General features: G+C 37.1%; 6 protein-coding genes across 8 annotated transcripts in view; 4 read left to right on the forward strand and 2 right to left on the reverse strand.

The window, feature by feature from the left end:
* LOC122282653 overlaps nucleotides 1–1,673 on the forward strand; it is a 2,252-nt gene extending 579 nt beyond the window's left edge. Inside the window, exons 1-3 of the mRNA XM_043094601.1 lie at nucleotides 1–509; nucleotides 795–986; nucleotides 1,242–1,673. The exon at nucleotides 1–509 is cut by the window's left edge and continues 579 nt beyond it. Of these exons, the coding sequence (XP_042950535.1) occupies nucleotides 1–509; nucleotides 795–986; nucleotides 1,242–1,460 (920 nt within the window). The 3' untranslated portion in view covers nucleotides 1,461–1,673. The remainder of the gene's footprint in view (nucleotides 510–794; nucleotides 987–1,241) is intronic.
* Nucleotides 1,674–9,613: 7,940 nt separating this feature from the next.
* Nucleotides 9,614–13,368, forward strand: LOC122281570 (universal stress protein PHOS32-like). Of its 3 annotated transcripts, none has more exons than XM_043093181.1 (3): nucleotides 9,614–10,502; nucleotides 12,765–12,812; nucleotides 13,100–13,368. In XM_043093181.1, the coding sequence occupies exons 1-2, from the start codon at nucleotides 9,773–9,775 to the stop codon at nucleotides 12,770–12,772; spliced, it is 738 nt and encodes a 245-aa protein (XP_042949115.1). In that variant the 5' UTR covers nucleotides 9,614–9,772; the 3' UTR covers nucleotides 12,773–12,812; nucleotides 13,100–13,368. The 3 variants fall into 3 exon arrangements, with proteins under 3 accessions (XP_042949115.1, XP_042949113.1, XP_042949116.1); XM_043093179.1 differs by having other exon boundaries at nucleotides 13,118–13,368; XM_043093182.1 differs by having other exon boundaries at nucleotides 13,122–13,368.
* A 2,639-nt stretch (nucleotides 13,369–16,007) lies between these two features.
* LOC122282954 (zinc finger protein CONSTANS-LIKE 4-like) lies at nucleotides 16,008–17,428 on the reverse strand. The gene is made up of 2 exons (XM_043095047.1): nucleotides 16,738–17,428; nucleotides 16,008–16,379 (listed from the first exon to the last, which is right to left on the reverse strand). Exons 1-2 carry the CDS (start codon nucleotides 17,260–17,262, stop codon nucleotides 16,122–16,124), a joined length of 783 nt encoding a protein of 260 aa, XP_042950981.1. The 5' UTR covers nucleotides 17,263–17,428; the 3' UTR covers nucleotides 16,008–16,121.
* Nucleotides 17,429–21,912: 4,484 nt separating this feature from the next.
* Nucleotides 21,913–22,765, reverse strand: LOC122281805 (calcium-binding protein KRP1-like). The gene has a single exon (XM_043093606.1). The coding sequence runs from the start codon at nucleotides 22,520–22,522 to the stop codon at nucleotides 22,163–22,165; it is 360 nt and encodes a 119-aa protein (XP_042949540.1). The 5' UTR covers nucleotides 22,523–22,765; the 3' UTR covers nucleotides 21,913–22,162.
* Nucleotides 22,766–43,270: 20,505 nt separating this feature from the next.
* LOC122282769 (G-type lectin S-receptor-like serine/threonine-protein kinase At4g03230) lies at nucleotides 43,271–48,268 on the forward strand. The gene is made up of 7 exons (XM_043094783.1): nucleotides 43,271–44,693; nucleotides 45,144–45,311; nucleotides 45,406–45,614; nucleotides 46,722–46,932; nucleotides 47,050–47,287; nucleotides 47,408–47,555; nucleotides 47,653–48,268. Exons 1-7 carry the CDS (start codon nucleotides 43,487–43,489, stop codon nucleotides 47,965–47,967), a joined length of 2,496 nt encoding a protein of 831 aa, XP_042950717.1. The 5' UTR covers nucleotides 43,271–43,486; the 3' UTR covers nucleotides 47,968–48,268.
* Nucleotides 48,269–49,180: 912 nt separating this feature from the next.
* On the forward strand, nucleotides 49,181–57,183 carry LOC122282774 (G-type lectin S-receptor-like serine/threonine-protein kinase At4g27290). Its single transcript, XM_043094788.1, has 2 exons — nucleotides 49,181–49,825; nucleotides 56,440–57,183. Exons 1-2 carry the CDS (start codon nucleotides 49,719–49,721, stop codon nucleotides 56,882–56,884), a joined length of 552 nt encoding a protein of 183 aa, XP_042950722.1. The 5' UTR covers nucleotides 49,181–49,718; the 3' UTR covers nucleotides 56,885–57,183.
* Nucleotides 57,184–63,648: the final 6,465 nt, after the last annotated feature.

Below are 63,648 nucleotides of genomic sequence, written 5' to 3' on the forward strand. Positions count from 1 at the left end.
CCGGAAAAACCAGAGGGAGAAAGTCCAGCAGAGGACCAAACCAGAAAAAACAACCCCAGAGAGGACTCGGTGTCGCCCAGCTTGAGCGCCTCAGGCTTCAAGAACGCTGGAAGAAAATTGCAGAAATACCCCAGGTCCAGTCCTTTAACCATCTCGATCCTCAGCGTCAGTACAAGACTCCAATATTACCTTGCACCGACCAGGTTGGGTCTGTTCCGGTGCAGTTCGGGGCACCACTGTACTGCGCACCTACGCCGGTTGTTAACGGCTGTGGGGGTCTGGTTGTTCAGAGGGTTGGAAATGGAGGTGGTTTTGGGGGGCTGTACTATGGTGGGTCTTCCGGAATGCGAGCGGTAGTGATGGGTGACCAGGTTGGGATGGATGCGTATGGTGGGATTGGGGATCCGGATCCAAAAGTTTTTGTTGGGACTGTGTTTGAGACCTCGAACGAGCTCTCTTCAATGCCAAAGATGCACCATGGGCCTCAGCACTGTGATGTCTGCTTCAAGGTTGGGGTTTAATATTTTCTTCAATATATAATTTTTCTTTCAGAATATTGTTACACGAAAAAATGTAGGAAAATTAAATATCCCAAATCCCTTGCTTTGTAAACTTTTTACATATGAACAAATTCAAGGCATGTAGTTGTCTTAGGGATTGGTGATTTCCTTATACAGTTATACCCCTTTCATTTCCAAACATTTTTCTCTGCAAAGGAATGAAGTTTCAATGTTTTCAGTTATCTCAATCCTTAAGAAGCTATTTTCTATTTCTAATGAAGTTTTTGGTTGCAGAAAAAGTACTTCAGTGGGAGAAATATAGGGTGTAATGGAGGGAGAGAAAACTATTCTGAGATTTCTTCACTGATAAATAGCTCTCATGATTTTATGGGATCGAATCTGGAAAACATCCCAAACCTCACTGGAGAAACCTGCAATTTTGGTGGCACAGCTCCAAGCCGTTCCTGTCTCAATCTTGATGATCAGGTGGATTTAACCCTCCAAAATAATTTAGCGCGCGCAACATGTTCATTTCAATTGTGCTCATTAACATTTTACATATAAAAGTTTTCCATAATTTGTTTATTAACAAATTTTTCTTGGATGTGCAGTTTGTGGCGGTTGATCAAACCCTTGATTATTAATTAATGAGGAACTTATAAGAATTGATCTTCTTTATGAGATATTAATTAGTTGGCCTCTAAATTATATTTTGATTGGATATTTTTATGGGGTATGTAGGGTGTAGAGGTTGTAGCTGTTCACAGGAAGGGAAATTCAAGGGGCGGAAGCGTTTTGATGGAATACGAGTTTTTCCCTGGAAAAAATGGCAGAGGCACTTCTTCCAAGGCGCTTGAAGAAGCTTCAGTTGCTGTGGATGGTGAAGCTTCTTATCTTACATCTGCTGCTTACAGTTCCACTTCTAATTCTGTTGATTTGTCTCTCAAGCTTTCATATTAGAACCCAAGGGAGGTCTATTTTTGTCTTTAATTGGTTGTTCATATCAGTGTGTTAAGCGTGTGAAAAAGAACCCAAACACAGCCTTTTGGTTTCCCTTTTTTTGGTAAACAAATGCAGTTCTAATTCTTGGGAATTCTCTAATTTCTTCTATCTCTATTAGATTTTCTCAGTTACTGTTCAATTTTCTCATCTTAATTACCATATTACTACTCACATTTGCGATCTATCCATTCATTTTTTCTTTTCTGGCTGTTGGGATCGATCTTGTTCTATTTAACTCTTTATAAATGAATGAATGTAATTTCTATGGAAAAAATATAGTTGCAAGCATAATTGTGCACTAATCTGTACACTAATATGATGTGATTGGTTAAAAAATAGATTTTATTAAAAATAGAGTTAATTTAAATTTTAAGTATGAATAAATCGGTATTGATACACAGATTAGTGCGCGACTATACTTATACGTAGCAAAACTCATTTCTATGAGATATAAGTCCCATGCATATTAAAGCACAGATAAGTACTTTCAGTCGTGCTGCAAAACAGACAAGCAGTTTGTACTGTAAATGAATTGGAAAATTTTCTGAGAAAATATATCGATCTTGCACCCAATGTTTTCAAAAGCTTATCATGATCGATCTGCGATGTCCATACAGATGCATCAGGTTGGTCTTTTTTTTTTGCATCAGATCATGATTTCAAATACCTACACACAATATTCTCTTTAGTTATAAGGTGACATGCACTTGCCATTGCATGTTTCAAATCCCATTTCATTAGCCCATTTCCCACCAACTTGTGGATCACAGTGATTTTATAAAATACCGATCGACTATCAAAATTCCAAAACGGGCTCTTCTAATTTTCCGTCCTTTTTTTCCTTTTCCTGGGGAATGTGATCGTTTATTTAGGGTTTGACATATACAAAGACCTGGAGAGAAAAAAGAAGGGAAAAATAATCCTCTATCTAAAACACTTTTAATTATGCAGGCGGGATTTAAATTATATAGCTTTTGCTGCCAACTTCAAAGCAGTTTAAAACCCTTGCGCAGAAAAACAAAGCTCAAAACCATAGCAACTCTTTCTTCGTCTAATTAATTGTTATTTTTAAAAAATACAAAAAACAAAATAGGATGGGTTTTTCTGTTCTAGAGTTAGTTTAGATCTTTATGTGCTGAAACACAAGGTAGGCATCTCTGCTTTTCTGTTTATGGGAGTCAAGCAGGCAGCAACCCAACCCCTGCTGGCAGTGCTTTGAAAAACGTGAAAAAAAAAAATAGAGAGAGAAAGACAGATGAAAAGGTAGCAATACTGCTTGCAATTACGTACTTGTTGAGTAATGTGGAGTCTGGTTCACACCGCTCGAGCGGAGTCATTGGCCGCTCGAGCGAAGTCAGGCAGAGTCGAACGCTCGATGTTGGCTCGACAGTGAGCTCGAGCAGGAGGAGTTCGCTCGAGCGGAGGCATTGGCCGCTCGAGCGAAATCAGGCAGAGTCGAACGCTCGACGTCAGCTCGACAGTGGGCTCGAGCGGGATGCGGAAGGGAAGTTCGCTCGACGCGCGCTCGACACGCCGCTCGAGCGAACATGCGTTTTAGGGATTCCGCCGTTTGAACTATATATATGATTTTTGCCTCTTTTGTCTGTAACAGAGCAGCTACGAAAACACTGTGGATGAACAGTGTTGTGACCCATCTTGTAGTGTGATTCCTCAATAATAAAAATCCTCTGCAGCTCCCGTGGACGTAGGCAATTTGCCGAACCACGTACATCTTGTGTCGTGTGTGATTGCGTGTGTGATCGTTTTCTCATTCGGTGTTATTTTTCAATTCATTGTCATCGTTTTTCACAACAATTGGTATCAAGAGCCAAGGTTCGGGTCTGAGGAGAAACGATGGCTGGAGATGAATTGAAGGTATCGGGGATCGAGAAGTTTGATGGCACGGATTTTGGATACTGGAGGATGCAGATAGAGGACTACCTCTATGGGAAGAAACTCCATCTTCCACTATTGGGGCAGCAACCGGAAAAGATGGATGATGCTAGTTGGAATCTGTTGGATCGACAGGTTCTGGGGGTTATTCGATTGACCCTGTCGAGATCCGTTGCACACAACGTCATCAAGGAGAAGACGACGGCGGATCTCATGGCGGCTTTGTCAGGTATGTATGAAAAGCCGTCAGCGAATAACAAGGTACATCTGATGAAAAAGTTATTCAATTTGAAAATGGCAGATAGTACGTCTGTTGCACAACATCTGAATGATTTTAATACTATCACAAATCAATTGTTGTCTGTTGAAATTGAATTTGATGATGAGATACGTGCACTGATACTATTGGCTTCATTGCCAAATAGTTGGGAAGCCATGAGAATGGCTGTTAGTAATTCTGCTGGTAAAAATAAACTGAAGTATGATGATATTCGTGATTTGATTTTGGCTGAGGAGGTGCGCAGGAAAGATTCAGGCGAGACCTCGGGTTTGAGTTCAGCCCTGAATGTTGAATCTCGAGGGAGATCACATGACAGGAATTCAAACAGAGGAAGATCAAAATCAAAGTATAGGGGCAAGAGCAAGTCAAGGCCTGGTCAGCAGGCAACTTGCTGGAATTGTGGCAAAGCTGGTCACATAAAGAAAAACTGCAAAAACCCCAAGAAGACGGAGAATGATAGTGCTAATGTGGTAACTGAAGAAGTACAGGATGCACTATTGCTTGCAGTTCATAGTCCAGTTGATGACTGGATACTGGATTCAGGGGCTTCCTTCCATACATCTTCCCACCGGGAACTAATGAGGAATTATGTTGCAGGTGATTTTGGGAAGGTATATTTGGCTGATGGTGAGGCTTTGAACGTAGTGGGGATGGGAGACATTGACATTGCACTCCCTGGCAAGAACAAATGGACCTTGCAAAAGGTCAGGCACATTCCTGAGTTGAAGAAGAACCTCATTTCTGTTGGGCAGCTTGATGAGTGTGGTCATTCAGTGGTGTTCTCAGATAGCACCTGGAAGGTCACAAAAGGGGCATTGGTACTAGCTCGGGGTAAGAAAACTGGTACACTTTATATGACTACTGGTTTAATTGACACTATTGCTACTACCGTTGCAGAGAGCACAACAGATTTGTGGCATTGTAGGCTTGGCCATATGAGTCAGAAGGGCATGACGGAACTTCTGTCTAGAGGCAAGCTACCAGAACTGAAGACAGTTGATCTCGGTATGTGTGAGAGTTGTGTTATGGGGAAGCAAAAGAAGGTCAGCTTCTTGAAAAGTGGCAGGACGCCAAAGACAGGAAGACTTGATCTTGTGCACACAGATGTGTGGGGTCCTTCTCCAGTTGCATCTCTTGGAGGTTCTCGCTACTATGTTACGTTCATTGATGACCATAGTAGAAAGGTATGGATTTATTTTTTGAAACATAAATCTGAAGTATTTAATGTTTTCAAAATTTGGAAAGCCATGGTTGAGACAGAGACATGCTTGAAACTGAAGTGTTTGAGGTCTGACAATGGTGGTGAGTATGTTGATGGCGGGTTCAAGGAGTACTGTGCAGCTCAGGGTATCAGAATGGAGAAGACCATTCCTGGGACACCACAGCAAAATGGAGTTGCTGAGCGTATGAACAGGACCATTAATGAGCGTGCTAGAAGCATGAGGTTGCACGCTGGACTACCACCCACTTTCTGGGCAGATGCAGCCAGTACTGCCGTTTATTTGATAAACAGAGGGCCATCAGTTCCACTGGATTGTGGATTGCCTGAGGAGGTTTGGAGCGGGAAAGAGGTTAAGTTTTCTCACCTTAAAACCTTTGGTTGTCTTTCTTATGTGCTTGTTGATTCTGATGCTCGCAGTAAGCTTGAGGCTAAGTCAAAGAAATGCTATTTCATTGGCTATGGAGACGAGGCATTTGGCTATCGTTTCTGGGATGATCAGGGTCGGAAAATCATAAGAAGCAGGAATGTGATTTTCAATGAGAAAATGATGTACAAGGATAAGTCGAGTACAGTTCCTGCAGTAGCTCCTCAGGAGTCCGAGTTTGTAGGATTGGATGACCTACCAGAGGTCACAGTGCAGTGTAGAGATGAGAGTGACGGGGAGAGTGGGTCCAGTACACCCATTCCTATTATTCCGCAGGCAGTTTCAGAACCGTCTACTCCTACAGTTGCAATTCGCAGGTTAGTTAGGACTATACGTCCCCCACAGCGTTTCTCACCTACTTTGAATTACATTCTGTTGACAGATGGTGGAGAACCGCAGAGTTATGAAGAAACCTTGCAAGATGAGAATTCTAGCAAGTGGGAGCTGGCCATGAAAGACGAGATGGATTCCTTGCTAGGGAATCAGACATGGGAGTTGACAGAACTTCCATCAGGGAAGAAGGCATTACACAACAAGTGGGTGTACCGGGTGAAAACTGAGCATGATGGCAGTAAGAGGTACAAGGCTAGACTTGTTGTAAAAGGCTTTCAGCAAAAGCAGGGTATTGACTACTCTGAGATCTTTTCTCCTGTGGTAAAGATCACAACTATCAGGATGGTACTGGCTATGGTTGCCACTGAAGATCTATTTCTTGAGCAGTTAGATGTGAAAACAGCTTTTCTTCATGGAGACCTTGAAGAAGACATCTACATGCACCAGCCTGAGGGGTTTGTGGTACAGGGAAAGGAAGGTTCAGTTTGCAGACTGAAGAAGAGCTTGTATGGCCTGAAGCAAGCTCCTAGACAGTGGTACAAGAAATTTGACAACTTTATGCACAGTGCAGGGTACATTAGATGTCAGGCAGATCACTGTTGTTATGTCAGGCATTTTGACAATTCTTATATTATTTTGCTATTGTATGTGGATGACATGCTTATTGCAGGGGCTAGTATTGATGAGATCAATAATCTGAAGAAGCAGATGTCAGAGCACTTTGCAATGAAGGATTTGGGAGCTGCAAAGCAAATCCTTGGCATGAGAATTGTCAGAGACAGAGTCAGAGGTACGTTGAGACTCTCACAGGCTGAGTATGTGAAAAAGGTACTCAGCAGGTTCAATATGGACAAGGCCAAACCAGTTGGCACACCCTTGGGAAGTCACTTCAGACTCAGCAAGAATCAGTCACCAGAGTCAGAGGAGGAACGAGATTACATGAGTAAGGTTCCTTATGCCTCAGCCATTGGTTCACTTATGTATGCTATGGTTTGTACAAGACCGGATATTGCCCATGCAGTGGGAGTTGTGAGTAGATACATGAGTAACCCAGGAAAGCAACATTGGGAAGCAGTGAAGTGGATTTTGAGGTACCTAAAGGGTTCCTCAGAAACCTGTTTATGTTTCTCTGGAGAGAGCTTGGAGGTGCAGGGCTATGTTGACGCTGATTTAGCTGGAGATATTGACAGTAGAAAGAGTACCACGGGCTTTGTTTATACACTTGGTGGTACTGCAGTGTCATGGGGTTCTAATTTACAGAAAACAGTTTCTTTGTCTACAACAGAAGCTGAGTATATTGTAGTGTCAGAGGCTGCAAAGGAGATGGTATGGCTACAAGGCTTCTTGGAAGAATTGGCTAAGAAGAATCAGAAAGGCACTCTCCACAGTGATAGTCAGAGTGCCATATTCCTTGCCAAGAATCCAGCATTCCATTCCAGGACCAAACACATTCAGATCAGGTATCACTTCATACGGTCATTGTTAGATGACGGACAGTTGTTACTTGAAAAGATATGTGGAAGCAAGAACCCTGCTGATATGTTGACAAAGGGTGTTACGCTTGAGAAACTGAAGTTGTGCGCAACTTCAGTTGGTCTTCTAGAATGAAGACAGGAGCAGTGAGTTGCAGAGGTGGAGGATATCATGTTTGAGGAAGACGGTGATACAGCGAGTGTACCAGTCTCCAAGTGGGAGAATTGTTGAGTAATGTGGAGTCTGGTTCACACCGCTCGAGCGGAGTCATTGGCCGCTCGAGCGAAGTCAGGCAGAGTCGAACGCTCGATGTTGGCTCAACAGTGAGCTCGAGCAGGAGGAGTTCGCTCGAGCGGAGGCATTGGCCGCTCGAGCGAAATCAGGCAGAGTCGAACGCTCGACGTCAGCTCGACAGTGGGCTCGAGCGGGATGCGGAAGGGAAGTTCGCTCGACGCGCGCTCGACACGCCGCTCGAGCGAACATGCGTTTTAGGGATTCCGCCGTTTGAACTATATATATGATTTTTGCCTCTTTTGTCTGTAACAGAGCAGCTACGAAAACACTGTGGATGAACAGTGTTGTGACCCATCTTGTAGTGTGATTCCTCAATAATAAAAATCCTCTGCAGCTCCCGTGGACGTAGGCAATTTGCCGAACCACGTACATCTTGTGTCGTGTGTGATTGCGTGTGTGATCGTTTTCTCATTCGGTGTTATTTTTCAATTCATTGTCATCGTTTTTCACAACAGTACTGGCATATATATATATATAATTGTTCTTTAACGATCGATCGACACTGAGGTGCGTGGGATCGATGCAATATATGTGGGTGGGCTGGCTGCCGATCTAGTACATGCAGTTCGGAGCAGGCAGGCCACAACAAGAGCAGAGCTAGCAGTACAAATGTGTAATGAGTATAAATATATATGCAGGCAGGCAGGCAGGCAGGCACAGCCACAGAGGCAGGTGGTGACTGTGCTCATGTCTCAGTAGAAGTAACGTTGTGGGAAGCCTTTTTCCAACTGCTTTTATTCTGATTGGTTTGCCTTGTGATCACCCGTCCTATCTATTTTTAACCCAGCTTTTCCTTTTCTCTTCCCTTTTGGGTTAAGCTGATCTTGTTGTATGCAGTTACTTGCATTATATATCTAATGAGGGTGCTGGGCCCTATAGGAAAAGCCTCGTTCTGATCAGTACTTGTGCAAATGCCTGTCTGCCCGGAGCTCATTCTTAATTTCTTATCAGGAATATATATGAAGCTAATGCGTGATTTGTAAAGCCAAACAATTTGTTTTCTCGAACTTTATATGTCGCATGTATATGTTGTCATGAACATGATCGCTCAAGAACGAGCTGTGTCTCTCAAAACGGAGGTGGTTAATCAAGTCGATCCTCCTCACGAAGCTGAATGACAAAGCTCACAATAGAAACCCAACCCAAGCATATACATTCGATCGGCATGAAATTTTTTAGTATGCTTTGATGAATCATAATCTTTGATTTCGTATCAAACTTTTGCTCACAAACACGTCTGTCCTGTCTGGCCACCACACATTTTGCTCCAACAAATCTCTAATTTTAGCAATTGAAAAAATCAAATAAAACCCCAAATATAATGAAACCTGCCTCAAGATTTATCAGGAGCCCCCGTCACTATGATGTAAGCATTTCAAGGAATAAATTTGCTCAACAAGCTGAAGTTACATCCCACCCCAAATACGGACAGCCCAAGTATTCAAAGTCCAGAAGAAGCCCATTCAATATTTTATATTTAATAATAATAAATTATAAATACAGTTACTTTTATATATATTTTTTTATATTTGATTAATATGATTAATTATATCATTTTTTTAATATAAAATAATTATTTTAACTAATTATATTAATAAAATATACAGAAAAAATATAAAAATACTTGTATGTATATAATTATTTAATAATATTTATTGAAAAAAATTTGATTATAAGCGATTCTGCGCACTAATATGTACACCTATTTAATCTGATTGGTCAGAAAGTTAGACTTTAATAAAAATAGTATTAATTTAAATTTTGAATATAAATACAGTAGAATTAATATACAGATTGGTACACGAATCCATTTGTACGTAATAAAACTCTATATACTTAGTGCTCATTTGGTTGTTGGACTGTATTAAAATCATCTCAATTTAATCTAATTTTAAACTGAATTTAATATTCAAATACAATTTTTAAATCACTAATTTATCTTAATTCAAAACATTTTATATATGAAATCCACAACTTTATTTTAATTTAATACTTATTTATACGTAAAAATTATAATTTTTATCAATTTCTTATAAATAGATCTATTTATTTTAATATTTAAATATATTTAAATTCATATGTTCTATAAAACTGACTCTAATATCTCTAACTTACAATTATTTTTAAAAAATTTAATTTAATGTAGAATTACAGCTTCAGAATAAGACAAGCATGCCAGAGGAGGGGAGAATAAACTCACTCCTTCCAAGCAAAGAGCCCACCTTTCACGCACTCGGCTTACTCTCGCACGCCGTCAAACACTCATTCGGGCTTCGCAGAAGTATCCATCCCTCTAGAAACCTCTTCCTCTCTAAAATCCGCTCAGATCAATCTCTCCGTGTGTTGACCAAATGCATCCCCAACAGCAGCAGCAAGACTCCTCCTTTGACCCCGACCCTCAGCTCCCATCCATCAAAATCCACCACCCTGCCTCCCCTCGCCACCCCTCCGCGTCAGTGGCCACTCCCACACCCACCGCCGGGGCCCGCCGCAAGATCGGCGTGGCAGTCGATCTTTCCGATGAGTCCGCCTACGCTGTCCGTTGGGCCGTCCACCACTACATCCGCCCTGGTGACGCTGTCATCCTCCTCCATGTAAGCCCCACCTCCGTCCTCTTCGGTGCCGACTGGGGCTCTATCGACCTCTCCATATCCTCCACCGAAGTTGTTGATGAGGACGGCACCACCACCCCCACCACCACCGCCACCAAAGCGTCTGAGCAAAAGCTGGAGGACGATTTCGACGCGTTCACGGCGTTGAAAGCCGCAGATCTAGCGAGGCCGTTGCGGGAGGCGCAGATCCCGTACAAGATCCACATCGTGAAGGACCACGATATGAGGGAGAGGCTGTGTCTGGAGGTCGAGAGGCTGGGCCTCAACGCCGTCATCATGGGGAGCAGAGGATTTGGTGCGGCGCGACGCGGCAGCGACGGTAAGCTCGGCAGCGTCAGCGATTACTGCGTCCACCACTGCGTCTGTCCCGTCGTCGTGGTGCGATATCCGGACGACGGCGATGGTGGCGTGCAAGCCGTGGTTGATGCTAAGGAAGAGGATGGGGAGGAGGAGAAGAACAATCGGAAAGGTTAGTTTTGTTCTTCTATTCTCTTTATTTTAGCTCAAACATACTAAGATTTTACAATAATTTTTTGAATTTTGCTTTGAATTGTGTGATGTAAATTGATCGAGTGAAACTGGTGATTGTTTATGGACTTGTCTTGTGCTTCTTGTGTGGGTAATTTGGCTTAATGAGTGATGTGTGCTTTGTTGCTTGAGGTATAACTAGAATGTATAGGGACTGAAATGAGTGACTTCCCCGCAGAGTGGCAGAGAACTGAACGTGGATTGGCTCTCTATAACAAAGTTCAATGAATAATTTTAAGCATTTTTGTCTCATTGACAGTTGGAAGAGGAAATTATAGCAAGGAAAGGAACGGCATTTGGAGTGGGAATGATTTTGTGTCCTGTCGGAATATTAGTAACAAGAAAATTACGTCAGGCGTTTGGATATGCTGCAAAAGCCAATTTTGATGCTTTTTGGAAGCAGATGATTGGTTCTTAGATGTCTTTTTCATTTGTGAATGTTGCGATTTTAGTATGAGAAGATGTTATGATGCGGGAGTATGCATGGATTTTGAAAGGATGGCCACCTTCATTGGAGGTGGATATCTTTTAAACAGGACCTTGGAGGTGTGTTGGAGTATGTAGTTTGTGGGGGAGGTGCAATTGTATGTCTGGTTTGACCTGGAATGGTTTGTTCAAACAAGACTGTTCCTAATTTTTTAATCAAATGGGAGGTTGGGATGCATTTCTTACTTACATTACCTGTGATTAGATTTTTAGGAACATTAAAAGTTGGAGTTCTGACGCCTCATGAATTGTGATAAAGAACGCAGATTTGTATGTATGGATACAAGAGTACAGGGTTTTGCTGTAATCCATTCAGAGGGATCGTGTACATAGGCACAAAGCTTGCAGATATGGCGAGACTAAAAAATTCGAGTAGTACAGTTTAAAATGCTTGGGATGAAGCTTTAAGTACACATCCTGAATCATGCATTTTATGATCAATATTTTGTTTGATGTTGATGATGGAAAACTTTTAATATCTATTTTATAAACTAGGGGCAGGTGAGTTTGTTTATTTGTTTAAAAGAAATAGGGTTTTAGCAAAAATGTCTTTCTCATCAGAATTCATTGTGCACTCAGCAACTTTCCCTTATGGTTTGCTTTGCTGCTTGTGCTTCCATAATTCAATTTGCAGCACGTTTCGTCTCTCAGACTTGTGAAATATGGGGAAAGTTTCATTTAGGCATAGTTTATTAGCATCATTAGTAAGATTGGGTTTTAGTTCCTTAGTTTATGGAATCTCGTCACTTAGTTGCTCTTGGTTTAGCTACTGAAGATTTGTAGCCCCTCCCTCCCTGGGCTCACATATTTTGGGGAAGAGAATATCAAGTATAATTTTCTGCTACCACTGCTGCTGCTGCTTGGTTCTCTATGAAACACTGCTCTAATTAGTTCATTTAACCTAATATTTTTCATAATTATATCCTTGCTTAGCTAATAACAAATGTTATGATGGATTACTAAGAAAAATGTGAACTGGACATTTAGAGAATTCTTAGGAGAGGTTTGGATAGTGAGTTGAGATGAGATGAAAGTTGAATAAAATTTTGCTAGAGTATTATTTTTTAATATTATATTTGTTTTGGGATTTGAAAAGGTTGAATTGTATATTGTATTTTGTTTGGAAGTTTAGGAAAGTTGTAATGAGTAGATTAGAAGAAATGAGATGAGTTGAGAGGCTTCTTGTATCCAAAGAAGGCTTTAATGTTTATCCCAATATAGTTTAGATCAGCTTTCATTGTGATCTTACTTCATCCAAAGAAAGATTGTATGCTTCTTTTCATTACTAAGGGATGAAGATTGGTTTATGATTGCTGTAATGGATCATATTGACATATTAATTCATTTTTTTCTTCAATACTAGTTAATATATTGTGTCCCTGCCTTCAGATATATTTGACAATTTGCCTACTGCTATATGTCTAGTTATAAATCTAGGAAATTTTATTTGGACACTACAAAAAAATACTTCAGCATTTTTTTCTGTTGTGAGTGGCGGGACTTCTGAGACTTAGTGGGACTGAGTACTGCAGGCTTTTGGCTTAAAAGACTTTGTAAGTTGGGGGACCAACAAAATCTGCTATTGTATTGGATTCTTTGGTACAATATAAAATACACCTTAGAACCGGATGCACTAAGATGGTTGAAATATGGGAGTAGTAGTCCAGCTTGTTATCACTCAAACTAACATAACTATGTTTTGCTTATTTTGTGGCAGACGTTTAGCAGGAGAATGGACCGGCATGATCCTTTATTCCTCTTGCAGGTATGGATATAGGTGCTGGACATTTCTATCATTGTACTTGAATTCATTACACTTTATGAACGTGCCCTTTTAGTAATTTCAATTTCTTTTCTGGTTAAAGCTGGTTTGCATAAATTGAATTTCTTACTTTCTTACACCTCTTGGATTTCAAGTAACCATACGGTGGATAAACCCTTTAGTTTTTGTCCATGGATGTTAAACTTGTACGGACACCAAATAACACACAACCACTTTCTGTTTTGTTGTGAGTTTCCTGCTGATGGCAGCCTCTTGTGGTTATATCTCAGCTTAAATTTATGTTGTAGACAGCATTGAAGGCATCTGATCAGAGGCCAGGATCAGCTGATGCGCTGTAGAGATGATGTATGTTCTTTGTTGCCTAAGCCTTTGGTGAAAAAAGGTGGATTGCAGAATGCTTTTTCTCTATCTCATGTGTCAAAAGATTCTCTCCTGTATGAACTTTGGGTGGATTAGGAATGATATCTGTATGGTTGAGATTTATTGGATGCTTTTATGCGTTTTTATTTTATTTTTTTGAAAAAGAGTTATTACTGAATTGTGATGTGCTCTATTGTGATCCATTTGCTTCTTACTATCTTTAGTACGTCTGCTTTTGCTGGGTTAATAAATTTGGGTGAATAGGTAAAATGCATTGATAGGCAAGTAGCAACCTCAATTAAAGTGACAGATTGAAGTTCTAGGCGGTTTTGTATGGGTTTATTTGGAAAGAGCGAATGAAGGTACCGCTCAAATGCTTGCTTTTTGTATGGGTTTATTCTCCACTGTTTGAATAATATTGTTTAACCCAACTATCGGTGGTGCTAAATGAACAATTCGCGGGGTTCCACTGGGAAAGGCAGAAGAGCTAAAAGAGCATGGAATCTGATGCCAGACAGAATATGGATTAATTCTGCACGCTAATTTTAATATATAATTCATATGGAGAAGTTAAGAGATTTGTCTAAAATATTGACAACTTTGAATCATATTGATTAATAATAAAATTTGAAATGTTTTTGTTATGCGTATAAGTTGGATTTAAATATTAGCAAATTTTAAAATTATGAAGTTTTTTTTTAATAGAAAAATTTAAACTATTATATGAAAAATTAATATATAAATCAATAATAATTTTATCAGAAATTTGGTTAAAATCAAATTTAGAATTACTTTTAAATTTAAAATTAAATATTTACTAATAAATATATGATTTAAAAGTAAATAATTGATATTATTTAAAATAATTTTAAAAAAAATTAAATGATATCTAATCAACTAATAAATAGAATAAGTAATATTCTAATCAATCTAATCAACTTAGTTCTAAAAAGTAAATAATTTTAAATAGAATAAGTAACCAATCTAATCAACTCATCCAACCTTCAACATTTTGGACAAAATGTTCTGACGCGAATACTAGCACATTCATAATGGAGTCATGCACCTTCGGTAGTCCTGAACTCTTTCAAAATGGCTATTTTTTTTTTTTCCATACATTTTTTTTTATTTTTAAAAAACTTTTTAAAAAAATTTACAATATCATAAAAAAATACTTATTTAATCGTTGAGTAAAATAAAAATGTATCCAAATCCATCCTCGAGACAACGAGTATTTCTCTTTATAATTTTGTACATAAGGATTGAGAATTATTTCAATCTTTAAAAGTGATTTTCAATATTGATGTGTTAATTTTTTTTTATAAGCTGAAATTTTTTATTTAAGAGCGGTTTGGATAGTAACATACCATAAGATGGGATGATTTTATATGAAATTTAAAATTTGAATAAAATATTATTAGAATATTATTTTTTAATATTAATATTATTCTAAGATTTGAAAATGTTAAATTGTGTATTATATTTTATGTGAGAATTTAGAAAAATTATAATAATGAGATGAGATAAGATGAGTTTTTTATATGAGTTTTTTTATTTGATATTATTGAGAAGTGAGTAATTAAATTTATAAAAACAAATTTCTTAATTAAATTTGAACCAAATTTTGTTACGTATACTAAGCTTGACAATCCAAACTTACCTTTTATAAATAACTTTTGCGTAGATATAATAGGTCTATTAATGTGTGTACATATATACGCACAATCTAACGATGTTAAGAGCACTAATAGTAAATTAGTTAAAGTTAAATTTTAGCTAAAGTGTAATAATGAGTTCAATAAATAAATAATATTTTTAATTTTAGATCATATGATTGGCCAAATTTATTAAGTTGAAAAATAATATTCTCGACTTCCCACAGTTATTTCAAGGATTGTTTCCTTCAATATTTGTTTTCTGTCTTCTAGCCATAAAGCCTCGTTGATGCTGAAAACATCTATTTCATTTTAGTTTTCTGTATAATATATAAATTTATTTTTATTAAATTTTGTTGGCTACAAGGTCATTGATAATTCTTAATACTTGAAGTATGTAACTGTTTTAAAATGATTTTCAAATTTTCACGTCTGTTACGTGAAAGAAATTTAGTTCCTTTAACAGAATTTTAGAATTCCACTTTTTCCTCTTAAGAATTTATTTTATGTTAAAAGGAATTTTTAGAATTAAAATAATGAAAAATGAAAAATTAATATTTTAATAAAATAATAAAAGATTTATTCAATTTATTAAAAGTTAATTTTTTAAATTACTAGTTAAAAATTAATTATTGAAGTCACTGTTAGTGCTCTAAGGGAGCTTTTCGTGTCTATTTCAACTTGCACATGCCCATAGCATTCATTTCCACAAATTTATTTATTTATTCTAAAGGCTGATTCGAACCGCGAAACCAAGTCCACTAAATTCCCCTCTTACTACATTACATTTACATCTCCTGGTCTGCCGTCGGATCGTCACACACTTGGAACCAAAACAAGGACCAATAATTCCATGCTTCTCAAATGAAAGAGACTCGTTCAAATCAAGATAAATATAAGCAGCAACAGGATATGCGCATATACCTCAATTCCTATAATTGATGAGCATTTCTTTGCATGCCACCATTTTTTACATTTTTCAATTTGGGAAAATGACGACTCATTTCCCACTTGACAGCGATTATCCATCATTCTTATATTTAAGTTTCACAATATTTATATTTATCATTTTTCGTATTAATGTAAAACACGTGAGATAAATTCATAACCCCTCCTCCCAAAAAAAAAAAAAAAAAATCCCAATACCTTGCAAAAAAGAAAGAAAAAAAAAAAATCATAGATTGATGACGGGAAAAACTGCCTCATACGTATGATAAGCAGTTAGTAACATAAACAAAACAAGACAAGGAAAGAAACAAAGCCCCCATATTCAAGGCTACTGTTCTCTGCTCAGCTTGCAAATCCCGATAATCGTAGCGGTCGCGTCTTCCCCGTCGACGACTCTATCGTTTTGGAGTCTCCTAAACGAGCTAATGATCGCCGTCGATCTCGATTCTTCTTGAGCTCTCTTCGTTTGGTTCGCTTCGGAGATTCTGCGCCGTTTCAGTGCCCTTGTTGAGTCCAAATCGCTCACGTCCTCGTGAGCTACCACTGCTCTAGAGGCCTCTGGAAGAGAGGAGCACCCGGTCTCATCCTGCACTCCCCAAAAATCTCACCGTTAAATATCTCGCTCGAACTACAAATGAGGATAATCACGTTTGGTCGGTGAGAAAATGCGTGATAAAAAAAAATAATAATAAAGAAACTTGACTGAAAACCTAGAACCATCGATTTTAATCATTTATTGGTTTCAGAAAAAAAAAAAATGGAAACTTGACTGAAAAACTAGCACCATTTTTTTAATGATCTATTGGTTTCAGAAAACGAAATCTTCATTTCTCCCATCAGGTTTCTGGCAACTGATTCGGTCTAATACATCGATTTAGATAACATGACTCAAAATCGGGAACGTTCTTTTGCAAGTCAAGGTCGGGGAAAGTCAAAACACTTACATCTGAATCAACATCCGCATTCTCTCGCACTCGCTTCAGAGCCGAAATAGCTGTCGATGATTCCTCTCCGTCCTCCTCGTCACTAGAAGAACTAGCCGCCGGAGGCGGTGGCGGTGAAGAAGCACAAGCCCACGGAACCACCTGATTCTCCCCTTCGTCATCCGCATCCGGATCCTCGCCATAACTATCGTCTCCATCATCGTCACCATTCTCATCATCATCATCATCATCATCATCTTCATCCTCATCATCGTTTACTGGTTCCACTTCACTCTCTGCATCGCATATTGATCTGCTGTTATTATCGGCACAGCCCACGCAGACAGATACAGTAGGGGTAAGCTTGGGCCCCTCGGCTTTCCACGGAGTCACAGAATGGCAGACATGGCAGAGCAGGCTCCTGGAGTGCCTCGCCACCAGAAAGTTGGCGCAGTGGACCTTCCCGTCGCAGTCCCAGCATAAGCTCGCCTGGTCCGACTCGCAATACATCCTAGCCGGTTTCCCACACAGCTCGCACCCTTTCATCTCTCTCGGTCTCCGTCTCTCACACTTTCTTTTCGCTCCGAGTACCCTTCTCTTCTCTGCCGGCAGGCAATAAGGGGAGAGGAAAGTGCAAGTTGCAGGAATTTATGGAATGAACCCTCGGTTTTTTATATTAATTACGAGATTTTCTACGCCGATACCGGTGTATAGTGCGGGGTAGATGAGTCAATTGACAGGTTGAAGTGAAAAATAAATATCTTTACCTGCTCCCCTCCGAAGTTGTTGCCTCTTCAAAACTACTACTCCACCGTACAAGCCATATAGTTAGCTGTATTCGCTGCACACAAAGGATCAAATCACAGTATGCTGGAACACAGCCACGTCACCAGAATCGTTGCGTGGCGAATAAGAATTGGCGAACACACTGAAAAACCGTGCGTACTTGCGTAGCAAATGTTTACTCCTCCTTCCCACTTCCCTATTCCAAGACACAGCGGCTGTAATAGCGACACTTGTCAAGAAGCCGTGGAGCAAGACATTGCGTGAGTGAGGTGCATTTACTTGGATTCCCTCCAAGATATTTTTTTCTCCAGGATTGAGTGCTGACGTGTCAGCTCTGTATGGGGGCTAGTGATTGCAATCTTTCCTACGTGGACAGTTCCGATCCACAAAGGGTCCCGTGACCACGTGAAACCCACCTGGGTCTTGTTAAGCATCTGGCAATCTAAAAGATGGGACCCACGTTTACGTTTATCCATGCTTCGGCTTTCGGCGTTCTGCCTCATCTTCTTTCCATTTTATAAAGACTTTATCCAATCTGTTTAAAAGGATAGCATTATTTATTTTATTAAAAATTAATGCCCATAACTATCTTGAAAATTATATGGGTCCCAGACTCACAAAGCCGTAGGTATGGTGTAGGGATGGGTTTGGCTAGCTACTCACATCGAATTTGCTTTAGGACTATGCTTATTGCATGTGATTAAAGGTCTTAACAATCTTAAATTAATAATAATATTTTTCAAATAAAAATATAAAGATTTTTTATTTATTCTAATCACACCCAAAAAAAAAAGAAAAAGAAAAAGAAATCGTTTAAGTTAATAATTAAATCTAATAAATAATATTTAAAAAGTTAGATGTTAATTGTGATATAATAAAATGTATTTAGATTTATGTAATTGTAATGGAATATGAATCGTCCGACGTGGAATACGATTAAAATATAAGGCGATGACATGGTGTAATGGGGGTTCAACGAGTATGAGCCACAAACGTGGGAATATGTGGGTGAGAGGGATGTGTGGATGAGAAATAAGGGCGGGACAAATGAGGTTCTTTGTATGGTGACGGAAAAGGAGAGGAGGGGGTGGGCAGGTGCATTGTTCTGTTTAAGAGCGTCCAAATTCTATAAAGCAGAGATAGATAGAGATAGAGATAGAGATAGAGAGAGAGCCCACACGTCTGTCCATTTAAGATAAGATTGCTTTCAATTATTTACTTTTATTATTTTATAGGCCAGGTTTTTATTAACACGAACGAGTCGTACTGTACGGACATTGTTTTCTGTGGTCGATCATCCTTTGCTGCATTTTTAACTTTTTATTTGCTTTGGGAAAGGGAAAACAATTCATTCTCTACCTTCATATAAACCATGAAAATGCTAGTATGGAGTTTATCTTTTCATTTTGAACCTTTATGTGTTTAAATTTTGTTTTATTTTTGACTTAATAATTAAGTAAATCATTTTTAGTTTATAAGTATATATATATTTTTAAAATATTTAAATATATAAAATACTTATTATAAAAGTGAGGTAGTAGCTCCATAACCAGACATGTATAACAAGAGATCATCATGTCCTGTTATTTTAGAAAAAGAAGATGAGGCAAAAAACTCTAAATCTTTATGAAAATATGTAATGATTAAGACTATATATAAAGGAGAGCCTGATCTTTTGGATGCCCAAGAATTCTCAGGTTGTTAGGATCATGTCATGATGCTTATATATGGTCATGTGTGGTCCACTTGAGCCTCCTTATTTGACTCGATAAAATCGCATCTGCAAATCGTAATGATTATTATTAGCCATTAGGATGGAGAAGTTGTGTTTGTAGCGTGCACTGGTTTTTAATACGTGTGGGCTTTCTATTGTTTTCACTGGGCCATTGGCCTGTGTGACTGGACGCACCCCCGGCCCATCTGATTAGAAAAAATAAAAAAATTTGATGAAATTAGAGTAGTAAATTCCTTTTGTTTACCATAATATCTCGTATTAAAATCAAGTTGTCGAGATCATTTTATGGTCTAATACGAGAGATCGGTATTATAAGATTTGTTTCTGACCGTAGGACAACGTTCATGAATACTAAATAAATATTATTAAGACTTATTTTATGTATTTATATATTTCTTTAATAAATTTTGCTAGACTTATTTCATATATTTAAAATCTAGAATTCAAATAAAAACTCTAAGAAATATTCAGACTAATTAATATAGTAACATTCAATATTTGATAATTGTCTCTATTTTTATCACCGTATAATATTACTTTTTTCACTCAGGTTTTGAGTTGAGTTGTTGAGTGGGGATTCATCATGTCGTCACTTATTTAAGTTTAATCGCTTTGAAAAATAGTAAAATTTATTATTAAAAAATTCATTTTTTTTTCATGTCAATCTAATATTTATTTAAATTTTTTTAATATGATTGCGCAGTGCTTGCACACTTCCTACTGCAATTATCTTTTTTTTATTTAAAAAAAAAAAAAGGAAAATTAGATAACTTTGAGTATTTATAAGTTGGAAGATACACATCATGATGATAGCAAGGCCTATCGATCGAGGTGTTAAAAGAAATGAGGCCGGCGTTGTCTATCTGTTACTGTCCAGCTTTCATTTTCGAATTCACCGGCCCCCATCTTATAATAATGCTTACAAAATGATGCTTGTCCTCAAGTAGGTGATAATTTTTATCATCTTCTGTCCAAAAAAAATAAAGAATATGGGTACAAGAACAGTGTAATTAATTGGATTGATGTCGAGTACTTACAAGCATATTCATTTATTTATTTCTAAAAATATATTTTCATATATGCATGCACAGAAACTAATTAAACCTAGCCTGCACATACATATCTACACGTTGATCATGTCCAACATGGCCGTACGTGTGGTACTACTGGTAACTATTGGCCGCATTAATTGAAATTGGACAAAAGTACTTATGCTTGTTTGAATTGGTAATATAATTTGGTGCCGATTCAATAATCATGTGTACAAGTTCAGTGATTCGGAAAGGTTGTACGTTCTTTATCACTTTACAAATTTGATCGATCTGCCTCAGCAAAAGGTGTTTTAAAGGAGCAAGAAATAAGATTATATTAAAAACCTTTTTTTTTTTTTTATAAGTAAGATTATGTTAAAAACCTAATGGGAAACCAAGCCAAAATCATGAACCATGCATGGTAAGTAGTATTTGGAACATGACATGATGATTTGCTTTGTGATGAAAATTAATAAGAATCCTATATATATATATATATATGAGAGAATTCATTACGAATCAAAGATGTATAATTAGAAGTACTAGTAGTCTTTGAATCAGATCATGAATTAATAGATACATTAATATATATATATATGCGTGCGTGTGTGTGTGTGTGTGGAATGCTTGCCTATGCTTATATAGTCCATGTTTCCCTGCTAATTACATCCATATCGAGCAATCTGTAAAAGTTGTTTTGTCTATTCATTTAATGGGCACACTGACTTGTAAAGAATGGAAAAGTGAAAGGCAAAAGGTCACGAACAAGCCCTCACCCAAAAAGAGAAAGTTAATTGGAGTTTGTCTATTACTTTTTGCTCGATTGCATGCATGCTGCAGATCACTATCATATGTAGAAGCGTTTTTATCTACCTGGTTTTCAGGGATATTCCAATCCCAAGCAAAAAGGAACCTAAAATTGAAACACCACCAACCACCACGAGAGAGAGAGAGAGAGATCAGAGAGAGAGATGTGCCTAATTCAGACGTTCAATCCCGTTTACTCAGTTGATCCTTAGAGATAAACACACAAACAGAAAATGTGGCGACAGTCTATTCAATTTTGAATTAGAAAGTATCTATATTCATAAATATATTATATCCCAAGTTAGAGAGAAAAAAATTGCACAATATTAGGCTTAAATGAGAACTTCAAAGAGTCGTATGATTAAGTTGGTTTCTCACATTAAGAAATACTGCATGATGCTCGCCTAAGAACAAATTTCTGATTGACAGAAATGAAAAAGGTACTGCATTTACTTCCTTCACATGCATTCTTACAGTACTGCAAACGCCAAAGAGCTTGCCGCTCCAGTTTTGCAAAGCCGTATGTACGTAGACAGACAGACTGGGCAATTTGATCGTCTCAATCTTGCATGCATGTTCATTAAATAACAGCATTTACTTGCATTTTCTTAACACACGATTAATGGTTTAATACTTTAATTGGGTGATGATATTCATGGAATCAACACGTAGTTTTATTATCAATCCAATTTAATTTTCCAGCTCGACGCAGCACCAAATTAAGCTAGCATGTGGACATATATAGATAATAGATTGAAATGATTAGTACCTCTCAGGGCATGCACGAGACATAGTTGTATTGAATTTGGTGAGAAAGCTTTAAACCAAATCCACAAGTTTGACTTCACAAACACCGTGACCATATGCTTATCATGATCATCTCGTTATTCCAAATAAACACTGAGTTCATCCAGAAAAAATAAAAAATCAAATTAATAAGTAAGAAAGCTGGAAACATGCATGAAATTATTTAAAGAGGCCTACAACTTTTTTTTTTTTTGGGGTGGAGGGCGGAAATGGGGATTTTGTTTTTTATTTTCTCTGGATGAATGAGAGAATTATTTGATACGAAAACAATTAAGCAAGTCTAGCTTTGTTCAGTTACTACATCAAAATCTTCAACCCATCTTTTAGTTCCATCCAACAAGCCAGGGCTCAACCTAAACATGAGAATGCAAAACTCCATCTGGCTCAGCGCTCCATCTCCGTCAAGATCACCTTCCAGCAGCATGCAAACAAGCTCGTCATCCCCCATGTCATGCAATCCCAGCAGAGAACTGTTCCTCTTCAAGCTCTCGAACGTGATGAGCCCCTTTTCGCAATCCATCAACAAACGAAACCCGTTGCAGAGCTCCCCTATAAACCCTTCCGCTCCCAGCCGTGCAATCATGGACGGGAAGTAGTCCTCGAAGTCGACCGTATTATCTAGCGCCAAATATTGTGCCATCTGATCTGAGGCTAAATTGTACGTAAATCTGTACGTAAGTGGAAAGGAGGAGCTGGAGGATTTGATAGCTAGCTGCTCGTAGTAAGGTTGTGAATAGGAGTGATGGAAACTGAGGGGAGTGAGAAGTATCTTATATAAGCAAAGGGAGGAAAGTGAGGGAGGCGTTCCTGGAAGGGGGAAGGGTTCGAGGAGCCAACAAATGTTTCAGGATATGTGAAGATCCGCTTCTCCTTCCTGGAAGCTGCATCGGTTATATGTAAGGATCGATCTCATACACATACCCTCTATTTTTTTTAACCACGCTTGGATTAGAAGATAATTACCGGATCTTGGCCGTCTAAATCAAAACTTACACCAACGACAGTATATGTAAGGCAAATTAATGAAAGGCCAGGATAACATAATTAGATAATTACGCGTCTAAATTATCATGAATTAAATCGTACGGATTATTTATTTAGTAATTTTAAGTACAACCGTGAAGTATATAAATGTTGAATAAGCATTTAAAAAAAATAAGATTTATTATTAAAATATTAATTTTTTAATGTGAATTTCATATTTTATTTAATTTTTTTCAAAACGATTATATGACGGTTATATAATATTTAATTTTTTTCAAAACGATTACATGACGGTTATATAATTTTAAGTTGTAAATATCTTTTCTCTTATTTACCATGCATGCATGTATATGTTATAATTACATGTACTGGATTGGGTCACGATGCATATATAGCATAAAGCTAGCTAGCTCCAACTAAAACCACTGGTTACAAATATGATAGATACATAGCATGCATGGCAATTCTGGTTTTTACATGGGTGGCAATATGATATATATATATATATGTGTGTGTGTGTGTGTGTGTGTGGGGTCCAAATTTCATTTATTACAAGAAACAAGAAAATCCAGAACAAAAACCCAACATTTTCTTGGATTAAATCTTCCAACTTGCTCATGGGTTGCTTGATCTGTCTCTCATCAAGTTTTTCTCTAGCCTGGCCAATTAATTATAAAAATCCATATTGCGCAACACTTTGTTGATATTGCATGCCAAAAGTATAACAATCCGACACATGCATGAAATTATTTGGCGTTGATGTTATAATATGTTCATTAAATACCCCACAATTGCGCACTCACGCATTATTAATTAACGTTAAGCCCAAAAGAAATTTTGCAGGGCATATGCTCGATCCTTAAATTTGTATGTGCCGAGAAGTTTGGAAGTCAGAATGCATGCGATGATCTAAAGTTGGTAGGTCGGATCGATCGGCCATTTTCGTTTGGCCTGGCTGCGTCCTTTGATGTACTTATGATCAGTGTCCTTCCATTTCGGATATAGCGTTCTTCTCATTTCTGTATATATGAAAATTTGGATTAATGTATCTTTTTGTATTAATGTTAGTTATTGTTGTATATCCACAAGACTGAAATATACTTTTGGCCCCTAAACCTGAGGATATAGTTCCCATTTTTGTATCTCAAACTTGAAATATTTCAGACATTTATATATATATATATATAGCAAATTAATATTATTTTTGGGCATCGACTGATATGAATTCCACGCCAAAGGATAATAATATATTATAAGCTAATTATTGCCATATTAAACTTCGATAGTCTGCAAGATGAAAGGAATGTAAACCTGATATCAGGCGCGCAAGTGAATGCATTAATTATATATTATTTATATATATAAATATATATATATATATATTTTATAATTCATCGGCCTAATATTTCTTTGTGTTTTCTGAGTTGCATCATCCTTTCTTTTCTGAATGTGTCCCCATTTTCTTTTTCTTTTTCTTTTTAAACAATCAAATTTAAAAGGACGAAATGAGCGGATAGTGACCTAGTACTTTGAGGTAAACTGCTGGATCGGTGATCACTTTGGCTGTATCGTTCAGACAAAAGGAAGTTTCAGTGCAGCTTCCTTTATCCTTCCTTCCTTAATTAAAGTACGACATGTTTTGGCCTCTCTGCCTTCTAAATTCTCTAGTGCCACAAACAGTCGCAGCTTTGCCTTTTAAAATCCTTAAATTCCTGCTAAACCTATGACTAGTTTAGCAGAATATATTGATCTTCTGGGCACCAAAATCAGGGCCTAAATTACTAAAGAAAAGGTAAAAGCTGCGCTAGCTGTTCATCATGTTTTTCATCATATTCATGCATGGGCGTCTCTGCAGACGAGAGATGCAATTGGCTGTATGTGTTCCAAACATGAGTTACTTGATTAATGTTCTAACGTTTGCCCGTAGAAGGAAATAAACAATTTTCATGGGCCCTGAGAGACAAAAATATAAATATATTAATATGAACAGCGTCTTGAAATTGGTACAACTATTCTTTTCATCTTTTTGCCTTCTTTTTCCCCCCGCGCGCTCAACAACAATAATATAGATAAAGTTCCGTACTTCTCCCCCTCCACCAGATTTGAAAAGGATTATTTTTTTTTTGGGAGCAGAGATGAACAAGCTGGTAGTAGGTGTTCGATGCGATTTCTCGTACGGTCCGGTCGACAACGAACTAACTTCCCCTGCATGATAAGGAAAGATCAATTTCTGAATCCGTCAAATCTAGGGAAATCTGAAGCATTTCAATAATTAAATTACATTTATGTTTCAAATCTAGAGTTTTATAATGATTTAATTACCTCTTTCTTTTTTGAAAGTGGCCTTATAACGATTATGAATTTTTATGAAAACATTAATTTTACCATTTGTCGAGCTTGAAATATTTTGATTAATTGAAGTCATAATTTTTTGGAGAGTGGAATTGATAAAAAATAAAATAAAAAATCTGTAAACAATAAGAATGAAGCAAATAAATCTCAAATTTGCATTTATTTTTTTATAAATACTAATAATTTTACATATAAGCTTTCCAAAATGTGAGGTTGAACTATAGAAATGACTATAGAGCGGAGTTATATAAAAGAGGTACTAATATATGTAAATTACTATATATAAACTAAGTTCTGTAATATTTCATTAAATAATGTATAGCAGTAACATATATTTAAAAAGTTTTTAATTCGTGCGACTACATACCATGCACGTAGCTAGCTATATATTTAGTGAACGTGGGAGTTTTTGTTAAATATCATTTACTTAAATAATTTCAAAGTTAAATAATCTAAATGAATATTATATTTTATTTTAATTTTCATAAATAAAACAAGAAAAAAATTAATTACCATAAATTTTTTCAAAAAAGGAAGAGACTTTATTTTTTATTTTATTTATTTTTTATTATTATTTTTTTGAGTTTCGGGGACCATGGCCCCATTCCTCCTTGGCCTCGTCATTGATCTTATCAATTAGCTTTTTAACGATGTATTTTCCTAGTATATAATTTCCTTATTGATCTCTTTGTATAAAGTGTTTTTCTATCATAAATGAGATTTTTTATTTTTTATTTTAAATGTTATCCTCTCAACAATAAGGTCGTTTGAAATTCAGAAATTTGAACTTGTTGATGCAAGCTGTGTGAGACCCATTTTTAATGCCATTAATCTATATTTCATAAACACATTAATTTATAAATAGGTGAGGATCGAGTACAAAGAATTAGCCATACATGTATGCATGTAAAGATCAAAACTTACTTTGAGGGTGAGTAAGGTAAAGGCCGTAGAGATCGATGATAGTGAGACGTTGGGTATGCCGTATCGTTATCATGGCCCGGGATTTTTCTTTCTTATCCGAGGCTTCAAAGCAAATTTCATACAATATCTGACATGACTATTTCTTCCGTGCCCATAAACTTCGGGAGCCTTCCATAGACCGGTTAAAGAAAAGAAAAAAAGAAGTGGTCCGTACAATTGGTCCTGTCGGATCATGTTTCCAACATGGATGGAAGGAATCATATATATAAATATATAATTAATTGTGTACGGAATTTATATAAGAATAAAAAATAGTAGAACAAATTGAAATGAATCGTACTTAGGTACGAAGCTTCAGAAAGAAGACAGACTTCTTAGTTCAAATATATGACAGTAATATTTAAAGATTCTTGATTTGATAATGCATGTTTCTCTGGATAGTTCGTATTATATCTATATATATATTTATATATTGTTGGGTCGATATTAGATGGGGGAGGAAATTGGAATTACAATTTTCTAGAGAGTCAAGCCTACAGTTTCGCATAGAGTTGGATCCTTTACCTTTTATTTTTTAAATGGCTGGGGCCTTCATTTTTTTTGGAATGTAAAACTTACTTCATTAATGTTCAACAAAAACATCAACCATTACATAAACTGTCTTTTGTCAACTGACTACGTAGAACCTCATGGCCATCCTCTATCCATACCCTCTCATTCTCTAATTGCAAAGCTTCCTTAGGATGTGGGCCACTTTATTACTATCCCGATGTGAGTATTGCACTTCCACTCAACATTAGAACTTCTCTTACATCTTCTATAATGTAATCCATGTAGGACATATCTTCCTTATCACTATTCACAGCATTGAAAAACAGCTTGTGCATCCCCTTCTAAAACTACTCTTTGAAAACAAATTAAGATCCTTGCATAACTCCAAGGTAAGCCATAGTGCCAGACATTCAGCCAAGGCAAGTTGGGTCACATTGTTCTTTCGACCACAAGCAGTAGCCATTACCTCACCCTTATCATCTCTAGTAATAATGTCTATCCCATCCTTTTGTTTTGTTGGTCGAGATAAGCATCCTCGTTGGCCTTTACAAAGCTTCTATATGGTTTTTTCCACTTCTGCACTGTCCCCCCCAATTTGTGCTATAGAAGAAGTTCCTCTTAAACTCAATTGTACTGATTGGAACTCTTGAAGACCATCTTTTGCTGGTTTTATTACTCTGATAGGGCTTTGAAACATTTCTTCAAATATGCATTCATTCATTCTGAGCCACAATCTTCTCATGAAAGTTGTTAGTTCTAAGTCAGCCTTCTCCAATTTCCCCATCAGTTTCTCCCAAAGATTAAGAAAGTTATCTTCTGCAGTTTCCTACTTCTGAACTGGGTTTGGAGATCTGCCCACACATTATTTGCAGCGGAGATCTGCCCACACATTATTTGCAGCTGGACAATTCCAAATTACATGGATAACATTCTCTTCCTCTCTATAGCAGATAGGACACTGAGAGTTTTCAACCATTTTCCTGCAAAATAGATTCTGAATTGGGATTGGGGCCCTTTTTTATACTACATCATAATTCATAGACTTAGAGTCGAATAACACATGAATCAATTAATTAACTATTTAGGAAAAGCTGATCATCAATATATATAATTATCAATTAATTTATTATTCTAATTTTAATTAATATCATTTAATTCTCTCGATGCAGCCCATGCATATTAATGTTAGGGTCTAGACATGGTGATCTGGTCGTCTTTCTTCTTCTTCTTCTTCTTCCCTAAAATAAAAATGGTGAAAGATGGTGATCTGGCCCTTGCCATGACAGATGAAAGTCTTGAAACCAAGCTTCTTCAGGCCTAAATACTCCACAATATGTACATATAAATATTCCTTTAGGGCCGTTACGTACGTGAGTTTTGGGTGAGCCCAATGGACAAACCCATGCATAATGAACATTCCATTTGTGGGCAGTTCGGGAATGTAATGTACTCGGTGGAAAACAATATTCCCTCCCTATATATCCCAACCATTCTTTTTCAAATAAAATATATGGCACATACTTTATTATATTAATATTATTTATCTCATTTAGATTTTAACACAATGTACTGTATATAATATTATATATAAATATATATATGATGCATATTAAGTGTTAGGGGGTAAAATATCACATGACTCAAATTGATTTTTAAAGTCTAATCTATTAAAGGGCCATCACTAGAAGACAAATGAAGAAAGAGAGAAATGAGACTGAAAAGAAAGGGAAGGTAATGTGTGGTGTCAGGAAGAAAATGGGATATAAAGGAGGGGTGACATGGCATAAAGTAAGAAAATGTAGGAGATAAAGGAAGAGATACTTATGATTTTAGGGGATTTTTGGCCAACTTTTAGGAGTAAGGCTTCTTCAATTTCAAGACATGGGTTCCAGTGATAGAAGCCAGACCTTGAAGAGAGATATACAAAATCTATTGTACAATGAGGATGAGAGACTGTAAAAAAAATATTATAGTGGATTCTCTCATCCCCAAACTCCCGTGAACGTAGGTCCAATGTCAAACCACGTAAATCTATATACCCATCTCTATTTACTTTCTTTGTATTTATCTACTGTTCATTGCTATAGATGTATGCACGGATATCGCACAATCTCACCAGACTACTATCGGGGGCTCACACAGTATTGATCTAAGCCAATCACAACCTCAGCTAGGCTAATGATGGATTCTTCTCCCCTTCCAGTCTGTTGTGCCATTTTTGATGTTAACACTAAGATTTTAACCAAATGCATTTTTAGCATTTTTTTTTCTCATTTTTATGAAAAGAAGATTATAAGAATGTTCTTGCATTTTAGATTCTAATAAATAAAGATGTTAGATAATTCTTAGCTCAAGATATGCAAGTAAGAAGTTTGAATGAGGTTGTTCCAAAACGAAGATAATGTATAGGTTGATTAATTTATTAGTTATTCTACTCAATAATCTTATACCACATTCTTGTTGGAGAATAAAAAATAAAAAAATATGTATGTAACGTAAGATTGTTGAATATAACTTTTCTTAATTTATGCACAACTACGTGCCACACTTTTATTCCCAATATATCAAATGTAGAATTTTTATCTTCTTTAGATCATAATTATTTTAAATTTAAAGGTTGATGAATAATATCATTATAAAGATGAAAATTTTTCATTTATATATATAAAATTTGAGGTCTTCTTGTTCTAAAAGAAAAAGACTTAACTAAAAACAATAATTATAAAAGACAAAATGAAGGAGTCTAAGGACTGCCGAAGAAATGTCCTCGCCGTGTGATTTACGTAACTACTATTCAATTAAAGACTTTGTTTTGTCTGCCTTCCACATCTAGACTTGTTCGTCCATTGACTCCACTTCATAAATTTTGCTTAATATGAAAAAAGAGTATTTATTGACAAGTGCGTTAGATTCCTGTTTATGTGATAAGAGCTTGGTTAAATTTTATCTTTAAATTTAACTAATATTAACATTTCTTTGTATTTATTTATTCTATTTAAATTTAGTTTCCATATTAAATTAACTATTTATTCTCTATATAATAATAAAATATTATTAAATTAATTTTTTTTATAAATTTTTTATCATATTTTATAATTCTACCAATTTAATTTATTAATAATTATATTATAATTAAATTAATATTAAAAAAATATATTTTCAAAGGTCATTTAATCATTTAAAATGAAAGTATAGAATATTTTAATATTTAATTGATGAAATGAAAGTATAGGAATGAGAAAGTAATATTTTAATTTTTGATGAATGAAAGTGATCTTCCATATTTAGTCAATCACTATAACAAAAATCTAAAATGTTTTAGATTTGCTCAATTCAATGTGGGTCTTTTTTATACAAATAGTTTAAATTTTGACCAATATTTTCATTTGGCCAAACCGATCATGATGCTCTAATCACAAATGGACTATGTAACAGTAAATTTCAAGATTGTGAATTTCTCATTTCTGGTAAAAAGAAAGTATTATAGCACTAAAGAAATTTTATAAAAATATAATTTTATAAGATATGTTAGATTTATTTTATAATTTAATATATCATATTTAATTATATCAATTTATAAATTTATTTTTATAAGTTCTTTTACGACGGTAGTAATTTCTCATATTGTAAATAGAATCTTTTCTTCCCACTTATGGGCCCATTGTCCTCCAAGCGAGACAGTAACAAGGCATTCTAATTCTTTCTAACTTGTTTTTATTGTCTAAAAGTCCGATATGCTTGCATTCCCTTTTGAAAGTAAAATACCAATTCTCACGGGCTAAGTTAGGACAGATTTAGATGCTGAGATAATATGATAATTTTGAGAATTCTGTTAATAGTATTGAGATTATCTGAATTAAGATTTTTAAGTTGATTTTTAAAAAGTTTATAGGTCCTAGAGTAAGATGTGTTTAGATATAAATGTGATGTTAGAGAATTTTTTCCTATACCCAAAACGCTCAGAGGCTGGGCCCAATACTCAGAAGCTTGTATCAGCCAAGCCATCCGTCAACTCGGTTGAAAGGTTATCGATTCGAATAACCGAATGTTGGGCCTCAGGGTAAAGGTCAATCCATTACTTAGGGTGCGTGAGAAATATGTCCCGACATAAGAGAAGGGAAACACACTATCTCAACGTGACTGAACACTAAATAAATAATCTTACATCACATATCTGTTGAAGATAAAAATAAAAAAATGTCAAAAAAATAGTGTATAGTGTAACATTATTGAATATAATTTTTCTTAATTTATGCGTAACTATGTACCACATTTTTATTCCCAATATATCAAATGTAGAATTTTTATCTTCTTTAGATCATAATTATTTTAAATTTGAAGGTTGTTGAATAATATCATTATCAAGATGTAGATTTTTCATTTATATATATAAAGTTTGAGGTCGTCATGTTCTAAAAGAAAAAGACTTGACTAAAAATAATAATTATAAAAGTTAAAAGGAAGGAGCTAAAGTGCTGCGAAGAAGTGTCCTCGCCGTGTAATTTACGTAATTACGATTTAATTAAAGACTTTTTTGTTTTGTTTGCCTTCCGCATCTAGACTTGTCCACATCTAGACTTGTTAGTCCATTTCATAAATGTTGCTTAAAAAACTAAAAATAAAAATATAAAAATAAAAAAAGGTCTTTATTGACTGGGTCAAGCGCGTTAGATTCCTATTTATGTTATACGCATGAAATGGAATAAGCGGAGAGTACAAACTTCAGGATTATAAATATGGAAGAACTATCGATTACCTCCAAAATCCTTTTTTTTTTTTTTTTTTAATTCCTAAATTTTAAGAAAAATATTTCTAAACAGTTAAATAAAACAAAAATAAAAAATAATTTAATACCTATCTGAACAGTTTACCAAAAAGATATTATAAAAAAAAAAAAAAACACCCATCGATGCAAATGTTTTGGTAAACCATTGGTCGACCTAGAATTTCTCTTATAAATATAATTTCTCAAATCTCATAAAAAGAAGTATTATAGGTATAAATTTTTTATAAAAGTATTGACCTTTTAAGATATGTTAGATTTATTTTAAAATATAATATTTTATATTAAATTATTTTAATTTGTAAATTTATTTTTATAGAATTTCTTTATGACTAAAACAATTTCTCATCTTTTAAGTATAATATTTTCTTCCCACTTATGGGCTCATCGTGTTCCAAGCGAGACTATAACAAGGTATTGTAATTATTTCTAACTTGTGTTTACCGTCTAAAAGTCTGCTACGCATACATTTCCGTTGAAACTAAATTATCAATTCTCACGAACTAAGTTAGGACATGTTTGGATGTTGAGATAAAATGATACTTTTGAAATTTTTGTCAATATTGTTGAGATGATATGGGTTAAGATTTTTGAATAGGTTTTTAAAAAGTTTGTAAGTCTTATAGTAAGATGTGTTTGGATGTAAATGTGATGTTAAGGGATTTTTCCCTAGGCCGTAAAGGCCTAGAGGCTGGGCTCAATACTTAGGAGCCTGTACCGGCCAAACCATCCACTGACCTGATTAAAGGGCTATCGACTTGAATAACTTAATGTTAGGCCTCAAGGCAGAGGTCAATCCACTACCTAGGGTAAGTGGAAAATCTTCCCCAGCGAAAAAAAAAGGGAAACACGCTATCTTGATGTGACTAAACATTAAGACAAAGCGGAGTATCACATTGTATTAAATGCACCCACTAGAGGATCACGCCACATTAAATGCCTTTCTCAGACAGTCACGTCACATTAAATGGATATCGTGGAAGGAATTTTGGGAGGACATCCCTCCCTCCAGCCACATGGCATGATTGCTTGACCCTCGAGGTCAGGTATAAAAGGGAACCCCAAGTATCGAAAGGAGATTACATTTGTGACACTCCCAAATCCCCACGCACGGACACGAGAAAATCGAGATGTCCGGATGACGACATCACGGGTCACCACCCTATCGACGAGTGTCAAGTGTGTGTATAAACAGAAAATGTGCAAGAAGATACACGCAGCGGATAGTAAAGTCATAAACTAAGTACCAAAATTTTCATTGTTTAATAAAAAACTGTTCAAAACTTACATATTAAAATATTACAAAACATAAATATTATTCAAAACAACAACAAGATATTAACTTCAACTCAGAAATGTGGCGGAGCCGCATCCTCGGGCTCAGCCTCCTCCTCCCCTTCGATCTCTGCACCAAAATCTATGGTACTAATGGTGCCACAAGTAAGTAAAATCCAAATACCACCAGATAAAAATATATTAACTCAAACAACATGCATGAAAGAATGTAATACACATGTCCCATAAAACTATAATTTTCCACGCATGCCAAAAATTCCATTTGGCCCAAAAACATAACATTTTCAAATATCATGCCAAAAGTCACATTTGACCCATATCCAACTCAATCCATTAACCAATTAACTCGTATGCACCATGACATCCCCTAGGGGTCATCCGCACACCCTGCCTCATGTGCCACACCGCGGGTAATGACCACGCCTATGACAACACCTAAACGAGCGATGCCCAGTTCCGTGTCCCGCAGGTTCGTAGCTAAGCATCCTCTAGCTCTCGCCAGCGAAGGGCCATAGAGTCGGTGCATAGAGCGTTACCATCCCGCCCACTCTCGTCGTCAGCCAACGATAACTTAGGGGACGTCACTCAGTATATTACGCTCTTGAATGACCAGAGGAATTCCACCGAGATAATAACTCATCCCGGCTTGGGCTCGTGAGACACACGCACCCGAAAATCCATTTACTCCAATAAAACAGGATTTTTTCAATTTAAATAAAATACACGTGTATGCAATATGTAACGCACGCCTCATGGAAAAAATAACAAATCAATCACAAACAACCAAAACCAAGCACTCTGTCCTCAATCTATCTGACCCCCGAACTCCTCGGACTCAGTCCGGAATCAACCAACTAACAGTAAATATATTTATTGTAAGAGTAAAATATATTTAAATCTAAAAGTAGAGTTTGGAAAATACTTACAGTGCTATAGAGTATTTTTTGAAGGCTCGCGGTGTTGCAAACGACGGAGGAAAAGCAACGTAACAGTATAATTTACACTGTGGCCGTAGGTAATAAATTACCCACTTTCGAACGGGGACAAACCAAGGCACGAAATTGATAGGGAATGGTTTTGAGATATTTATGAAGTTAAGGGAAACGAGTTTTGGCTGTGGGTGGCGGTGGAAATAGCGGTGGAGGAGCTTAAAGGGGCTGAACGAAGTTGAGCTCGTGGGAGCTGCTCCGGTAATGGATCGAGGCTGAAAATGGGTGGGTTAGGTCGGCAAGAGGTAGGGGAAGAAGCTGTGAAGAGATAGTAGCCGGAGGTAGTGCGACAGTGCCGGAATCGGTGAAAAACCGTGTGACTTGGAGGAGCTCGTGGTGGCTAACGGTGGCTCGGATGGAGGTGAAACTTGGTGGAGATGTTCACCGGTGGAAGGGGAAGAAAACTGGATGGGTGGTGTAGGCCACGCCATCGGCAACAGGGGAGAAAAATAGAACTGGTGTCGTAACTTCTAGCCATGCGTGGCGGCTAACGACTAGTCCGATGGCTCTGAAAATTGGTATGGATGATCTCTAGTGGAAGGGGAAGAGAATGGTGGGGGTGCACTACACGGCGGCCGGACGGTGGAGAATCGGGCAGTTAAAGGGGCGGCGACGGAAAAGAGAGGGAGAAGAGGGTAGCTCGTGGGGAGAGAGAAAACAGGAAGAAAAGAAGAAGAAAAAGAAAGAAAAGAAGAAAAAGAAAAGGAAAAAGGGAAAAAGAAAAAGAGAAAAGAAAAGAAATAAGGTCCAATCCTCACTCCCGAAACTAAAAATAAATTTGTCGAAAACGATTTTAAAAACTGTAAAACGACTAAATAAATTAAACACAATATCAAATAAATTAAAACTAATTAAAATATAATAATTTAAAATAACTAAACTAATATATTAATAAAATTAAAAATAACCATTCAATGAAAATGCATGTAAAAACGGATCATCACAACATTCTTGACTCTATGAACTCTATATACTCTCTTACAAACTCACCTAAGGTGTTACAACATCAAAGGCTCCCCCAACCATTACAAGGGTCACATTCTCTCAATGTTTTTTTTGTACATGCAGGCCTAAGATTGAATATTTGAACTGTTGAGAACTCGGTCGAAAGGGGTGTAAAACATGATATTAACGGGCACATTCCTTTTATTGGTCCATTTCCACCCCTACAACTAATCAACAACATGAGCTGGACATAATTCTTTCGACCTTGTGGATACAATTCAATATTAAGTTTCCAAGACAGTGACTTCTCGGGCCTATTGACTATAGGTCCATTTCCTACCCTACAACTAATTATGGTTCAAACTGTTCCAATGGCAAGCATTCCTTCTATTGTGGGACATGAGTAGGGAAAGGTAAATGAATTTATTTCCTCATCTTTTTGGTCAAAAATATGGAGCTTTCGCCACATAAATTTACCTTATGGAAGACGGCTAGCAATATGTGATATTGCTAGTGTACAAAATTGAAATTCTTAATGTATTACTCTGAATTTACAAAATTATCTATCAATTTACTTGAATAAATTGATTACATCTCAGTTTTGTAATTATTTAATCGATGAAATACATAAAGTAAATAAATAACTTTACATAACACAACAATTAGTTACAAAAAAAAATATTTTAAAGAACTCTTTAAAAGTAAAACCTTATGGACAACTAAATTCAAAAAAGTTAATTTTATTATTTGAAAATCATTTTATAAGTAAGTTCTCAATTATAAAACTTTTACTAATTGACTCTTTTACTTGACTCGACAAACGTGTCTCTACTTCGATGGCAGTCAGAACCTCTGGCGATATTTAAATATTAGATTTTCTTCTAGAACTCCAGTGGCTAAAACTCAATCGATCAATTCTCCAACATAGAGCACTATCTCACTAGAGGAGGGATGAAAAACAAGAATAAATTTCTCAAGTGAATTTTCTCACTCAAGCTCACGGAATATACTACCAATAATTCCAGACAAAAACTCTCTAAAGAGTTATTAAACCAAATCTCTTTAAATATAAAATTTGGAAGAAATTTCAGTTGTAGTAGGATTCTGCTGAGGGATTGAATCTGTTGCAAAGATATTTCTTGACAAAATGCTGACATTTCACGATAATTTCTCTTTGCTAAAATTGACTCCAATTCAGCTTCTGTTCTAGATACGTGCAAATTTCTATAAACTCGATTTTCACATAAATGATTTATCTAAAACAAATTCTATAACTTTTCGATAAACTTAATATTGTTATAGATAAAGTCAATAAATAATTTACGTTCATTTAAAATTACAAACATAATAATAGGATAAATTCTATCAATTTAGTCACTTAGTCTTATTCAAAATATTGTATTTACAAAAATAATAGGGCAGCCTAGTTCACCAAAACATATGGCCAGTTTAGATACACTTGGTTGCAATTTTGTCCATTAATTCTGACTATCCAAGAAAAGAAATTAGACAAGCACGTCATAAACATGGCAGGGATTTATTTATTTATTATTACTTTACATAAAAATACAAAAAAAAAAAAAAAGGAAAAAAGAAAAGGCAAAAAGAGAGCTCCAAATGTAATCTGTCTTTGTTTAGAACAAAATTGATGGTGATGTGCACATGACGATAAACTGATATTTTTAATAATTTCTCTGATATTGTGCATTAGGGTCATGAGAGGCAAAAATACTATAAAAAAAATAAAAATAAAAAATTTGGAAAAAAGAGAGAGAGTTATATTTGTTGATGGTAGTCAAGTATGGCTTATCAAATGGAGCCCTGTGATTTGTGCTGGAGGTGGACGTGTATGGTGGAGGTGGCCTAATTCATTACGATCTTCAAACTAATTAATTAAGGGGAAAAAAGCCACGCCCAACAGTTTGTCTTTTTTTGGTTTTATTTCTTTATTTTAATTTTAATTTTCTTGAATTTTATTTTCCAACTATTCATTTGTGTATTGGGTTGATCATTATCGATTCAGCAGATATCTAGATCTAACATACAAACTATTTCCTTGTGCATTATGGAGCCTTGTGGTTTAAAGAGAATTATATGTAAGAAACGAGCTAGAAAATAGAAAATCTGAAATGCTCAACTTTAGACAGACCATATATCCAGAATCATGATCTAAAGGCATTCGACTACTGAAGAATGATGATTCTAACTTCTGAAAGAGCTATGTTTTTGCGGGCTATTCCAAACAGTTCGACTGCTGAAGAATGATGATTTTAACTTGTCAAATGACTCTTTTTTTTTTTTTTTTTTAAATGTCTCTAGGTCCTGTCATTCATTTGCCTTTCTGGGTGGTGTTTGCAATTGCAGTGGTGCGGGCATGACACTGATAAGTTGTGATGGATCTTCTAAAAGACTTGAAGACAAACCGGCTTTCTTAAGTTGTGTTGGTTGAGAGAATTGAGACTTGAATTTTATTGTATTTTTCCACATTAAAGTTCGTAGCATATACCCTTCAGAAGATAATTATCAAGGGCAATTCAAGTCCTTGTTCCCATTATTAATAATTAGTAGAACTCCTTTCAGGAAGAACCCTGGAACGATTCACTCATTAGACAAGAAAAAATTTATTTCCAAGCTTACTTATTGAGACATCAAACACATCACTGATGTGAAAAACTATTGCCTCAGATTGCATGTTAGGTCCATTTTGAAGCATGGGAATGAAATGGAAGTGATTCCATTATATTTCTCCTCCTAAGCGTTAAGCCCAAAAATGGAGGGGGCGTGAAGTGTGCGATGTTACAGTCTGTATAGCATACTAATTGAGAAACAGAATACAGAACCAATTTCAAGCTATACTCTACTTGTTAGCAAAAGGTCGAAAATCAATAGAGCTACATTTTCAGATGGATCTGTTCTATGGAATACTCAAGACAAATCCAGAAGGGCAGCAAGCAGCAAGAGAAATCTCTTTCAGGAGCATACAAGAGTCATATTACAGCCAAAAAACCTTATACCATGCATATATGTAATGAAGAAGAACAAAAATTGACTGCAGGGAAGTTCATAAAAATGTATATACCACAATAGAAAATGAAATAGAGGGTGTTGCACCTCAAACCTGTCCAAGAATTATACAAGATGATATTTAAGTGGTTCAACAATTTGCTTATGTCCACTGGAGCCAAAATTTAATATGTTTGTATGAGATTACAAACACTTAAAGTTTTCTCACATCTACTCTCTCTGCTATTGTCCTGATTCACATATTAGAGCTCTCCTATTATAGGAGAAGTTCCACTAACATCTTATTGAATATCAGCCAAAATTGATGGCTAATTGGTGAGCTGCAGCAGTTATAATTGATCTTGCAACATATTAGATTTTGGACGGTGCATGTGTATAGCAGCCTTTTAATTTCTGCATTTACACTTAGGTGGCTTTTTCCAACAATCATCCCCTCTACCCAAGTGTGCCATACTAGGCTACTTACAAACTAATTCATTTTTCAAATGAATGCACCACCTTCTTTGACATGAGAGACTTCCGCTATCAAATGCGCTCTAAGGTTCTAATCAACAGTGTACAATATTGATCAAGTCCAAACAGTATTGAAACTTGATCCCTGTGATGACTTTTATCAACATATATGCTAGATTATTTTCAGTGTCAATCTTCTAAAGTATGATGTCCTCTTCTTCTAATATTTCACGTATAAAGTGAAATCGAACATTTATGTGTTTTGTTCGATAGTAATATACTTGATTTTTGGTCAAATGAATTGTACTTTAACTGTCATAGTAAATGGAACCTCTTGCTGCTTAAAGCCCAAGTCTGTTATCAGTCCCTGTAACCAAAATGGCTTCTTTCACGGCTTCTATTATAACCATGTATTCAATCTCTGTGGACGATATAATTGTAGACTGCAAATTTGATCGCCAACTAACTGGTCCTCCAACCATAGTGAACACATATTCAGTTGTCGATCGGCGTTTGTCAAAATCACCTACATAGTCTGAGTCAACATATCTAGTTAATAGACTATCTTCACTCTTCTCAAACTTCAAACCAATATCTACGGTCCCTAAAATATACCGTAGAATCAATTTAGCCGCATGCCAATGGGCCTTTTCAGGATTATGCACATAATGACTAATTAAGTTAACAACCTGGGAGATATCAGGTCGTGTACACACCATGGCATGCATTAGGCTTCCAACAATACTTGCATATGAGACACTACTCATGTAGTCCTGCTCTTCATCATTTTTAGGAGACTGCAATGCACTGAACTTGAAATATGGGGCCATTGGAGTACTAATCAGCTTCGTCTTCAAGTACATGTTGAAGCATTGCAACATTCTCTTCAGATATTGCTTCTGAGTAAGGTGAACTGTACATTTCACCCTATCTTTGCTGATCTTCATCCCCAATATTCTTTGTACTTCTCCTAAATATTTCATTTCAAACTCATGACTCAATTAAGTTTTTAAACGATTTATCTACCCATTGTTTTTACATGCAATTAACATATCATCTACATATAAAAGTAAAAAAATGAAAGATCCATTTGCAAGTTTTCTAAAATATACACAGTGATCGAATTGGCAACGAGTATATTTTAGGTCCATCATAAAGCGGTCGAAACGCTTGTACCATTACCGAGGTAACTGCTTCAAGCCATAGAGTGACTTTTTCAGACTGCAGACCCATTTTTCTTTTCCAGCTTCTTTAAAACCTTCTAGTTGAGACAGATAGATCCCCTCCTCCAGATTACCATGTAAGAAAGCTGTCTTCACATCAAACTGTGTTAACTCAAGATCATTTTGTGCAACCAAAGCTAGCGATATCTGAATGGATGAATGCTTTACAACATGAGAGAATACTTCATTCTAGTCAATTCCCTCTGTCTGAGCGTAGCCATAGGCTAACAATCTAGTTTTGTATCGTACTCTATTTTTAGCAGTTTGCTCATCTTTCTGATTGAAAACCTACTTACAGCTAATTGACTTCTTTCCTTGTGGAAGCGGCACAAGTTCCTAAGTCTAGTTCTAGTGAAGAGACTGCATCTCTTTATTCATCGGATTTGTCCATTCAATTTGTTCACTGGACTGTATAACTTCTCTGTAAATGGTTGGGATCTCACCCCCTTCAGCTGGTAGTGCATATGTCACGAAGTTTGCATAACATGTCGGTACACATTTCTCTCGTCTCAGTCTGTTGATTGCTATTGATTCAGGTTGACGTGGAGGTACTGTGACTAGACTATCAACCTTATCTTATCCATGCTCTCCTGAATCCTTTAAAGTAGTAAACTTCACATTCTGCGAATCACCGGGTGTTTCGCTGTCATGGCTGCCTTCATTGCAATCTTTATGATTATATGATTTAAACATCTTGGATTCGTTGAATATAACATCTTTAGTGATGATTACCTTTTTAGACTCTATACACCATAGTCTATACCCTTTTACACTAGTACTAAAGTCTAAGAATTTTACTTTCTTGGCTCTAGGATCAAACTTACTTTCTTTAACATGATAGTAAGTAGGACATCCAAAAACATGTAAAGAGTCATAATCATTAGCATGTATACTTCTCCATATTTCAATGGGTGTCTTTCTGTCATTTACAGCTGCGAGTAGTCGGTTGATGAGGTGGCAAGCATACGTCACAGCTTTAACCCAAAATTTTTTATTGAATCCAGCATCCAGTAACATACATCGCACTTTCTCTAGCAAAGTACAATTCATCCATTCTGCCACACCGTTTTGCTGTGATGTTCTTCATACTGTGAAGTATCAGACAATTTCCTCTCTCCGGCATACTTCCATGAAGGGGTCTGAAGTGTACTCACCTCCATTATCAGATCTAAGCCGCTTGATTTTTCTACCGGTTTGAGTCTCAATCATTTTTTTTTCCAAACAAGGAAGATGTTCAGCACTTCATTTTTATTCTTCATCTTATACACCCACATAGGACTAGAATAATCATTTACAAAAGTTACAAACTAATGCTTACCTCCCAAAGATACATTTTTGGTAGGTCCCCAAATATCAGAATGTACATAGTCAAGTATCCCCTATGTATTGTATATAGCGGTTCTGAACTTGATCCGCCTCTATTTCCCCAATACACAATGCTCACAGAAAGACAATTTACCAGTCTTGGAACCTTTAAGTAAGCCTTGCTTCACTAGTATTTACAAAACTTTTTCTCTAGCGTGTCCCATACGCATATACCAAAGAATAATGGTGTCAGCATCAATCTTATCTAGTTTCTCACAGCATGTGAAAGCTCTACCATCAACAATATTTCCTTATAAGAAGTACAAGTTTCCTCACCTTAAACCCTTCATAGCCACATATATTCCCATTACTACTTTGATAGTTTTGTTTTCAAGAGTGATTTTGAATCCCTTTGAATCCAAAGATCAAAGTGAAATGAGATTCTTTCGCAAGTCTGGAACATACCGAACTTCTGTTAGAGTTTTGACACTACCATCGTGTAGCTTCAATCAAATGCTTCTTATTCCCTGAATCTTACAGGCACTGTCGTTGCCCATAAGTACTGCTCCACTATCACTCTTTGGGAAGTCAGTAAATCAGTCCCAATTAGGACACATGTAATAAGTACATCAGGAATCCATAATCCATTTATTGGAATGACAAATGGATAATGAACTTGTCAAGGCAAAGTCTGAATTTTCATATATGTTTATGACATTGGTTGTGGTGGGTTAATTCTTCTGTTGTCCCTTCAGCTTGGAACAATCATTCTTCTAGTGTCCTTTGTTGTGACAAAAGGAATACTCATCTTTGGCGAGTTTTCTCCCTATTGATGAACCATGTGATGTGGTCTGAGTTTTCGATTGAAAACCTTTCTTCTTTCCTAGATACCTCGACTGTGGTCTCTCCCTTGCTGTTAATACTTTACTTGATGTATCTAGCTATACCTGCTTATCTTTTCTATGATACTCATTGCTAATTAAAGAAGTAGATACAACGTCAAAACTGATTTTTTCCTTCCCATATAGTAATGTAATAATTAAGTACTCATATGTATCAGGCAATGAATTCAATAATAGTAAAGCCTTATCTTCATCTTAGATTTCAACATCCAAGTTTAATAAATCAACAAGAATTTGATTATTACTATTGAGATGTTCAGACATAAAAATACCTTCACGAAACTGAAATTTGAAGAGCTTTTTCTTCAAGTGCAAACGGCTCTTAATGCTCTTTTTTATGAACTTATCTTTCAATTTTTACCAAAGTTTACTTGCATTTGTCTCTCTCATGACAAAGTACTTCTGATCTTTGGTAAGGTATAACCGGATTGTACTATAAGCTCGGATATTAAGATTCCTTCAATCATTTTCGGTCATATCATTTGATTTTTCTTCTGACGCAATATCCAACTCTTGTTGGATCAAAACGTCCATAATTTTGCACTGCCACATGCTGAAGTTGTTTGTTCTATCAAAATTCTGAACTTCGAACTTAGCATTTGAAACTGTGGACCAACGCCTAGAGCTAATGACATTTCCAGAACTCCTATCCCTTCCAAAAATTTCCATATGAATTTAAAAAAAAATTAGACAATAAATTTCAAAATTGTAACCATATGGATGAGTCTAAAATAATCCAAATAGTTGGAAAGCACTATTTGATCGTTGAAATCAGACTCAAAATGGCTTAAATCAAGCCCAAAAAGGATATGAAAAACGGACGGTGTTGATTGTCTAGCGTGTGTGATACACGAACTGCAAAAGGGCGTCTGGGGCGCGTGGCGTACATGCGCAGAGAGCTCCAAGGGCGGGTGTCCTTCATGCGTCTTTAATGTCTGTGGCGTGTGGCGTACACGCTCAGAGAGCTCTTAGGGCGCGTGTCCTTCACGCGTCTTCAACCTCCAGTTGAGTGTGGGCGCGTGAGTTCACGGTCTGTCTTCTCAGGGCGCGTGTGTGCTCCTCTGACCCCCGTTTTCAATTCTTTTTGAGACAATAGATTCGTCTTGACGCGATGAACACCCTGGAGTTGTCAAAAGTTGATTTCGATCAACTTAATTTTTGGACAGCGCAAACTAAAGTTCTGATACCAATTGTTGCGCATCAAACCTGTCCAAAAATCACACAAGACGATATTTAAGTGGTTCAGCAATTTGTCTACGTCTACTAGAACCAAAATTTAATATATTTGTATGAGATTACAAATATTCAAAGTTTTCTCATGTCTATTCTCTCTGCTATTGTCCAATTGATTCACATATCAGAACTTTCATATTTATAGGAAAAGTTCTACTAACATCTTACTATATATCAGCTGAAATTGATGATTAATTGATGAGCTGCAATAATTATAGTTGATCTTGCAACATATAAGACGGTGCAAGTATGAGATTTTGGACGATGCATGTGCATAATCTTTTAATTTTTACATTCACACTTGGGTAGCTTTTTTCAACATGGCCAAAACACGCTTACATAGTATGACTGAGTCGTAAGACCCGTAGTTGTCTATAATAGACAACCGAGCTCTTCCCCCGATAAATTTGCGAGGCGACTATTGCAAACCACGCGAGGCCAATTGAAAAATACAGAGGTCAGTGACCCCACAAACAATGGCGTGGCTAGTTGACCCCCCAAGTCTCCTTCCTTGATCAAAAAACACTACTTCTGCACGGCATGGTCTAGTTGACCCCCAAGTCTCCTTCGTTGATAAACAAAACACCGTACTTTTGCATGGCGCAATCTCTGCTGCGTAGCTAGCTGCCTGATACAAGTATGAGTGGTAGAATTTACCTTCTTATTGCTTGCCTGCTGCTGTTACCCTACCTTGGTTTTCAGTCCACTCATGGTATCTCAAATATAATCCATCCAGGCCAATCGGTTAATGCCTCGAAGACCATTGTATCTGATAATGGAACGTTCGAACTTTGTTTCTTCTCTCCGGGAAATTCCACAAAGTATTATGTGGGAATCTGTTACAAGGAAGTTCCTGATGATAAGCACAACGTAGTTTGGGTGGCAAACAGAGAGTACCCATTCCCAAATGAGAGTCCTGTTCTTACCTTCAATCAGGATGGAACACTTGAATTATCCGATCAACACATGCGGTACAGTGTGGCTGATACTTCAACTAGCAACGCATCCTCTGCCAAGCTATTAGATATTGGCAATCTTATAATTCTGGCAAACAATGACACGGAGGTTTTGTGGCAAAGTTTTGATTTTCCCACTGACACAATTTTACCCGGAATTCTTTCAGCAGAGAATCCGAATCTATTTCACTTAACATCATGGAAAAGTACAGAAGACCCTGCTGGTGGCCCTTACAGCCTGACGATGGATTTCCTCCGATTGGAGGACGGTTATAAAATAAATTACTGGAACGATTCATTGTTGACTAAGTCTATCATGTGGCCTAGTAACCACACTTCCGATATTTCAAGAATGGTGTTAGATGTATCCGGGCAGCTTAAACTGCAGTCATGGTCAGAAGATGGCCAAATTTGGGTTCCGTTAAACTCATCCAGGTGTGGGGTCCGTGGTTTCTGCGGTGCTTTCAGCGTATGCAACGAGACTGTTGATGAATCGTGTAGCTGTTTAACAGGTTTCAAACCCCGTCGAATTGATGCTCGGGATCAAGGAAATTGGGGCAGTAGATGCGAGAGGGAAACTGATTTGAACTGCAGCGTTAACAATCATGATCATCAGAAAGTCGACTTTATTCACATGTATAATGTTGAATGGCCCGATAATGGTCTTCCGCAGTTGAATATTAACGAATCTGAGTGCGAGTCAACTTGCTTGAAAAACTGTTCTTGTGTTGCTTATGCATATGATTGTAATAATAAACGTCTGTCACGTCTCTGTAATTGCACAGTATGGGTTAGTGATCTGTCTAATCTGAAACAACTCTCTTTGAATGAAGGCAATGGAAAGGATTTCAATCTGAAACGTGCTATTCGGGATTTGGGAAATACCACAGGTAAGAAAAATACCAGAACTTATTATATGCTCCTTTTCAAAGCAAGTTTGCATTAACAAAAATCAGAGATACAGGAGAAGGGATGGAAATGATTTCAATGATCTGATACATATCTTTTTTATTTTTTCAGCTCATGTATTTATCGTTTTTAAATCACTCGATCATAAATTATTACACTCATGATGAAAAAGTTTATAAGTTAATGTTCTTAGTAACCATGGTTACTTTGGCACCATGTAAATAGTTTTCCATGTCTTTCTTTGTACTCAAAATGCTTGTGATCACTATCTCTCTTCCACCGTAGGCTCTAAATTAAGTCAAAACTGTAACTTTTAAAAATCTTGATTATCCTAATTTCCGGGCATAATCAATTCGTACGTGATGCATATATATATATATATATATATATATATATATATCTTTGTTTATTTCTCGGATTTCATTTTGCAGAATCAAATCCGAGCACTGGAAATCGGCCAGTTGCAGGAGATGATAAGAATCCAAAGCCCACTGGAAGTGGATATAGCTTTTGGACAATTGTTATACTGTCTGCATCTCTTGCAACACTTATATTGGCCCTTGTTGTTTATTATGTGAGAGGGGAGCTCTCCAGGAAGGGTAAGTAAATAATTATCCTCGACTTTAATATTTGAGCAATTGAATTATATATACTTTAATTAAAGGCATAAAAATGTGTTTTTTATCTCCTCAGGCCAGGAGAATTTGCTCCTATTAGATTTGGGCATGAACCTAAAGACTAATCATTCAGATCTTAGAAAAGTCATGACACGCGGCCATGGAGATGGCAGGAAAAGGGACGTCAAAATGCCTTTATTCAGTTTTTCGAGTGTTGCTGCTGCAACGGATAATTTCTCAGCTGCATATAAGCTAGGAGAGGGTGGTTTTGGACCTGTTTACAAGGTACGGTTCAATTTTTTTTTAAGATAAATATTATAGTCACAAATATAGATTTTATAAAAGTATTAATTAATCCACAAACTGATATGTGATACCTTAGATTTAATTTACGATAAAAGTAACTTTACAATTTAACATATTATATCAAACTATATAAATTTATAGGTTTATTTTACAAGACTTTTTGTGAAAAATATTTATCTTTCCGTAAACATAATGCTGAGGATGAGGACGTTACATGCAAGGTGCAAGGTTAACAATTTCCAGTAAACACCTTTCGATGTTAACAGACCCACCCAAACTGGCACATCCCAGTTTTTAGCCCTTGGATGGGGTATTTGTTGGGTTTTTGAAATCCTACATTGATATGTAAATAAGTGAGGATGTGCGACAGTTCTTAGGACTTTTTTTTCTAAGCTACAGTTCTTACGATTTGTTTGGATTTATGTCAATATTTAGGAATATATATAAATAGTAATAAAATAATTTAAAAATATTTGAAAACAGTTATATTTCCAACTTAAAGAATATAAGTGGTAAAGAGAGTTGACGGTCGACTTTGGCCATGTTGCTAGTCCGAGAGAATCATCGGCTGTACTATAATTTTGGGTTTGAGAGTGTAATTAGGCCTCATCTTCACAAATCTTGAAATCATCTCATTTCATCTTTATCTCATGTCATTTTAGCATCTAAATATTATTAAAATATAAATATTTTTTAATTTCGAATTTTACATCAAATCATTATCTAATCATTATAATTTTTTCAAACTTTCAAATAAAATATAAAAAATAATTCAACTTTTTCAAATCTCAAAATATAAATAATATTAAAAAAATTATATTATAATAATATTTTAATTTTATAATATTTTAATTTTCTTTCTCTCTTATTTTTTAAAATTTTATAAAACATCTTAATTCAAACTATTTTCATTATTATTCACAAATTATTTCACTATCATTCGTAAATTTCTCGTGTAGTATCAAAATCTTCATGTCTGAAATCTGGCCTTGCCATTTTTAAATCTTGCTACGGATCGTAGCCTACGGTACTCTTCATCTTCTGTTCTTTTCTCGTCTTTTTAACAAGAAAAACATGCAACTTCAGGGAGTATTGTCTAAAGGGGGCGAGGTAGCTGTGAAAAGGCTTTCAAGAAGATCTGGGCAAGGCTGGGAGGAGCTAAAAAACGAAGCAATGCTCATAGCCGAGCTCCAACACAAGAATCTAGTTAAACTTTTGGGCTGCTGCATTGAGCGAGATGAAAAGATACTGGTTTATGAGTATATGCCCAATAAAAGCTTGGATTTCTTCCTTTTCGGTCTGTAATTTCTCATGTTTTGAAATGTGTGAGATTTACTTTTGTATTACTTTTATGGTCCTCTGTATGTGGTCCACTGATTTTGTACCATAATTTACTTGTATGCATGCAAATTAGATCCAGAAAAGCGCAGAATCTTGGATTGGGGGACACGGGTTCGAATCATAGAAGGAGTTGCTCAAGGGATTCTTTATCTCCATCAGTATTCCAGGTTGAAGATTGTTCATAGGGATCTCAAGGCTAGTAATATCTTGTTGGATATGGACATGAATCCCAAAATATCTGATTTTGGAATGGCAAGAATCTTTGGAGGAAACGAGTCAGAAGCAAATACGAATAGGATTGTTGGCACTTAGTAAGTAATAAACAACAGAACTTGTGAATCATAAAAACAATGTAATAGTATACATACTTGCTGATATACACATAACTCATCCAACTAACGATATCTTTTCTCTTGGATGATGGTTTTCAGCGGTTACATGTCTCCTGAATATGCTCTGGATGGCCTCTTTTCAATCAAATCTGATGTCTTCAGCTTTGGTGTCTTGTTGTTAGAGATTGTGAGTGGCCGGAAGAACACTGGTTTTTATCTGACCAACTCTTTCCATCTTATTGGTTATGTGAGTATTCCTCTTTGCACTTTCTGTTACAAAAATTTGAGAACTTTTTGAGTTTCCTCCAATTTATGATGATATTTTGCTTTGTCGGATTTGAAAGGCCTGGGACTTATGGAAGAGTAACAGGGGATGGGACTTGGTGGATTCACTACTCAATGATATTAACATACCCCCTAAGCATATGGTATTGAGATTTGTGAACGTAGGTCTCCTCTGTGTCCAAGAAAGTGCAGCGGACAGACCTACCATGTCCGACGTTGTTGCAATGCTTGGCAATGAAAGTGTAGTTCTGGATTATCCCAAACAACCTGCTTTCTTGAACGTGAGAATGGTGGTGAGGGCAAAGCCAGTTAATAGCATGATAGAAATGTGTTCTGTAAATGATGTAACGAATTCAGTGGCTGAAGGTCGGTAACGTTGCAACTTCCACCTATGACCCTCGGGCTAAAATATCCGACTGAATCATCGGATTCCCTATTGTTCGGATGGATACCATGAAAATATATAGGAAAAATTTAGTTGGAAATGATTCTGCGTACCAATACGTGTACTCATCCAATGTGATTGATTAGAAGGTAGACTCTATTGAAAATAGTGCCAATTTAAATTTTAAATATGAATACATCAATATTAATAATTGATACATGAATTTGTTTATATGTAACAAAACTCATATGTATATCATTAATTCTAGGAATTGACACTATGTTCTTATATATTTGGTTTTCGTTCCAACTCTGCGACAAATAAATTGAAAGAGACTTTTGTACCTAGTTCATTAAAGTATAGGTCAATTTTACACTAGATTAACTAGTACTCTCTCCTCCCACAAACTCCTAATCGGGTTGCCTCGCACAACATTATTAATAACGTTCCTATGTCAAAAATTTATTATTCCTTAAATCAACAATAAAAACTATAGGTCCAAATATGGTCCACTTGATGAATATTATGTAAATTTTATTTTATATATTTAACTCCATCCCACTAAATAAAAATAAAAATAAAACGACGTGATTCGCATTTGAGTTTGTTGTCCTCAAGTTTTTGAAAAGCATGAAGGAGAGAACTCGAGGAGACTGGGAGAGGAGTAACAAGCTGGTTGCAACTCAGCAATCAACATCTCCTTTAACAAGCAATTAATAATTGCTGACTGGAAAGTGGACAGGACACGGTTTCTACCCTTGACCAATCCATTCAGATCTCCCTCACCGTATCGTTTAGTAATCCAGAAACAGTGTCGTGGAGGCTTTGAACACCTCTCTCTGGGGGAAAATCCAAATCCAAGTCTGCTGATGTCGAGTGATTGCCAGCTTCGTGATAGGAGGAGGAACTCAATCTTCTTTCCTTCACTCCCAGCCCCATTCTTCTCTGTCTCGACTAATCACTTTCTCTCTTTTTAGTTTTTGTGTTTATTTTCTCTCCATTTTTGTCATAATTCAAATGTTTTCTATCACCGTCCACTCGTTATCACTAGAAACGCGTCGTGTTTTTTGCTAGGATTGTTGCCCTTGATCTGTCAAAAGGGTGTCGCTATCCCAATTAACATCGACGGTGGAGGCTCAGTTACCCAACACATACATGTCATCACATGATTTTAAGGTAGTGTTTTGGCCGTCTCTACTACTCAAGAGGGAAATCCTATTTCAACCTATATCCGTTCTCTTTACTTCCATTTAATTTTTGTGTTGGTAATTTTGTAGGTGAAAGGAAGATAGTGCTACAGAAGTCGTCCAACTTAAGCCATGCTAGACCCCCCTCATCGAATACCCGTCACTAGTTGCGATTTGATCTCAGGCTTCATGAGCCGTTTTTAGAAAACATTATAACACCCCAACAAATATACTCATTGCTCAATCGTGTTGTGCCTCGCAGAACCTCTAGCTCTTCTGGGCAATCCCCTCGTGGGACATTTGCTTACTGATGGAGCTTACCTAAAGTTGAGTGTCGTCACGAAGTTTTTCCAATTCATAGCTATTTTGTTCATGGTTGACCCAAGAGTTTGGCCGCGACGTCTGCGACTCAGAAGAATTTGGTGTGTTGTGGTTGTGGAAATCAACTCCACCCATTTTAAACCAATCATTTATGGATTACTATCTTTTCTACTTCTCAAAACTTAAAATCTAGAAACAAGAGTGAAAAAGTCGAAGCAAAAGATGTGAACACATGGAATCAAAATACGCGTTCTCTTCATATATCTCAACTTGTGGGCATCTACTATATACCCGCCTTACTTCCACTGAATCAAAAGGAGATCAACCATTTACTAGAAAAACAATTGTTAGAATGGAGATCAACCATTTACTAGAAAAACAATTGTTAGAATGCACAGCGAAAAGTACCTCAAGGTCAGCTTATAAAGTTGTTCTACAAGTTTCTTCAAATCAACAAAAGTTTTCACTTAGTGGTAAAGTGTACTACTAGAGTAACGCTTTAATAATCTACAGTCTAAATACTATCTTAAGAGAGAACAAAAGAGAGAGCTTTTTCTGATTGATTAACTAGAATCAAAAGAGGGGGGCTATATATAGGCCCCTAGAAGGCCAGCCTTAATCTGCATGTAACGCATGGCTTATGCGTTAGGTAGAGAAAAGGATGGGTCTGCCCCACGTGGGCGGCCCTCCAATTAACATCTCCCACTCGCACACAGTGGGCATGATCCCAGGTCAGCATCTCTCTAATATTTTCAATCTTATTCATACAAGTAAATAGGCCGTGCGACCACCAAGCATATCTATAGAAAGGTGGGGGTACATACACTAAATCTCTCCTAGAGAAGACTAGCATAGTAACATCCCTAAAGTGTTTGGTTATGTCCTAGATTCATTCGATCGCATCAGTTCAAGCATTTTCGAAACCCTCTTGAGTTTCAGAAAAACTCATAACAATGCTTGACTATCTCTAAATCATTTCAATATGTTCACAACTTTAGTCACTACCAGTATATAGCGTCATAGTTTGACGTCAGCAAACACTATCGAAGATGCGATATCGAAGAATCTTTCCTTTGCACTCATATCATTCAATTTTGGTCAAACCGCTTTCCCAACAATGCCTCTTTAGACCGTATTAATCATGGCCATAGATAACATGCCAAAGTAGCAGACATTATAACCTTCATCTTGTGACATAGTCAAAAGTAAAGGACACTTAAAAAATGAGACTCACACAGTGAGAAAGAGGGAAACAATTTACTCACTTACTCATTTGGTCGAATAAGTACATGTAGTATGAAACACATGCTACGGTGGATTTCTCTTTCTCAAAGAGCATATGTCTATATCAATACGGTACAGATCTTAGTCTAGCTGCTTCTTAAGCGTCTAACCCCGAGTTCTTCTATTTGCTCGCCTCCAAGGCGTCAAAGAGGATCTCATATCTGGCTAACCACAGGTTACATAGGTTGTGGGGTAACCCATGCATAGTCCTCTCATTGGACCTGATCTTAGCTCCCACTAAAATCGACATATCTTTGTGTTAACTAACTTATATATTTGGACAAGTATGTAAGAACACGATGTCTCATCTCTACTCGCTAAACCAACTGCATAGCATATAACAGGCCGAGTACACATCATTGCGTACATCAGACTACCCACAGCATTAGCATAAGGGACACGTGCCATCTTTTCCTTTTTTATTTGAGTCTTAGGACATAACTTTTTAGATAAGTTCTCGCTTTTTGCCACAGGGGTGTCAATGTGTTTACATTCATTCATTAGGAAACGCTCGAGGACTTTCTTTATGTAAGTCTGTTGGGAGAAACACAAAAGTCTCTTCGAGCGATCTCTGTAGATCTTAACCCCCAGAATGTATTCTGCTTCACCCATATCCTTCATCTCAAAATTGAAGGATAACCACTCTTTTGTGGCGACTATCAACCCTTTATCATTTCCAGCTAGTAGTATGTCGTTAACATATAATGACAACATAATGAAACTCTTCTTGGACCTTTTGACATAGACACAATGGTCCTCTGTGATCATCGTAAACCCATTTGAAAGAACGGCTCGATGGAATTTGAGGTACCATTGCCTAGATGATTGTGTTAGGCCATATGTTGATCGTTTGAGCTTGCATACTTTGTGCTCTTGACCTTTGACCACAAAACCCGTTGGTTGATCCATATAGATCTCCTCATCTAGTTCTCTATTGAGAAATGATGTCTTAACATCCATTTGGTAGAGTTTCAAATCCATATTTGCTACTATAGCTAGAATCAGGTGAATTGAAGCAAACCTCACCACTGGTGAAAAAGTTTCCTCATAGTCTATACCCTCCTACTGGGTATATCCTTTCGCCACTAAGCGAGCTTTGTACTTATCTATTGATCCATCCGACTTGCGTTTGACTTTTAGAACCCATTTGTTCTCAATAGTCTTACGCCCTGTCGATAGATCAACCAGATCCCAAACTTGGTTCATCTTCATAGACTCAATTTTATCATTAAGAGCTTTCATCCACTCATCTTTAGTAGAAGATGAGAGAGCCTCATGAATTGTCCTAGGCTCGTCATCATCATGCAGAGCTACCATAAAAGCTTCTCCTTCAATCTCAAAACAACGACGAGGAATACTTTCACGTGTGCTTCTACGCGGCTGAGGTTGTTGTGATTGATTGACAAGCGGTGTGCTCACACTCGGATTTAAGTCCTTTTTATCATTTGTAGGAGTTTGAAGAATTTCTTCCTCATTCTCAACTAAATTCCTTGGAGCACTTTCCTCTTGTTCCACAATCTCATGAAGTTCTAAACTCCTATCAACCTCACCTCTACTTGGAAATTCATTTTCAATGAAGTCCACATCTCGTGATTCAATTTCAGATACACTTCCATCAGTTTGTTCACCTATTAACACATACCCTTTAGAGTGTTCTGAGTACCTTATAAAGATACACTTCTTCCCTCTAGGGCCTAATTTCCCATACTTATGAGAAAGATTATGAACAAAACCCGTTGAACCCCATGGCCGCAAGTTACTCAAATTGGATTTTTCGCCGGTCCATAGTTCATATGGGGTGGAAATTACTGATTTGGAGGGCACTCCGTTAAGAATGTAGGCAGCAGTCAAAAGTGCATCTCTCCAAAAAGAAATTGGTAGGTTTGCTTGTGCCATCATTGACCTAACTATCTCAAGCAGTATTCGATTTCTCCTTTCCACCACACCATTTTGTTGTGGCGTACTTGGCATCGTTAACTGTCTTTTGATTTCTTTTTCATCACAGAGCCTTTTAAATTGTTCAGAAAGATATTCTCGTCCTCGGTCAGTTCTTAGAGTTTTTAAACTCTTATCTAACTGATTTTCGACCATTCTTAGATATCGCCTAAAACATTCCAATGCTTTAGATTTATGGGAGATTAAGTAGACATGACCGTAATGTGAAAAATCATCTATAAAAGTGATGAAGTAGACACCTTCGTGTCTTGCCCTCACACTCATTGGACCACAGATGTTTGAGTGGACTAATTACAGTGAAAAAGATGCCCTAATGGCTTTTCCAAACGGTTTTCTCTTAGCTTTTCCCATTAGACAATGTTCACACGTGGGCAAGATGACTTTAGGGAGATTGCTTATCAGGTCTTTTCTAGCTAATCGAGTCATTCTATCTTGTCCTATATGGCCAAGCCTAGCATGCCATGTGTATGAATCCAAATTATTAATAGATGAAGAAAGAAAAATAATAGATTTATTTATATTAGAATAAACCAAATCCAATATCATAAAACCGTCTTGAAGAAAAGCATTGCCATAAAACATATGGCCCAAATGAAAGGAAACATAATTGTTTTAAAAAACAATCCGAAAACCAAGTTTTAATAGAGTAACAACTGAAAGTAAGTTTCATCGGATCTCGGGAGCATATAGCACATTGTGGAGGAAAAGAATGCGGCCACCCCGCAAGTCCAGCTTGTAGGTACCAAGTCCCAGTACCTCCACGCTAGCTCCATTTCCCACCTTGATATCACGGCTCCCAGTTGGAATCCGGTGATACTCCACAAATCCGACTCTATCTCGCGCTATGTGCTCGGTCGCTCCTGAATCAACAGTCCACAAAGGATAGGAGTCAGCAACCATCATATGCCTAGTTACAAAAACAATGCGAGAAAAGTCAGAGTGTACCTTCTTCGGCTCAGTGCAGTCACGAGCGAAGTGGTCAATCTTTCTGCAATTGAAGCACTCTAATTTTGACTTGTTTTTCCCGCGCTTGCCCCTCTTGGTGCGCTGAGAAGTTCCTGACACTTTTTTAATATGTCTAGCAGCCACTCCATTCTTGGACTTCTTGTGCTTAGGCCTTGATGCCTTGCGCGGACCAGCATTAGCCACATAGGCGTATGATTGGGCTTAGTAGCCTCTAGGCGCTCAGCCTCCAATTCCAAGTGACGCGAGATATCATCAAAGTCTTTGATATTCTCGTTATGCGTAAGGTTCTGGCTCATATTCTCCCAAGAATTCGGTAGTGATCTTATCATTGCCTGTACTTGCTGTTTATCTGTCAGGTTATTTCCTGCCGACCTAAGTTCGCGGATCATAGTTGACATAGCCCTAAGATGCTGCTTCATCGTGTGGTCAGGGCACATTTTATAGGAGTTGAACCTCACGGTTAATCCACGCAACCTAGTGGCTGAAGTTCCACCAAACTTCAACTTCAAAGCCTCACACATGCTTTGGGCAGTGTCATAGACCTCGAACTCACACATTAGATCATTGCGCATGTTGCTTAACATAATTATGCGCGCGCACCGATTTTTCTTAGCCCATTGGATATAGGCTTGTTGATCTATCTTGTTTTATTCCGAGTTCCCTTCCCCGGACATAGTAAGGGTGTGAGATAAGGCCTCCAAGACCTCTTGCTCATCTAAGACATATTGGATCTTGCGATGCCACATGTCATAGTTTTCCCCATCTAATTTCTCCCATTTATTTAAGTCGGCAACAATATTCTTGGATGTCATTTCACTACAATACGCAAAGAATGGATATTACTCACACACCTAAGAAATCTGCCGCGTCTTTTCAAATTAGAAAAAGAATAATTTAGACATGTCGCAAGATTGAAAAATCGCTAGGCTTCAGAATCATCTCTTGAGCCACAATATCCAATTATTAGATTTCTAGCTCAATTCCCGCGCAAATTTAAAAAAAAAAACAAATATGAGAGAATTTATCATCATAAATCTCAACCATACTCCCACTATCTTAAATAGTCATCTAGGCCTAGTCACATGTAAAGACATAACCTACTAAAATCGCAGTAACCTTTTGGGCTAGTCTACAAGGATAGCTACCCAGGCCATGGTAACCTGTTGGGCCAGTCTACAAAAATGGTTCATATGAGACCATTACAGTCCATTTTTCTTGTTCCATCAGTGCATTTACAGTTCTTACTGGGGTTGCCATGGTCTTTTGGCTATACAGTGCATTTACAGTTCTTACTGGGGTCACTGCAATTCTTTCAGCCTATCATTCACACTGACAATTCTAACTAAGACTACTTAGTGGTATTTTCTATTTTATCACTTAAAAGAAATAAAGACTAATGTCTAAACATTCAAGTCTAACATTCATAGATGATAAAATAATCATATTTCCACATGTTCAATACACACATACATGTTATCACATTTAATCTCAAAATTAAATAAAAGATCACATGTAATGTAACATTATGGAAAAAAATAGCATGAAAACAAACAAATATTCACATGTTATCATATTTAATCTATAACATTAAATACAATTTCACATGTAATATAACAATATATCTAAGCATATATTAAATCATGCCAAAATTTTTTTTTTCTGCTTTAAAAAAAACTTACAGAAAAATAAAAAATACTGGGCTTAAAAACCCAGTCCCCCCCTTTTTTTCTGATTAAACCCAAAACAAAGTGGGCCGAAGGGCCCAAACCCAACCCGGCCCATTAGAGGGTAGATGACTCCAGTCATCTTCTTCCTCTCGCAAGTTACTGTTCACGTGAACAGTAACTCAGAAAAAAAATTAATTTCAGCTGCCGTTTATGGACGTCACCGACTCCTCCGATTGCCGGAAACTGCTTCCAGAGGAAGCTGGGTGCTACCGCATCACCTAGGTGGTGCTAGCAGCACCGAGCCGGCGCTGCTCTGGTGCGTGCAGCACAGACCCGTCGCTGCTCTGGTGCGTGCAGCATCGAGCCGGCGCTGCTCTGGTGCTGGCAGCACCCCTCTGGTGCGCGCAGCACCAAGGTAGTGCTCGTAGCACCACTGTGGTGCCCCCACGGTGCTACGTGCACCGTGGGCTCCCACCGGTGCTTGCTGCACCATGGTGCATGCAGCACCATTACAGGGGTGCCGCGCACAATCCTTTGGTGGGCGCTGCACCATCTGGTTCAGGTGGTGCGCGCTGCACCACCGAATGCAGAGGTGGTGCTTTTTGCACCATTGTGTGTGGGTGAGTGCAGCGGTGCTACACAGCAGCTTAGCCCAATTTTTTTTTTATTAAAAAAATGCAATACCACATGTGCGCAAATCACATAAAAAACACAATCATAGTTTACATGCATATATCAAAAAGAAACTAGAAGCAATTATAAAAGCTCTGATGCCAATGTTAGAATGCACAGCGGAAAGTACCTCAAGCTCAGCTTATAAAGTTGTTCTACAAGTTTCTTCATATCAATAAAAATTTTCACTTAGTGGTAAAATATACTATTAGAGTAACGTTTTAATAATCTACAGTCTAAATATTATCTTAAGAGAGAATAAAAGAGAGCTTTTTCTAATTGATTCACCAGAATCAAAAGAAGGGGCTATATAACCCCCTAGACAACTGGCCCTTAATCTGCATGTAATGCATGGCTTAGGTGGAGAAAAGGATGGGTCTGCCCCACGTGGGCGGCCCTCCAATTAACATCAATGAATGCCTTTGCCTGTCTTTTTGTATACTTTTTATTATTCTCCCTCTTAGAAACCTCCATTCCGCTGGGTAGTCTCACTCCAAGTCGATCAATCAGAGACGGCGACACTTTAGGTTCAACTGATGGAAGATTTGCATTGGGATTTTTCAGCCCACGTAGTTCAAAGAGCCGATACGTGGGAATATGGTACGTGATATCTTCTGGGACAGTTGTGTGGGTGGCTAACAGAAACACTCCTCTTAAAGATCACTCCGGAGTTCTAACGGTCACCAATGAAGGTGTTCTTGCCCTTCTCAATGGCACACATAATATTATTTGGTCAACTAATACATCAAGAACAGTAGAAAATCCAGTTGCACAGCTCTTGGATACCGGAAATCTCGTTGTGAAGGATGGAAATATCGATGGCCCAGATAGATTTTTTGTGGCAGAGTTTTGATTATCTTTGTGACACATTCCTACCGGAAATGAAGCTTGGAAGGAACTTAATTACTGGTCTTGATTGGTTCATATCATCTAGTAAGAGCACGGAAGATCCTGCTCGAGGTTATTTTACACTACGGTTAGATCCTCGTGGGCTTCCATAAGGGGTTATTATGAAGGGGAATACCATTAGGGCTAGAGCGGGGTCATGGAACGGTCTGAGTCTTACAGGACGTTCGGGGTTAAATCCGAATCCAGTGTTAGATTATAAATTCGTGATGAATAAGAACGAGGTCTACTATAAGTTCAAACCCGAAAACAGTTCAATTTTCTCAAGATATGTAATAACTCCATCAGGCGTTGTGCAGCGATTTACATGGATGGATCGAACTGTTGAGTACTGTGGAGTCTGATCCACATCGCTCGAGCAGAGGCATTGGTCGCTCGAGCAAAATCAGGCAGAGTCGAACGCTCGATGTTAGCTCGACAGTGAGCTCGAGCAGGAGGCTTTCGCTCAAGCGAAGGCATTGGCCACTCGAGCGAAGTCAGGCAGAGTTGAATGCTCGATGTCAGCTTGACAGTGAGCTCGAGCAGGATGCGGAAGGGAAGTTCGCTCGACGCGCGCTCGATACGCCGCTCGAGCAAACATGCATTTTTAGGGTTTCCGCCGTTTGAACTATATATATATATGATGTTTTACTTCATATGGCTGGTTACTGTTGACACGAAAACACTGTGGAAAAATAGTGTTGAGATCCATCTTGTAGTGTGATATTCCTCAATAATAAAATCCTCTGCAGCTCCCGTGGACGTAGGCAATTTGCCGAACCACGTACATCTTGTGTCGTGTGTGATTGCGTGTGTGATTGTTTTTCTCGTTCGTTATTATTTTTAAATTCATTGTCATCGTTTTTCACAACAATTGGTATCAAGAGCCAAGGTTCGGGTCTGAGGAGAAACGATGGCTGGAGATGATTTGAAGGTATTGGGGATCGAGAAGTTTGATGGCACGGATTTTGGATACTCGAGGATGCAGATAGAGGACTACCTCTATGGGAAGAAACTTCATCTTCCACTATTGGGGTAGCAACCGGAGAAGATGGATGATGCTAATTGGAACCTGTTGGATCGACAGGTTCTGGGGGTTATTCGATTAACCCTGTCGAGATTCGTTGCACACAACGTCATCAAGGAGAAGACGACTGCGGATCTCATGGAGGCTTTGTCAGGTATGTATGAAAAGCCGTCAGCGAATAACAAGGTACATTTAATGAAAAAGTTATTCAATTTAAAAATGGCAGATGGTACTTCTGTTGCACAGCATCTGAATGATTTTAATACTATCACAAATCAATTGTCGTCTGTTGAAATTGAATTTGATGATGAGATACGTGCACTGATACTATTGGCTTCATTGTCAAATAGTTGGGAAGTCATGAGAATGGCTGTTAGTAATTCTGCTGGTAAAACTAAACTGAAATATGATGATATTTGTGATTTGATTTTGGCTGAGGAGGTGCGCATGAAAGATTCAGGTGAGACATCGGGTTTGAGTTCAGCCCTAAATGTTGATTCTCGAGGGAGATCACATGACAAGAACTCAAACAGAGGAAGATCAAAATCAAAGTACAGGGGCAAGAGCAAGTCGAGGCCTGGTCAGCAGGCAACTTGTTGGAATTGTGGCAAAGCTGGCCACATAAAGAAGAACTGCAAAAACCCCAAGAAGACGGAGAATGATAGTGCTAATGTGGTAACTGAAGAAGTACAGGATGCACTATTGCTTGCAGTTCATAGTCCAGTTGATGACTGGATACTGGATTCAGGGGCTTCCTTCCATACATCTTCCCATCGAGAGCTAATGCGGAACTATGTTGCAGGTGATTTTGGGAAGGTGTATTTGGCTAATGGTGAGACTTTGAACGTAGTGGGGATGGGAGACATTGATATTGCACTCCCTGGCAAGAACAAATGGACCTTGCAAAAGGTCAGGCACATTCCTGAGTTGAAGAAGAACCTCATTTCTGTTGGGCAGCTTGATGAGTGTGGTCATTCAGTGGTGTTCTCAGATAGCACCTGGAAGGTCACAAAAGGGGCATTGGTACTAGCTCGGGGTAAGAAAACTGGTACACTGTATATGACTACTGGTTTAATTGACACTATTGCTACTACTGTTGCAGAAAGCACAGCAGATTTGTGGCATTGTAGGCTTGGCCATATGAGTCAGAAGGGCATGACGAAACTTCTGTCTAGAGGCAAGCTATCAGAACTGAAGACAGTTGATCTCAGTATGTGTGAGAGTTGTGTGATGGGGAAACAAAAGAAGGTCAGCTTCTTGAAAAGTGAAAGGACGCCTAAGACAAGAAGACTTGATCTTGTGCACACAGACGTGTGGGGTCCTTCCCCAGTGGCATCTCTTGGAGGTTTTCGCTACTATGTTACGTTCATTGATGACCATAGTAGGAAGGTATGGGTTTATTTTTTGAAACATAAATCTGAAGTATTCAATGTTTTCAAAATTTGGAAAGCCATGGTTGAGACAGAGACAGGCCTGAAACTGAAATGTTTGAGGTCTGACAATGGTGGTGAGTATGTTGATGGCGGGTTCAAGGAGTATTGTGCAGCTTTGGGTATCAAAATGGAGAAGACCATTCCTGGGACACCACAGCAAAATGGAGTTGCTGAGCGCATGAACAGAACTATCAATGAGCGTGCTAGAAGCATGAGGCTACACGCTGGACTACCACCCACTTTCTGGGCAGATGCAGTCAGCACTGCCGTTTATTTGATAAACAGAGGGCCATCAGTTCCACTGGATTGTGGATTGCCTGAGGAGGTTTGGAGCGGGAAAGAGGTTAAGTTTTCTCACCTTAAAACTTTTGGTTGTCTTTCTTATGTGCTTGTTGATTCTGATACTCGCAGTAAACTTGAGGTTAAGTCAAAGAAATGCTATTTCATTGGCTATGGAGACGAGGCATTTGGCTATCGTTTTTGGGATGATCAGGGTCGGAAAATCATCAGAAGCAGGAATGTAATTTTCAATGAGAAAATGATGTACAAGGATAAGTCTAGTACAGCTTCTATAGTAGCTCCTCAGGAGTCCGAGTTTGTAGGATTGGATGACCTACCAGAGGTCATAGTGCAGTGTAGAGATGTGAGTGACGGGGAGAGTGGGTCCAGTGCACCCATTCCTATTATTCCGCAGACAGTTTCAGAACCGTCTACTCCTACAGTTGCAGTTTGCAGGTCAGTTAAGACTATACGTCCTCCATAGCTTTGAATTACATTTTGTTGACAGATGGTGGAGAACCACAGAGTTATGAAGAAACCTTGCGAGATGAGAATTCTAACAAGTGGGAGCTGGCCATGAAGGATGAGATGGATTCCTTGTTAGGGAATCAGACATGGGAGTTGACAGAACTTCCATCAGGGAAGAATGCATTACACAACAAGTGGGTGTACCAGGTGAAAACTGAGCATGACGGCAGTAAGAGGTACAAAGCTAGACTTGTTGTAAAAGGCTTTCAGCAAAAGCAGGGTATTGATTACTCTGAGATCTTTTCTCCTGTGGTGAAGATCACAACTATCAGGATGGTATTTGTGACGCCCCCAAATTCCGTTTGGGATCGGACGGACATTTGAAGCGTCGAGACATGCAACACAAGGTTACCTGCCCCCGTTCATGACATATAAGATGCAATATTCCTAACATGCATCTAACAATATGCAATATTCGCAGCGGATAAATTTTTTCTTTAGCAATACTATGCACCAAATTGAAAATATCCCAAATGCTTAAAACATACTTCATTAATAAAAATCCATTGAACAACTAAGATCACAACACTAGTCCAAAATGATTATGATCCAAAAAGTAGTAGAGATGCAACTCAATCGTACAAGTAGTAATTTACGTTAATTACTATATCAACATTTATGTCGCACCGTCACTTAGTCAACTGTGTCTAGTTGATCAGCTCCTGATTCTCCTTCAAGTCCTGTAACAAGATCTACCATTCGGGGGGAATGGTAGTTGGGACTACCAAAGTGAGATTTGATTACAAATCTCAGCAAGTTAACAAAAAACTTCCATACAGACTAATGATACATGTATGACAGTAAAAGCATAAATGCATAATCAAATTCATAAGTAATTAAAGCATAACTTAGCGTACAACATAGCATAATTGACATAGCTTAAATTGAATCATGAACTGAACTTGACTTGACATGAACTTGATCTGAAACTTGACTTAGCATGAACTTGCTCTGAAACTTGAATTAACATGAAAAATACATACTCCACAGTTGTTGTGGCCCCATGTATTCTACACAAACTTGACTTAACATTAAAAATACATACTCCACAGTTATTGTGGCCCCATGTATTCGACATAAACTTGACTTAACATGAAAAATACATACTCCACAGTTGTTGTGGCCCCATGTATTCTACGAGTAAATACATACTCCACAGTTGTTGTGGCCCCATGTATTCTACACAAACTTGACTTAACATGAAAAATACATACTCCACAGTTGTTGTGGCCCCATGTATTCTACGTGTAAATACATACTCCACAGTTGTTGTGGCCCCATGTATTCTACACAAACTTGACTTAACATGAAAAATACATACTCCACAGTTGTTGTGGCCCCATGTATTCTACGTGTAAATACATACTCCACAGTTGTTGTGGCCCCATGTATTCTACGTGTAAATACATACTCCACAGTTGTTGTGGTCTCATGTATTCTACACAAACTTGACTTAACATGAAAAATACATACTCCACAGTTGTTGTGGCCCCATGTATTCTACGCATCACAATTGTAGTAAAATACATACTCCACAGTTGTTGTGGCCCCATGTATTCTACACAAATATAATGTACTCAAGATGAAACGTGACTTGAACATAACTTGAAATACATGACCAACTTGAGATAGAAACATTTCGTAACATGGCATAACATATAATAGACAACATATTTAACATGACATACTTGCAACAGTGAATATTACATGACTTGACATACATGTAATAGATGGCATACTTAGCATGACGTACTTGTAATGTACAGTAATACATAACAGAATATATTATGTAACAGATAAAAATTGATGACAGAATAAATTCTGTATAATAAACAATTACGTGATAACTTGGCGTGGCATGACATATATGATAACACACATACATACACTATAATTCTTTTACTTAGCACACATACACAGTAGACTGCTAGTAAGTTAAAAGCTAACTTACCTCGATCTCCGCGTTTCTTATAAAACCTCAAGCGCGATCACGAGGAACTGTAATTAGTGATTCTAAAAGTTAGTACTAAATCACTAATAATTTGAAATATGGAAAAATACTAACTTAAAGAGTAAAATTTCCATTTTACTTCCTACATGTAGGAAAATGACCGTTTTACCCATAACTTAAGGATTTTGCATACTAACTCCAAAAGTCACCAAAATTTACATGCCTCATGTAAATTTTATCCTCAACTCAAATATCAATTTAGAAAAATTTAAAACTAATCACAACTATTAAAACTCCATAGGGCCGAAATTCTCATATGCTATTTCTATTGATTTTTGTTTCTAACTTGTTTTGATCAACCTTTTGATCTATGACTTATAAATATGTGATCTTCAAACCAAACCATCACATGGTTTAAAAATATGTCCTAAAACATATATAAGCTTCTAATTCAAGATCACATGGTTAAAAATTAACCAAAACATAAATTTAGCCAAGAACATCCACACTTTGGCTTATCTGAATATCTCTTTGTATAAAATTTCATATCTTTGAAACTAACATCAAATATCTTCAAAATAATAATATAACATGTATATAAGATGCTTAGGATCCTCCAATAAAATTATCAAAGTCATTAGAATAGGTTTAGACCACCAAAGAGTTAAACTTTCTCAAAATAGAAACTGTTTTTCTTCTTCCAGTTTCTAAGTTTCTAAATCTAAGCAAATATTTCATCAAAACCTTCAATCATGCAAAAATCCTCAACCAATAGTCATATATACATGTTAACAATACTCCATAAAAATTTCGGACCAATATCTATCCATTAGCTTGGTCAAAAACTCCAAACTATAACATATTCTCCAGTTTATCTCCCAGAATGAACTTTCTATAGTTTACACAATATTTGACTGACCAAATGATCTTCAAATGGGGCAAATAAGATATCCATGTAAACTAGACTCAAAAAGGAACAACTTATATGAAGGAGACTTTATGATAAAACACTTACAACAGCTTCGAAATGGGCATGCAAAAGAACTCCTAAAAGCTGTCCGAGAGAGAATGTTTGATATTCTTTTAAAGAAACGTGTAAATGAAGATAAGTTCGTGGGTGATGGCTGGAGATGCTTATGGAAGAGATAAGGGATATGATAAGGCTGGAGTTGAGAGTTGAGTGTGGTTTTCTCCTACCCAAAATATCTATAAAATATTATCTCAAAATATTCTATCCAATAATATCTATAAAAATCAGCTCAATATATTTTCCAAATGTGGAGTAGACTTGGAAGAGTAAGGTGGCTAAAATCTTTCTATGTGTATTTTAAATCTCTATTCTTAAGATATTTTCCAAATGTGTATTTTGCTTAGGTGTCATGATCTCACACCTTGATTTCCTTCACAATTCCATCTAATGGTTTCTCTTTGTGCCAAGTATCTAATACTATTCATTATGTGTGGTTAAGATCTTGCCAAGTGTCCAAATAAAATATCGCTATCCTAATTTGGAT

This window comes from Carya illinoinensis, chromosome 11 (genome assembly GCF_018687715.1).
Source record: "Carya illinoinensis cultivar Pawnee chromosome 11, C.illinoinensisPawnee_v1, whole genome shotgun sequence".
Classification (NCBI taxonomy): Eukaryota; Viridiplantae; Streptophyta; class Magnoliopsida; order Fagales; family Juglandaceae; genus Carya; species Carya illinoinensis.

Excerpts from the sequence above, each read along its gene's own strand:
- LOC122281570 (XM_043093181.1), top strand. The coding sequence starts at position 9,773 with ATGCATCCCCAACAGCAGCAGCAAGACTCCTCCTTTGACCCCGACCCT.
- LOC122282954 (XM_043095047.1), bottom strand. The coding sequence starts at position 17,262 with ATGAAAGGGTGCGAGCTGTGTGGGAAACCGGCTAGGATGTATTGCGAG. Across the intron at positions 16,380-16,737 it reads ATGCGGATGTTGATTCAGAT|GATGAGACCGGGTGCTCCTC; the intron begins GTAAGTGTTTTG and ends TGGGGAGTGCAG.
- LOC122281805 (XM_043093606.1), bottom strand. The coding sequence starts at position 22,522 with ATGGCACAATATTTGGCGCTAGATAATACGGTCGACTTCGAGGACTAC.
- LOC122282769 (XM_043094783.1), top strand. The coding sequence starts at position 43,487 with ATGAGTGGTAGAATTTACCTTCTTATTGCTTGCCTGCTGCTGTTACCC. Across the intron at positions 44,694-45,143 it reads GGATTTGGGAAATACCACAG|AATCAAATCCGAGCACTGGA; the intron begins GTAAGAAAAATA and ends TTCATTTTGCAG. Across the intron at positions 45,615-46,721 it reads GTTTTGGACCTGTTTACAAG|GGAGTATTGTCTAAAGGGGG; the intron begins GTACGGTTCAAT and ends ATGCAACTTCAG.
- LOC122282774 (XM_043094788.1), top strand. The coding sequence starts at position 49,719 with ATGGAATCAAAATACGCGTTCTCTTCATATATCTCAACTTGTGGGCAT. Across the intron at positions 49,826-56,439 it reads GATCAACCATTTACTAGAAA|ATCAATGAATGCCTTTGCCT; the intron begins AACAATTGTTAG and ends CCTCCAATTAAC.